Source organism: Loxodonta africana, chromosome 3 (genome assembly GCF_030014295.1).
Source record: "Loxodonta africana isolate mLoxAfr1 chromosome 3, mLoxAfr1.hap2, whole genome shotgun sequence".
Classification (NCBI taxonomy): domain Eukaryota; kingdom Metazoa; phylum Chordata; class Mammalia; order Proboscidea; family Elephantidae; genus Loxodonta; species Loxodonta africana.
In genome coordinates, this window is record NC_087344.1 from 161,913,812 (window position 1) to 161,985,900 (window position 72,089).

Genomic DNA, 72,089 nt, shown 5'->3' on the forward strand with positions numbered 1-72,089 from the left:
GTCACTAATGAAGATACGGAGTAGAAGGGCCTGGTCTGAGATAGGACAAGTACCCCATGGCGCCAGGTCCCCTGGCTGACCAGGCACTGTCTCCATCTCTTCTAAAACTTCTCCACACTCAGCTCCCCTCAAGCTCCTTTCCACCCCCTCTTTGCCCCTCTCCCTCTCCACCCACCTTTTCAAAAGTCATTAAGAAGCCAGTACCTCCCAGTGTGATCGTGACTCACTGATATTTGCCCAAAAGTAATGGTGTGTGTGAAGCACCAAACCTCTTTTCAAGGGCAGGTTCACAAAGGAGAGGCTGAGAACAAGTTTCCTAAATAAAACCATCTGTTTCCCTGAAGATGCTCAGATACAGACACATTTGCCTACCGCTGGGTGATTTAGTCTCTCCACAGCCCCCTGGGACCAAACCCGGCCACAGATCTTGCCCACTTCCTTCCTGCAGGTCTGCTCTGCACAGGCCGAGGGTCTCCCTCTCATCCATGCAGGACTGGTCCTGAACTCCCAGCGTCCACATTGCAGGTTGCAGCTGGAGTCTATTAGGGTTCGTTTAAGGTGCCTCAATTCTGGTCGATCATTTATTCATAACGCTACAAAGCCTTTGGGGCAGAAAAGCACCTGAGAGAAAAAAGCAGGCGTGGAACTCAAAACAAATACAACCTGCCCCAGCACCCAGCAGGCAGCCCCGAGCGTCACAGCAGACACACGCCACCGTTCCAGCTCCGTCGCTCCCAGGGTTCTTGCCTAAGCCCCGGAGGCCCAGGCCTGAGGAGGAAGCAAGCCACGTCACCGGGTGGGTACTCACAGCAGGAGCCCGCTCTTGCACCACGGGAAGGCACGCCCACCCCACGGCTCTCCTCTCCCAGTAGAGGACTGAGCCGGCCCTGGGGTGCAGGCCAGGGCAGAGCGTCAGTCGCAGCGCTCCTCCAGCGCAGCGCCCACGTCCGATGGGTCACCGGGTCCTGCCCATATCGTCTCAGAAAGGTACCCCCTTTGCTCCTCTGTAACACATGGGGTCACCATGACTTGGAATCAGCTGGCCAGCAACGGGTTTGGGGTTTCTTTGCTTTTCTAATTTCCCTGGAGTCGGTTCCCATCTGGTGGTGATCCCATGGGTATCAGCGTGGAACTGCGCTCCGCAGAGTTTTCAATGACTGATTTTTCAGAAATAGATCACCAAGTCTTTCTTCCGAGGCACCTGTGGGTGGACTTGAACATGCAACTTTTCGGTTAGTAGCTGAGCACAGTTAACTGTTTCCACCACCCAGGGCATTTGTAATACTAGTCCCTAGACCTTAATGACCCAGGGAGTTTGGGGCGCATTCCCCTCCCTCCTCCGAGTCAGACCAAGAGGTCCAAGAGGTGGCCTGGGAAGCCCTGGTCCCAGTGGGTTGGTCTCCTGAGACAGTGAAAAACGTTCCTGCAAAAAGGCAAGGCTTTGGTCTCAGCCCAGGGTACTCTTGAAGAACCAGGGAGAGTGGCTTTAGCTTCATTGCCTCCTTGCTGACAAGCACCTGAAAGTTTAGGCCTTCGCCCATCTCCCGCTCCAGATGCTGGCCTAGAAAGATGAGATTGTCCGGGATTGTTAGAGGTAAGGAGAGGTTATTTCAGGCAGTGGAAAGAACAGAGGCAAAGGCATGGAGATGCAAAAGAACCCCAAGAGTTTGGAGAAGGTGGAGTCATAGAGAAGGTGGTGTAGTGGTTAAAAGTATGGGCCCTCCAGCCTGGCTGCCTGGGTTCACATCCCAGCTGTACCATTTAATAGCTGTGTATCCTTGGACCAGGTGCATAACCTCTCTGTACGTCAGTCTCCACATGTGAAAAACGGGGATAATGATAGTACCTACCTCCTAAGGCTTTTGTGAGGGTTATGTGGCTGAACATGTCTAAGCACTTAGGACAGGATAGCACATACTACACACATTCGATAAATGTTAAGGGTTGTTAACGGATGGTTATTTGGGGGACCTGGGGCAGAATGAAAGTTCCCTGGGTATGTGGCGGAAACAGTTTGCGCTTGACTACTGACCTAAAGGGTGACGATGCGACCCCTCGAGCGGCACTACAGAAGAAAGTCCTGTTGCTCTGCTTTTGTAAATATTACAGCCAAGAAAACTGTATGGAGTAGTTCTACTCTGTAACACATGGGGTCACCACAAGTTGGCATCAGATGATGGCAATGGGTTTCGGTTTGGGGGCAGAACGCTGGAAGGGGAGACTGTTGAGAAAGGTGAGGGCCAAGTCATGAAGATTCTTGAATACCACACTAAGAAGCTTGGATTTGATTCTGTGGATAAGTGATTTTCAAACTAAATCCTAGAATTCAAAGGAGGTGGGCTGAGGGGTTGAATGTAGGAGCTCTGGGTGCCCTGTCTCTGAGCTACTTTTCATCTGTTGTACATATCAGGGCTTCCAAATAATATTTTATTCGAAGAAGGATTTTTTTCCAACTACAGAATAAATGTGAAATGGGGAGGCATGGAGGAATTTTGAGCGGGAGAGCAACCTCCTGGTTCTAGCGAAGAAAGACAGATTGGAGAACGGTGAGCAGAGAGAAGTTAGGAAGCTGTGGTGGTCCAGGAGAGAGATGGTGTGGGTCAGAGCTATGCTAGTACAGTGGGGAAGGAGAGGAGAGGCCTCAGAGTCTGGGGACACAGAAGGAAAAATCAGCACAGCTGGGTAACTGACTAGATGAGGATGCTGAAGGAGAGAGAAATCTAGGCTAATTTGCTTCTACTCTTCCCCCTGCCACCCATCCTTTACAAGCCAGCTGCAGGCTCCAAAACCACTTTACATCCTCTGACAGCTCTGCTCGCACTTGGAAAGGCATCTGCCTTTCAAGGCCTGGAGTATTTGGGTGGTACAAATGGTTAACGCACTCAGCTGCTAACCAAAGGGTTGGAGGTTCGAGTCCACCCAAAGGATCCTTGGAAGAAAGGCCTGGTAATGTACTTCCAAAAAATCCCTATGGAGCACAGTTCTGTTCTGACACACTTGGGATCGCTGTGAGTCAGAATCAACCCTATGGCAACTGGGAAAAAAACAAAAGTGACTTCAAGACCTATGAGATCTGGCCCTGCCTCCCTTACCCTCCCTGTGACCCTTCCCCTCACCCCTTTTCTTACTACTCTCCAGACCCGGCAGCCTCCTTTCAGTCCTTCGGGGACCAGGCCAGTTTCCTGACTGCTCCAGTACTTTTCCTCAGCTCTGGTGTGGCTTATCTTCCAGGTCTCAAGTACCCTTCCCCAACCACTCTGTCTAAAGTGGTTCCCTACCCCACTCAGTACCCTTTATCGAGTCACTGGCTCACATACAACACTCAGATATCACCTTGCTTAGAAAACCTGGTGGCGTAGTGGTTAAGTTCTACGGCTGCTAAACAAAGGGTCAGCAGTTCGAATCCGCCAGGTGCTCCTTGGAAATACTATGGGGCAGTTCTACTCTGTCCTATAGGGTCACTATGAATCGGAATCAACTCGACGGCACTAGGTTTAGTTTATTTTTGTCTCCCTCCCCTAGAATACAAGTTCCTGCAGGGCTGGATCTTTGTCTATCTTATTTGCCATTCCTTCTCCATATTCACAAACACTTAGTAAGTACCTAATGAGTGAACTGACACACGTGAAAATAGTGTCTGGTGTGGGCGTCTGGGTGGGAGGTAGGACCATGGACTGGTTAGGGAAGGAAATGGTCTCCCATGGTCTGCAGAGTCAAGGTCACAAGGCAGTCAAGATCGGGCTCTGCCCATTCCCAGCCTCATCTGTGCTGCTGTCACTCCCCCCATGCCCTCTAGTTAACCAGCACCTCCCCACCCCCACCCCCGAACAGCCCATGCCCCTTCTTCCTGCCCTCTAGTTAACCAGCACCTCCCCACCCCCACCCCCGAACAGCCCATGCCCCTTCTTCCTCTCTGGAAAGCCTGCCCTGAAATCCCTGCAGTTTATTGTTCCTACCTCTGTTCTGCCACATCTTGTCTACGATTCTATTATGTTGTTAGCTGCTATCAAGTTGGCCCCTGCCTCATGGCGACCCCATGCGCCATTGTCTTCCAGGCTGATTTTTGGAAGCAGGTCATTAGGCCTTTCTTCCTAGTCTATCTTAGTCTGGAAGCTCCACTGAAAACTGTTCAGCATCATAGCAACACACAAGCCTCCACTGATAGAAGGGCACAGGAGGTGCATTGGCAAGAAATCAAACGAGGGTCTCCTGCCTGTAAGGCGAGAATTCTACCACTAAGCCACTATTGCCCCCTATTATAGCACTGATCAAACTGGACCATATTACTTATATGCCTTTCTCTCCCCTTCCCCTGCTCCAAGACTATGAACTCTTAATAATGATGATAATAATAATAATAATAGCAGCTAATACTTACTGAGGAAACCCTGGTGGCATAGTGGTTAAGTTCTACAGCTGCTAACCAAAAGGTCGAAAGTTCGAATCCACCAGGCGCTCCTTGGAAACTCTATGGGGCAATTCTACTCTGTCCTATAGGGTCACTATGAGTTGGAATCGACTCAACAGCAACGGGTTTGGTTTTTTTGGCTTTTTAATACTTATTGAGAGCTTACTCTGTGCCAGGCACTACTGCTAATCTTATTTAATCCTTGAGACAGCCCTGTGAGGTAGTGCTATTATTAGCCTCATTCTATAGTTTAGGAAACTGAGATTATGAAAGGTTAAGTAACATACCCAAGTCACGATACTCATAAGTGTCAAAGTTGGAACTTGGACCCAGGGCTGCCTGATCCAAAATCCATATTCTCAACCATTTGCTCATCAGCAAGTATTTACTGAGCACTTACCATCCATAAGGCACTGGGCTAGACATCAGAGCTCTAATGGTGAGTAAAAGCAGACCAGATCCCATCCCTGCCCTCAAAGAGCCCACGCTCTAGTGAGGAGCACAAACATCAATCATGGTTGTTGTTAGGTCCTATCGAGTGGGGACCCTGTGTACAACAGAAAGAAACACTGCCCAGTCCTGCGCCATGCTCACAATCATTGCTATGCTTGAGCCCATTGTTGCAGCCACTGTGCCAGTCCATCTCATTGAGGGTCTTCCTCTTTTTTGCTGACCCTCTACTTTACCATATGTTTCCTTGGTAAACATCAATCATGGAACTCCAAAACCAGCATAAAAGTGGTGATTGGGCTGTGCGGTATGAAGAGGTGTGCGAGCAGAGTTGGTCTAGCCCCAGGCATCAGGTCTCCGCATTTGACTCAGCTCTGTACCCCAATACTGAGACATGGGCTTCCACAGAGGTGCTGCTCATTGGATGTCTCTTTACCCAGTGGAGCCAAACTGACTTCGATCCCACTTTGCTCCAGGCCCCCCTGTCCCGGGGTAACTTAACAGCACTTCCTGACCAGTGCTTCAGAGATCCTTTTAGGTCCCTGTGGCTTTCCTGAAAGTGTAGCCCAGCCACTGCTTCTCTGCTGATGATGAGAGATTCAGACAAGCCATTTAATTACTAAGAGACCGGAAGTGTTCTCTAAGCAAGCATCGTTCTTGCCTCGCTCAGCCTGGATTCCCAAGACAGATGCAGAGGAATTGATGCCACTCGTTGCCTATCTAGGAGGATGCATGGCTGGCCCTGGAGAAGAACAAAACATTTTGGGGGCAGCTGAGGGGATGGGAGCATTTGCATTTCAAAACAAAATTGCTAGATTCCTTGAGGAGGGCAATAGACATCAGTCAATCATCCCCGGCCATCTCAGTGGGCAATGGCTGATGATGGACTTTCCCATTTGCATCCTATGTTCTTGAGGCTCATCGTCTAGAACAACTCCCACACTGGACAAACTGAAGTTCAGAGATGTGAAATGACTAGCTCAAGGTCTCACAGCTGGTCAGCGGCAGAGGGCCTAAAGTCTGGGTCACCTGCTCATGGCTCACTGCTCTTTCCTGGGCAGCCCACAGATAGGAATATTTTTTCTAAGCCCAGGGCTATGTGAGTGCATCATCCAGAGAGAAGTGCCTTAATGAGCTGTTGCAGATGGGCCACTGGAGAGCCAGGGCGAGCAATGATGTGCAATGGATGAGCCCTCAAGAATCTCACTGCCCAGACTCCTGGGCACTGCAGCCAGGGGAAATTGCTACTGTTACGGGCAGCAATGGCAGGTGGACAGGTTGCACTTGAGGGCAGATTTATCCAGGAACCAACGTCTGGCTTCCCCTTTCCTGACTGTAGGCTCACCTTCTTGTAGCACTAGCCAGTTGCCACAGAGCTTGGATCCACTTTCTCAGCCCCTGGCTAGAAGGAGTTGAGAGTGTTAGGCTGGTTTTCTCCACTTTCTGGACAGCAGTGACCTCTCCAGCACAGGGAAGCTCATTACCAGGCAGGGGCCCTAAGGCAGCATCTCCCAACAGCAGGTGAAGATGAAAACAATAACGGGCCACAGCTCTGCAGCCCTTGGTCACCCCTGGTTTTATTAAAATGCAAAATCTCAGACATCCCAAATGAAGATCAAAGCCTAGCAAGGCATGCGAGACCTGGTCTGAAACCTCCTCAGCAAGAGGGCAGTGTAGGGACGGGACCTGCCAAGGCGGCCAGGGGGCCAAGCTGGGGCTGGGTTTTCTGGAAAGGGAGGGAAGGTAGCTACCAGGAGATGCTGACTGTCTCTGTTTGTTTAGCTCCTGTCTCTCTGTTTACTCAAAATTAACCTATTTATTTTCCTTTATCAAATAACCCAGTCCTCTGCTGCCTACGTGTGCAGGGTAACAATATCCTTCTCTATCCTCTGAACCAACAGCAGCTAACTTGCTGGTAGGCCTGGTGTGGCCCAGTCACCCACAGCAGAAAGAACTGGATTGGGGCTTCAGGCCCCCGGCCCCTGTTTCCTTTCTGCCTTCAAGTCATGGTGGGATATTGGATGAGTCCCTTCGCCTTTCTGGGCCCATGAGTGGAAGAGTGGAGTTCATTGTCAGGTGCAGGGGCTAGGGGGCTCCACCTCGCACTGCAGACTCACCCCCTTCAGGCCCCCTAGCCTGCTACAGTCCTGTCGAGAAAGAGCAGCCCTGTAAGTCCATGCTTTCCCTGGAAGGAGCAGTACTTGAGAGCACTTCATAGAGCCCCAGGGGGTTCAGTTTACTTGGTGGTATCCCTCATATTAGAGGCCTCTGGGTGGTGCAAATGGCTAATGCACTTGGCAGCTAATTGAAAAGTTAGGGGTTCGAGTCCACCCAGAAGCACATCGGAGGAAATGTCTGATGATCTACTTCCAAAAAATGAGCCACTGAATGCTCAGTGGAGTGCAGTTCTATTCTAACAAACGTGAGGTCGCCGTGAGTCAGAGTCAACTCAATGACAGCTGGTTTTTATCCCTCGTATCCCCAGGCTAGTCTCCCAAGCCCATAAACAAATCAACTCAGACTTCCCCCGCAAAAGACAGCCTTTGAAAGCTCAGCTCTCTGCCTGTAGGAAGCATTGGTGGAGAAAAGGTGACAGCAGCCTTTTTTTCCAACGTCCTCTGGGCTACAATGTAGTCATCCCTTTCCACAGGCATTTGTGTAGTTCCCGCTGTGTGCCCCGGGCACCTCTGAAGCGCAAGTACATGTAAGGCAAAGTCCCTGGCTTAAAGGAGCCTCTGGTCTTGTGACTGGACTCTGGTGGGCGGCAAAACTGCAAAGCACAAGGGGCACTTGGTAACTGCTGTGAGCAGTGCAGGGGCAAAAAATGCTGCAGGGATGTGGGGAGACATGCTTGCTGTGGGCTGGGCCCTGGGCAAGGGGTCCTGCAGAGGGACATGGCCCTGGCCCTACAGGGTGTGTGGGATTCCCAAGCAAAGAGATAGGGAGCTATATTAGTTTCCTCAGGCTGTCGTAACACATTACCACTAACTGGGTGGCTTTAAACAACAGCAATTTATTCTCTCACAGTTCTGGAGGCCAGCAGTCTGAAATCTAGTGTGTTGACAGGGCTGACCTCCCTCCAAAGCCTCTAGAGAAGGATCCTTCCTTGCTTCTTCCAACTTCTTGTGGCCCCAGGAATTCCTTGGTTTGTGGCAGCAAACCTCCAATCTCTGTCTTTGTCTGTATCTCTCCTTCTCTTCTTACAAGGACCCCAGTCACCTTGGAGTAGGACCCACCCTAATTTCATCTTGATTACACCAGCAAAGAACCCATTTCCAATTTCATAGGCACCAAGGTTAGGAGTTCAACATATCTTTTGCGGGGGACACAATTCAACCCTTAACAGGAGGCATTTTGGCAAAAGAAACCAAAGATACAACAGCCCGTGTGGAGCAGAGGGTTGGCATAGAGAGATGATCAGGTGAGAATGTAAAATGGAACCTGATTGTGGAGGGCTCTGGATTCAAGCTAAGAAGACGGGCCTTGATCCAGAGGCCAAGCAGGGAGAGCCACTGAGGGTGTCTGAGCACTGTTGAGCACAATAATTTCAACATGTACAGTTCGGTGACTGATAGATAAAAGTCTAGCACCAGACTGATTGTGGTCGTGGGCTGGCCTCCCCACTCACTGGTTATGCGGCTTTGGGCAAGTTACTTAACTTACTAACCATTCATTTTCTCTGGAGTACAGTGGGGACAGTAAGAGCACCTACGTCATGAAGCTGTGGTAAGACTGACTGAGATAACTTAGCAAAGGACCTAGCAGTGTGCCAGGCACGTAGAAGTTCAGTAAGCGGTAGTTCTTATTACTATGCTTATTCAGTCTGAAAAGAGTTTCAGCTTTGGGCGTGACTGAACCTTGGAGGGTTATTAAGGAAAATAATGAGAGTTGAGACTTCTTGTACCCTGTGAGTCTGTCAGAGATAGAAAGTTCAGCTAATGCACATTGATCTGGTCCCTGTTGAGTGAGGGGACAGTTACATCCCACAATGCCACATCCGGGGGCAGTTTCCTCTGTCTCTTTCCCTTGACATCCCCCAGGGAGACAGGAGATGCACCAGAGGGAGCTGGGGACCCTAGTGCCTGCCACTTCTTGTTGTTCTTGCTTGTTTTAACTGGCTGTGACCCCACTAGACTGTCTGTGTGTTGAGGGGAGAAACTGTATACTCTCCACAAAGTACAGAGTCCCTAGTAGACACTCAGTGAACATGAACGCATGAACAGATAAACAAATGGATGAAGTTGTGGTCTTGAAGTTGTGGTAATCCTAGAGGAGCTAGGATTACCTCGAGATGTGTCCTAAGTGAGCTGGGAGGGGCTGCTGCTCACAGATGGAGTGCAAGGGGCATTCTCCTAAGAGCCCAGACTCCTGCCAGCTGTTTATGCCTGGGCAGGGCTTTTAAACTTGTGTCTCAAGTTCTTCATGTGTGAAATGGAGGAAACAATGACCATCATCTTTGCCCTGCCCAGTTGCCGTGAGCCTCAAAGGTGCAGATGCTGTCCATGGAAGAGCTTTGCCAAGCACAGGAGCTCTGCAGATGTTGGTCTTCACTCGCTGGCTCTGTGGTGACCTCAAGATTCTACGTGCTGGAGGGTGTGGCTGCCTCTACAGTGTCAAACTTTGGTCCCAGCCAGGCCCCCTCATGGGAAGCTGGGGGTGGGGGTGTTCCACCTTTTGTTGCCCCTGGGGTTCGAAGGGGGGTGGGGCAGGGAGAAAAAAAAGACAAATCTAGGGGTAGGGAAAGGGTGGGTGTTAACGCCACCTAGAGGAGATCGAGACCACATGCTCTGGGATGGGGGAGGGGGGGAGTTGGATTATTCTCCCGGTGGGACCAAACCAAACATCCAGCATCTCTAGGAACCTCCAGCAGTGGGTGACTCTTTTTGAAGAGAATGAAAAAAAAAAAAAAACTCTGGCATCACTCTTGACTCCTTTCTTTCTCGGATGTCACCTCAGGGAGGCCTTCCCTGACCATCCTATCTAAAACGTCAACACTTATAGCCTCCCCCATGGGCATTTCATATCCCCGTTCCCAGTCATATTTTTTTCTTCTTGGCACCTTTTACTAACATTTTATTTGTTTATCCTTTTATCGTCCATTGCCCTTAAAACGTAAGCTCCATGAAGGCAGAGCTTTGTGTCTGTTTTGTTCTCCCCTATATTCTCGAGGAAGCCCTGGTGGTATAGCGGTTAAGTGTTACAGCTACTAACCAAACCTAGATCAACACCTAGCACATAACAGGTGCTCAATAGATATTTGTTGGTTGACTGATTGAATAAGTGAGTGGATGAATGAAAGGATGGCCCAATCGGAAACCAGTCTCTCCAAACCCTGACCTCTTTCTCCTCAATCCTTTGTCTGGGAGCCCTAACTGAGGAAACACCTCCATACCTTGGAACCCCAAGCCAGCCTCAAAGCCTACAGGGGGGCGAGGGGGTAGGGGAGCTCACAGTGACGACAATACCCTTCTTCATCAAGTGGGGGGCAGGAAGCAGGAAGAGGAAGCATTTTGGCAAGGCACTATTTAATACAACAGACTAGCATCCTTACCATCTTTGACAGTTTCCACTCTTGATCAGCAGCTTCTGGGATTTGGAATCCCACAGTGATTCTGGAGCAGGAGAGGCAGTACAATGGGTGCTCTTTGTCGGTTTATTTTACTTTTTTGGTGAGAATATACACAGTAGTACACCGATTCAGCATTTTCTACATTTATAATTCAGTGACATTGATTACATTCTTCAAGTTGTGCAACATTCCCACCCTCCTTTTCCAAATTGTTCCTCCCCCGTTAACATAAACTGACTGCCCCCTAAGTTTCCCATCTAATCTTTCGAGTTACTGTTGTCAATTTGATTCCGTACAGATAGTTCTAAAAAGAGCACAATGCTCAGCACAGACATTCTTTACTAGTAAACTGAACTATTTTTTGGTTTTAAGACGACTTTGGGGGTACTTTTGGTTTACCAGGTTTATTTTTAAAGGATGATCATGTTTAAGGACAAAGACAACACAGATCCGAGGCCTGGCTTCAAACATGGAATGGAATTGTATGCCTCCTTGGGTGGCAGCATGTCCTGACCAGGGTACCAGATTCCTTGTGCTTCCGCCCTGAGGACAGGAAGTTGGAGTGTTAGGTGTGTTTTGGTAGAGGCAAGGAAGTTCCAAGACAGAGGGACTGACAGAAAAATGACTGAGTTGAGGGGCAGAAGCAGAAAAGGGCTGCAGATCTGCTGCAAGAGGGCACACCTGGTGGCTGAAGCGTGTATCTTAGATAGGACTTGGTCATGATCCGCGTGCAGGAACAGGGTAGGGATGTGAAAGGGGTCAGTGATGAGAAAGGTGACCTGGAGGAGAACAGAAATGGGCCACAAAGCAGCTGGTGGGCTGGAGGCTACAGCCAAGGGGTGCATGTAGGGCAAGCCAGGCCAAAGCAGAATTGCAAGAGTTAGGACCAGAATCTGATCAAAACTGCGAGGGAATATTGTTGGAGGCCAGGACAGTGGTGGTTCAGTGGTAGAATTCTTGCTTCCCATATAGGAGACTCAGGTTCAATTCCCCGTAAATTCTCCTAAAGCATAGCCACCACCCTTCCATCAGTGGAGGCTTACATGTTGCTGATGTGGAAGCAGATTTCAGCAGAGCTTCCAGAGTAAGATGGACTAGGGAGAAACCAGCCAATGAAAACCCTGCGGACCCACAAGCCATCATGGGGATGGTGCAGGACTGACAGAGCAGCATTTCTTTCCATTGTCCATAGGCTCACCATGAGTTGGGGCCAACTCAATGGCAATTAACAACAACATTGTTGGAGAAAAATTCTCCTGAAAAGACAATATTGCTTGTCTTAGTTATCTAGTGCTGCTGTAGCAGAAATTCCACAAGTGGGTGACTTTAACAAATAGAAATTTATTTTCTCGAAACTTAGAAAGCTAGAAGTGTGAATTCAGGGCACTGGCTCTAGGGGAAGGCTTTCTCTCACTGTCGGTTCTGGGGGAAGGTCCTTGTTTTTCAGCTCTGTTTCCTGGTTTCTGGGAAATCTCCATGTGGCTTGGCATCTATCTTCCCCCATCTCTGCTTGCTCCTTTTATCTCTTGCAAGAGATTGACTTAAGACGCACTCTGTACTAATCCTGTGTTATTAACATAAAACTCATTCCTGATGGAGATTATAACTACAGGCATAGAGGTTAGGATTTACAACACATATTTTGGGGGGACATGATTCAATCCATAACATTGCTATCATTGCCTTTTATACCCAGTTACTCCCAGCATGGAAGCCAAACCCTTGGGTCTTGAAGACATGGTACTCTGTTTCAAAGAACCTTCTCTGGGGGCCTGGAACACCCCACAGCAGCTGCTCAGGGAGCAAGGCCCAGGTCCTGCATGCCCCTCATCCACCCTCTTGTCTGCTTCTTTGTAGGAAAGTGTGGATCTGGGAGAGATCATGTTCTCCCTCTGCTACTTGCCCACAGCAGGCAGGCTCACCCTCACCGTGATCAAATGTCGGAACCTCAAGGCGATGGACATCACAGGCTATTCAGGTACCTCCCTTACCCAGCCTCCCTGCCACCTGGCCTCCCACAAGCCCGGACAATGGGATCTGGAAGGGTATTCGGAAAGAATTGTCACTATTCTTAGGATAGAAGCACCAGCTCTGGAGGCAAACTACCTGCATTTGAATTCCAGCTCTGCCATTGCCTTGTTGTCTAAAGGCTTTGGTGTCCTAATCTGAAAAGTGGGAATGATAAAAACTCACTTACATGGGTTACTTCAAGGATAAACAAGGTAATTCATGTAACGTGCTTAGAATTGTGCTGACACATAATAAGCACTCAGTAGACATTAGCTATTATTATCATTTGTTCTCTTAGAGCAGGGAGAGGCTGAAAAGTAAATACATAGGAGCAAAGAGGTAAGGAAAATCTTCATAGTCTCTATGAGGCCCCAGGACTTTCAGAAGGGTTATGCTGCGTTTGAATGTGTAAACGTTTGTGGGTCCACACAGGCCTACTGCAGTAAACGTTTGTGGGTCCACACAGGCCTACTGCAGCCCTGCGTACTGAGTCATAGGAACAAACCCACTGAAAAGCAAAGGGCATTTCTATTTGAGTTTTTCCTGCAGGACTCCCGGCCTGGGCCTCAGCACCAGGAGAGCTGCTGGGTAGAGAAGGAGACATTGAGTGCTATTCTAGCAACAGAGGAAATGCTTGTGTGGGGGCAGCTGTGGGACCTGCAGGCTGGACGTGATATCAGAGGTTTGATCCTTGCCCCCCACGATTCTGCAAGTGATTGTAGGAGAAGACATTTGAGTTTGGAAATAACAGAGAGGTATTTTGAGTCCTGGGAGCCTCCTCCCCCTGTTGACTCAAACAGCCCTGAGAGGTGAATTGGGGTGAGACCTCCCAAAGAACAGGCACATGGAACAGCCTAGGCTGCACTCAGAATAGCAAAGGCAGGGAGGGGCTGGGTTTGTTCCCTTAGACTCCCCTCTCCCCAGGAGCCCCTGCGGGTGACTCAGATCGCTAATATAAAACGGCTCAGGAGGGGCCTCTGAGCTCGGGTGGGAATCTGTGGAAGATTTTTCATTTTCTTTCTTCTTTGTTTCCCGGGGAATTCCTTAGTATAACCACAGTTGCCATATAGAGGTGATGGTCCCGCTGAAAACATCTGGGCCCAGGCACTACCTGGTGTACTTGGAAGAAGACAAGGTCGTAGGCCTTGAAAATTGTGGATCCAGAGAAAGGTGGCTGGGAGACGCTGAAGTGCTGTGTGCTTATGGCAGCTTTGAACCCCTGGGAGCAGAGGCTCCATTGTCTGTCTGCAGCGCTCACCTCTTCGAGCCAGAAGCTCCCCCAGATAGCGGCACCCTGGTGCTTCTTCTTTCCCTGGAGCTGCCTGACGCACAGCCCACACGGTGAAGAGCTCAGAGAGCCTCTTCTGACCAGAGAAAGGCTCTTAGGCAGCACCAAGTCTGCTCCCCCCAAAATAGAGCCAAGGTAGATGGCATTTTAATATCAAAATAAGTGTGTACCAGGGACGGAAATTCACTGAGGACTCTCAAGGCTGCTGAGGGAAGTAGGATTTTGCTGCCCAAGTCTCCACACTATCTTCCCTGATGTAATTAAATTGGCGTGCTAGAGAGTGAGCTTACGGCGAAGTCACGGAGGTATTCAGCAGGGCTGCTCCAAGGCAGAGGGATTGGGAGGAGGGCTGTTGCCACGCCGAGTTCTAAACCCCTCTTTTCTACCTGAGTTTGGAAGCTGGTGTTACATCTCAGCTTGGTTCCGGAAATGCAGGGGGCTTCCTTTCATTAGGGATTTTTTTCTGTGTTGTTCACTGATGTAAGCAAGTTCCTGGAGCAGTGAGTGGCCATTAATGGACACTGAATAAATAAGTACTAAATGACTGAATGATGAGTTTGTAGCATGAGAAACCTGGTCAGAGAGTGATCCAGTGGGGTGTACACGCCATGGCCTCTCTAAGTGGATCTTCTGTTTTTGAGAATGAGTTTGAGGTTATCTCCAGCCCAGACTGGTTTGGGCTTGGACTGAACAAGAGTGAATAAACTAAGATCAAAGCTTTTGCCATCAAGTTGGTTCTGACTTATGATGACGCCGTGTGTAACAGAGTAGAAGTGCTCCACATGGTTTTCTTGGCTGTAATCTTTATAGAAGCAGGTCACCAGGCCTTTCTCCTGTGGCTCCACTGCATGGGTTTCAACCACCAACCTTTAGATTAGCAGTCGAGTGCAAACCATTTGTGCCACACAGGGACCTGGAGAGCAAATGGAGTTTATTAATTGTCTGTTCTTGATTTGTATGCTGTTGACTTCTAAAAACAAGGACCTTCATGTTCTTCTTGACCTAAACTCGCCCTGAGTCAATTTTCTAAGCCTATCTGCTGGAACATACCAGTAAAAATATATGAAATAATAAGGACCAAGATGCTACAAAAAGGTGACGAGTGAGTAACCCACCCATCTCTGCCACATCTGGTGTGCACTGCCTTGAGTCTAGTGGATTAAAAGGTGAGCTTTGGGGTCAGACAAACCTGGTTCAAATCTTAGGCAAGTTTCTTGATCTCTCTATGTCCCACTTTCCCCATCTATAAATTGAAGATGATGATAATTAATAGCTCATAGAATTGATATAGTTTAAATGACACAATGTATGTATATCTCAGCACAGTGCCTAATACATACCAGAGGCTGAATTTTGGTGGCTTTCATGACAATGAGGCTGAAATACACTGCTGGTCTTTGTGTCCCCTTCCTCAGTTGCATAGAGCATCATAGTCTGTTAGGGAAGGAAGGACCTCAGAGGTCAACTGGGGCCACCTTCTACTAGATGCCACAGACTGTTGCCCCAGAGAACTATAGGGAACAGTCATCTGTCTGCTTAGCCACTTGTAGGATGGTGAGGTGTTTGGTTCTGGCAAGGGCTGCATGATGCATACCCACTGAATTTTACAAATTGGATCTGCCTTGCAGGGGTAGATGGAGTTGGGGGAAGGAAGGGGCCCAGTGGCCCATGGCACAGGTAACTCTGCCTATCTTTTTCCAAGCCTGGGGACGTGGAAATTTGCTCTGATGTGAAAGTGCACGGAAACAGGCGTGGCAGGGAACAAGACAGCACTTGAGCCACCTTAAGCCTGAAGACACTTTCCAAGGCAACATATGCCCTTAAGGGGTTTAGAAGTCACCATGTTAAAGACAGGTTTTGGGGCTAATTCTTCCCACCTGTCTGCTTGGACTTGAACGATGCCCTGCAACCTGTCTCTCCCGGCTCTCAAAAATCTTCCCTTTTTATTCAAAATTGTCTTTTTATTGAAAATCCCCCCAAGAAAGGGCCCTTTCAAATGCGTAGAGGCAGCCGGTTGATTAAACACTTCATGGTCTCCCCAGTTCCCCCATAAACTCAGGTGTCCCCATGGTTAAGGCACTGCTGCTCCTGTCACACCGGTTAGTTGGCAGCTCATTTAGATGTCTACAGAAATGCCTTTAAGCTTGGAGTTTCCGATCAGTGTCGCAATTCTCTTTAGTTTCCACCATAGCTTTGCACTTCGTCTCCCACCTGAATGATATGCGGGGAGTGTGAGGGGCTGGTGGGTGTTCAGATGCCCAGGAAATAGAACCGTTAACAGGCTAGAGCCTGTGAATGGCAGAGCTGGGGGGGGGGGGGAGGGTGCTGCTTTGGTCTGCACTTCTTGACAGCATCACATGAACCTTGGCTTCTGGGCAAGAAGGCACCTCAGAACATCAGCGTCTCAAAAGCTATTATTACCTGTGAGTCGCCCTCCCATTTCTTCAACTGCACAGCATAAATAACAATTATGATGGTGATCCAGACACCCATGCTATGAGGTACAATAGGTATCACTTCATGTGGATGAGTAGAAAATTTCAGGGTAGAAAGATGACCATGAAATAGCCATTCAAAAAACTAAAAGACAAATAAGGATGGGAGGCAGAGGGGAGTTGAATGAAGAGGCATCACCTACTTAGAGTGTCTGTCTGGGTTGAGAGCATCCAAGATCCCGCTGAGAAATAAAATGTCAACCAGGTGCCCTGAATCTCAGGAGATCTGCCTCACTCCTCCTGGCTACAGCTCCTTCCTCCTCCACTGCCCAGAAGGAAGCAGGAAATGGCTTTCAGGGAAGCATCGAGCCAGGGCCACTACTCCCCTTCCTGATGCCAAATGAAAATGAATTTTCTGGGACAATGGGACCCATAATCATGTTGTCAGGTGGGGAGGACATGAACAGCATTGTGGTGTCACCATTCATTTTACTCTGGCACATTGCTACTCCTTGGGCATCATTGAGTTCTATTTTTACCTACCCCTCCACTTACCCTTTGGTTAACAAGACTCCCAGAGAAAAAGACTCAAAGTAGGTGAAAGAAACAGAGTAGCTTTTTTGAGATTCACCACCCTCTGGAGCCAACTGGCCAGCTTGGGGACAAGATTTAAGGCTGTGAACTGCATGCCCATGGGCAGGTGCCCTGTGTGATTTGGGGCCAGCTTCCCCATTAGCGAAAGCCCATTAAGCACTCTCCCAAGAATACTGAGGTTGCTAAAGACTCTGTGTTTATTAAGCACCAAGTGTCCTCAGAGATAGGTGTGCTACATAAATACAAGGTGGTTTAATTATTTTAACAACCCACTGATACCATCTAAAGAGCAGCAGTAGGCCCAGGGCTTTCAGTCCCTCTATTCCAAATGATGTTCGAGGGCATCTGTTTAACACGCTCCCTTCCCTTCCCACCACCCCCATTGGCCCAGATCCGTACGTCAAAGTATCCCTGCTTTGTGACGGGCGGAGGCTGAAGAAGAAGAAAACAACCATAAAGAAGAACACTCTCAATCCCGTCTACAACGAGGCCATCATCTTTGACATTCCCCCGGAGAACATGGATCAAGTCAGCCTGCTCATCTCAGTTATGGATTATGATCGGTAGGTACGGGTCCCAGAGGGGCATGATTTGCCACCCCTCACTCCCACTCCAACACAGCACAGGGCTTCTTGACCTTGGACCTTGTGGTTCAGGGCTCAGGCGCACATTGGCCTCAAGTGTGGCTCCACCCAAGACGCCGGAGTTTGACGAAGAGCATGGATGGCCCCAACCAGAGGGCTTAAGCTTCACTTCCCACCTGACCCATTTCCATCAGCTCCACCTACCAGTCCCCATGGATTCACTGCCGACTATTCCCATCCCTCCACCTGACACTGAGTCCTATCATCTGTCCTTTAAAATATCTCCCTATCCTCTTGGTTTCTGCTGCTGCTGCTGTTCTCACTCTGGGATGGCCATGCAGCCCCCTAGCTGACTCCTCCCTCCAGTAACTCCCTGCCTTAATCCAGCCACATACTAAGGGCATATCAAAAGACCACATTCTTCTTGGCTCTGCCCTTCTCAAGAACCATCATTGGCTCCTGTTGTCCAGGTGCTTCCCCCAGACTCTCAAAGCCTTCTTCCATAATCTGTACCCAGCATATCCACCCAACTTGACTTCCCTTCCTCAGATATACTCCCTCTCTTCCACTTATTCAAATCCTGCTCTTCCATCAAGGCTGGCTCAAGAATATTTTCCAACTATTCCAGCCCCCATGGCTTCTTCTCTCTAGTTGTCACTCTAGGTAAAGGAGAAAGAAACCATGCAGTAAAGCCTCAATCCAGGATTTTTAGCACAAGTTCTCGGGCATAGTAGGAGCTGGGTGAATATGCTTGAGTGATGATTGATGTTGTTACCAAGTGAATAAATCACAACCCAGCCACTGGGGGTATGGAGCAGTGGTGCTCAAGACAGGCTGATTTATTTCCAAAGGCTGATGGCTCAAGCCAGGCTGTGATGTGCTGGCTGAGTCAAATAAGGGAAGAGACTTAAATGCTCCCAGCCCCGCAACATCAGGCTATCTACCCACCATTTCCAGAGATTCCAAACAAGTTCATTTTTGCTCATCTGTCTGTGTTCAATGTCCACCCAAGGAGTCTGGGCAAAGCTCCACTGCCGTTGGTACTCCGAGGCTCTGCTGACCATTTTTCAGAGCTAAGAGTCCTGAGTTAGACCTGCTGGGCAGAGTCCCAGGCTCCAGGAGCCCCTTTTCTGAGAGCATGTCTGGTCACCAATGCCAGGCCTTTTGTTTCTCCCTCAGCGTGGGCCACAATGAGATCATAGGAGTCTGTCGTGTGGGGATCACTGCTGAAGGCCTGGGCAGGGACCACTGGAATGAGATGCTGGCGTACCCACGGAAGCCCATCGCACACTGGCACTCCTTGGTGGAGGTAAAGAAATCCTTCAAAGAGGTGGGTGAGGTGGTGCTCAGCCTCTGGCATGTTTGCTGCATGGCTGCGTTGGCTGGAGAATGGCAATCAGCTTCAGTGAGACCCTCAGTCTTTCATGGGGAGGGGACATGGGGGCCATATGCTTCCCACCCAATGTGTAACCTCCAGGAAGAAGACGGAGGAAGAAGGTGGGAAGCTGCCTGGCAAAGAGCCCCTGGTGTTGGGCATTATTGAAAGCAAACTGAGTTCTTAATGGAAAGTAAGAACTTTGAGGAAGCCTTCTCAGCAGCTGTACTGTGCCAGGCCCGGAATGCTTTCACAAAACCCCTGGGCTAAGTTCCTCCTGTAAGAGAAAGCTCCAAGGGTGTGAGATCAGAACTTGGCAAGAAATTCTATCCCTGTCTAGCAGTAAGTTCTCTGAGGTTCGGATCAGTCAGTCAGCTTAGATGGTGATCACTGTTGGGGGGAAGATAGCATGGCCTCAAGGTGCCAGATCTTATACAGACATAATGGAAAGAGCACTGACTTGGGAGTCCTGAGACTTGGGCTGTGATCCCGGCCCCACCTGACTTGCTGTATAACCTTGAGCCAGTCACTTCCCTCTCAACTGCAAAAAAAAAAAAAACCCTTCAAATGACATTTACAGTCTGCCCTACCCTCTGTCAAACCCTACCAATTTCCAGGTCCTGTGATTTCTCACCTGAGTGGTCCCCAGGCCTGCTTTTTCTCAAATGGTCAGAATGGGAGTGAGTGGCCAGGCAAGCCTTAGACCCCATTTTCCTCAGTCTCATCCTTCCCAGTCTACAACCTAGAAATCTGGGTGATTATTTACCTGTCTTAACAGCCTTCAAGCCTAGGAAGCCTAGGTAGCTGTATAATACTGGGAAATCTACTAATAAAAATAAAGCATCATCCCTTCCCCTCAGTTTAAAAGCAGAGTCATCCCTCCCCTCACTGTGTGGTGCAAAAAAGTGGGCGGTAAACCCAGAGGACCTGTAGCTCCTGCCTCCTCGGGTGGACAAGGCCATTCCACCTGTTCCCAGCAGTGTGAGGTGTCTCAGGAGACGCTGAGAGCTGAGGGGATTGGACATGTGGAATCCTGTGAGATAGAGAGGAGCTTAGGGAGAGCCAGGCTAATTGACCTACCTCCTAGGTGTGCGTGTGCTTTGCAAAGCCGTCTTACACTGCGACCTTTGAGGCCAGCCTCAAGGAGTAAAGCAGAAATGCAAAGTTCCCCTCAATCTGAGCCTCACGTTTCTGCCTGTGGTTGCCTTGATTTTACCACAGCTGTGGGGTTTTATGCACGAGACCAATCTCAGATCTCCAGCTGGCTCCCTCAAGAGAGCCTCTGCCCACATGTAGGAAAGTCTCTTTTCCAGAACGCCTTTCTTCAGGGTGTGGATGAGGTACCATTCTCCACCTACATAGGAGGCAGCTACTGGGCAGGACTCAGATGACCTGGAGCCAACATCTGACCCCTCATTGACCAGAGGGTAGATTCAACCCAGGGTGGGTGTACTGTGCCCCTCTTCCCCCACCCCTCTTTTTTTTTTAGTCCTTTGGATATATTTAAGAGTAGGATAAATATACTAAACCTTTCAGGATGGTTTAGGAACACAGGCATGGAATAGAAGCTGGTGTGCCATGGGGCACACTGGTCCACTCTGGTCTTCAGTTTCCTCATTGGCAAAATGAAGGGGTGGGTGAGATGATCTCTAAGGCCCTTCCCATCTCTGCTTTTCTATAAATCTCTGACCTAAATGACAACTGGGCCCATGAGCCAGCATCTTGCACTGTGACTGACTTTCTGATCTGGAATCTGCAAAAACCCACCCCTATTGCCAGGCTGGGCCTGTCCGTGGCAAACTGGAAATAACCACCAGAGCAGCAGCTGAAGTCGTGGGTGGGGGCGCTGGGTAACAGGAAGATATTGAGACTTGGCTCCAGAGTCACTTTCTTTCGTCATGAATGTAACCTAATTAAGTCAAATAATTGATTTTAAGTCCTGTTTCTTTGAGGACTCTAACTCACTAGTCCAGACTACAAAAGAAAGAAAGATAAAGTTGAATCGAGCCTTTGGAAATGAATATTTGATGAGACAGTAAAGAGAGTAACGGTGTATGAAAAATGAAAAGAGAATAAATTGTTTCATGTCCTCTGGGCTTACTTGCTTCTTGACCTCTTACACCAGGCTCCTGAGACCATCCCACCCCTACTCACTACCCTACCATTTTTTGCTCAGTGGATTACTTCTCTGTATCGAGAAGCTGAAAATGACATTTGCCTTGGCAACTTAGGATTTCATCAGCTCAAATTTGTATAAATTTTTGCCTACACCTTTAGCGCCCACAGTTCAAGTAGCTTCATAAAAATGCATTTAAATACCGTCAGGCTAATATTAAGTCAGTACTCTTTGTATTTACGGGATGCATGGTATTTGAGCATGTATCCATCCCGTTTAGAGCCGACATCTGCCTTCCTTTCAGCCCTGTTCTGGACGTTGAGCAAGAGCCTTGCTCCTGGAACTTGTTTCTCTCACTTGTATAATATAGAAATCTTATTCTCCAGCTCCCCGGAAGATAAATAGCATCGTATCTGTAAAGCTCTCTGTATTTATATTGCATCTTTCTTAGAGGAGGATCCCTGGTGGCACAGCAGTTAAAGCTCTTGGCTGTGAACCAAAAGTTTGGCAGTTCAAACCCACCAGCTGCTCTGGGGGAGAAAGATGGGGCAGTCTGCTTCCATAACGGTTACAGCCTTAAAAATCCTATGGGGCAGTTCTACTCTGTCCTGTAGGGTTGCTATGAGTCAAAATCAGCCGCACGGTGATGGGTTTTGGCTTCTTAAAGGAGTTTCAAGTGCTGTGATCATTTCTTTTTTATTAATGAGAACAGAGGGCACCCTACTTGCTTGCTTGTTTTGGGTTTAAAACAAGGTTATGGGGAATAAATGAACTGAAAAGACTTCTTTTTTCCTTGCTTGGGTTGTTTTCATGAATAAAAATTAATTAAGCCATAGTGGGTGCCCTTCTCCTGGCAGAGGCTTCAGTCCCCTCCCCTCTCAGCACTCTTGCCCAGTTCTGTGTGTCATTGGCATTGCCACACTCAGAGCCCAGGTTGACCAGCAACTTTCTCTAGAGATTTCAGATCTCTGTCGGAATGTGACTGATTTCAGAACAACAAAAAACCTTACTGGAACACAGCCACCCTGGAACAATAGTCCTCTGCGTGCTGGGGACAAGTTCTCTGCTCTTTCAGAGCCCCCATGACAACGACCCTCCTGGAATCATTCATCTTCCCATTGTCCATAATGAACCCCATCTCCTTCCTTTATTTATCTTCATAGGAAAAGGCAGGGACCAGCTGGGGAGCCAGTGGTCCCTCTTCATTCGTCCTGGGTAAACAATTAAGCTCCATATGACTACCTTTTAGGTTGTTCCATAAAGAAAAAAAAAAAAAAAGATAACCTGTGAAGCCATTTCATTTTTTCTTCTCTGACCTGGCTCATCAGTCAGGCTGCTTAAGTGGCATGCTTGCCCAGGGGACAAGCCAGTAATTACCATGTACGTGGCACCAACATTAAAGGTTGTAACAGAAAAAGTAGAGCTCCTAAAATGAGTATCTGTTAAATGAAAGCGTTAGTAATCGTCTTGTGTCACCTTCTGGTTAAAAAACACTTGAGTCGGGAGTCACAGTGGGTTCAGCAACCAGGCATTTATTTATCTAAAATATTTCACCAGGGAAACCCTCGGTTGTGATTTCATTCAAGTGGATGCTGCAAGCAGAGAGACTGCCACCCGGAGTTAGGAGTAAGTACCTGGTGTGGACCCAAAGAGGTTAGGTTTCTTCTTACATTCTGTGTCCCTTTCTTCCCCCAGTGTGGCCACAGGCTGAGGTAGCAGCAGAATGGAGTGGAAAGAGCACAGAAAGGAAAGTTAGGAGATCTAGTTTCAGGTCCTGGCTCTGCCCCTGACTAGTGTCTTGACTTTTCTATGTTTTTCTTTTCTCTTCTGCAAGAAGAAGAGAGTTCAGCTGGATGATCTCCCAGGCCTGCCTCCAGCTTTAGCGTGCCAAGATTGCTCAGAGCTCTAGTGATGCAGTGGTTAAGAGCTATGGCTGCTTAACCAAAAGGTCCAGCCATTTCTTGGAAACCATATAGGGCTGTTCTACTCTGTCCCATAGAGTTGCTATGAGTCAGTTTTGTTTTGTTTTTTGTTTGTTTTGTTTAGGTCACATAAGGAGTCCCCGGGTGGTACAAATGGTTAACATGCTCAGCTGCTAACTGAAAGGCTGGAGGTTTCAGTCCACCCAGAGGGGCCTTTGAAGAAAGGCCTGGTGATCTATTTCCAAAAAATCAGTCATTGAAAACCCTATGGGTAACAGTCATACTCTGAAACACACGGGGTCACCATGAGTCGGAGTCGACTTGACAGCAACTGGCCAGTGGTTAGTCAGGTCACATAATGGTGGTCATTGATACCTGATTGGCCTTCAGATGGCCTATACAAGGAGTACTGAAGAGCCCAGGGAAGGATAACAGCAGCTCTCCTTAGAACTGAGAGATCAAACCAGTTCAGTAGGTCTGGGTCTCTACTCGGCTTTGTGGGTTTCCCACCTATTCCACAGGTAATGCTGGGTGGCAAATGGTCTTTTCCTTAGGTGACTCAGCACCATCTAGATGTGGCTGTGTTGAGGGGGAATCTACACCCTCCCCATCCCACCTAATGCACAGATACATTGTTGCAACTTCTCAATCCCATCACTCCACAGTGGAGACCCCTAAGCACAGGAGAAGCAGAAAGGGCTGCACTTCAGGCTTAGGAAAGCCATCTTGACCACCCACCTCATCTCTCCCTCCCTTTCTGGTGCCCTGTCCTTTTGGTATCTGGGAGGGCACAAGTCTCAGCCAATGAAAAGGATGGGGTGAGCAGTGGACACTGACTCACTTTGAAGTTATACAACCTCAGACAGGTCAAGAATACTCACTGGGTCAGACGCTTGCCCAGAAGACGTGGTGTAGCCATGACTGGCTTTCAGTTTAAAGAAGGGTTGTGTTTCTCAAGGCCAAGTCCATCCATCCATCCTCAGCCCCCTCCTTCACTCCACCAGGCCTCATTACATCACCACTTTCACAGAGGGGTTAGAGGAGGGCCAGGGGAGGCAGTCTCTGAGACAGGAGATCAGGAGAGAAAAATGGGGTTGGAGATGCCAGAGAGAGAAAGGGGCTGCCACCTCCTCGCATCTCCTGCCTCTTCACAAGTGGGGTGCAGAGGCCCATAGGAAGCATTAAGGCCGAAGAAGAGAGTCCAGAGCTAAAACAATATCAAGTTTTTAGCTGTACTAACAGCTCCCAGACAAATTGCTAATAATTCATGATCGAGGGTTCTTGGCAGGAAGGGCACACTCTGCAGAATGCCTCTTTTGCTGCTGACAGAATCTGATTTTCAGTGTGAAAAATGGCTGAAGCAGTCAGAGATGGTCCAGTCGTAGCGCCTCATTAACACACACACACACATGCACACGCGTGCTGTACACAGTGAAGAAAGCTTTACTTATCTCTGCAGTAGGTCTTTTTTTAAAAAAATCAGGTATTCCAAACTGGAAATTCTAAAGCTGTTTTCCTTATGTTTTTGCATGGCTGACAGCAAAACACAAGAAAGCTTACAAAGAAGCTGGGAAAGGTGAATTCAGTGCATGGGCCAGATAAGTTTTGGAAGTTGCAGTAGAAATCCCCTTGGCCATCAATGACCACGTCTTTTTCCTCCCCGCAGTGGCAGGGCCGAGCTGCCAGCTTCGACAGCGAGAGCTCGTGCCCATCTCCGAAACCACCTCCAACACCATGAGCGGCACAGCCGAGCGACGCAAACGGGGCTCAGCGATGTTCTTTTTGCACTTGTTCAACAGTCTAAACACAGTGTTGTGCAGTAGCATCGGCAGCGAGTGTCTCACTCCGGAGTTTTACCTGCTCCTGTGTAGGTTAAGGCTGAGACACTTGTCGTGTGGTCAGATCTGTCTTAGTCTTTTCTGTCTCCCAAGGTGATGTCTTTGTGGTTTTCACTTTGTATGGATCTTCTGTCAAGAAAAGAAGAGAAAAAAGTGGGGGAAAATAAAGGGCCAAGAGCCCAATAGTTGGTTCTATAAAATACAATGTAAAATAGTGTTTTCCGTGGAGGTGGATCCAGTTTCTGAAATTTTCTGTCTCCACCAAGCTTCCCAACCCTGAAGAAGAAGGAAGTGGGATGGAGCTATGGCTGCATTTTCAGTGTCCTGCAAAAATGGTGCAAATCCAAGAGCCTTTATGAGGCTAAATACGACTCCTTGAAGCTCTTTGCTGGTGCGATATAAACCGAGATGTGGACTCCTGGTGCCATATTGAATTAGAATTCTGAGGTGTTTATGAACCTTCGGCTGGTTGTGCAGGTTCCTTGCTCTCCTTCCTCCTTTGCTTTCCTCATGAATTGAAACTATTGATTCCTCATGGGAACTTAGTCACTTTCTTTAGGAATGATTCTGCAGAAACTAAACATGCCATATGTTTTCTGATGCTCCGCAGTTAATGATCACATTTGTTTGAAAAACAGGATCTTTGTTCTCAAAAGTAATCTTTGTTATAAAGAAAGAGAGGCACATATGTTCCAGAATGGTTTCTGCATTATACATAGCTTTATAATTCCGTGAAATATCAAGCACCTGTTTAAAATGCCTAAACAGATCAAAGAAAAACCTAGATAAACTGTTTCTTTCTGAATGGGTCATTTTGAAGTCCAAGTAACCATTGGGGGCCATCTTGCTCTGAAGAGTATCTTCTTGATTGAAACCAGGCCTATTTCAGCCCCACTGACTCTGCAAATAGACTATGGAATATTCATCTTAAACTTTAGTTCTATAAATTACTTAAGTACTTCGGTGTTGTTTGTTTCAGTGGTAGTGAGGGTTTTCCTTTAGATCTCTACTTTAGGTCAAATTCAGTTTAGGAAAAAAAAAAAGTTTAAACTATTCTGTATTGTAAGAGCACATTTCTGTTGAGTTAATAGCGTCCTTCCCCTCTATACCCAATAACTAAATTGATTTGCTCATCTTAGTCTGTGTAGCCCTGGTAAACACACGAAGGTGAGTTTCCACTTCAACTTGTGACTCAGCAAAGCCAGTTTCCAGAGCTGTGTGTGTGACTTACAAGAGGCAAGTCTGCTGAAGAACCCCTTCTTTCAATAATGGAAGGTCAAGAACCTAAATGCTCTTCACCAACCTTGTGTCTTATTCTTTATATATGTCAGATGCTATAGGAGCAGCAACTTAATAAAATAATCCTCATTTTAAGCCAAATTATCAAGTTTCTCCGCTGATATAACTTTGGATTGTGTCTTCTAGCCCCCAGAATGACCAGATAGAACATGATGTAAAGGGGCATTGGGGAAAAAGATGTGTTTGGCTTAGAAAATTAAATGTGTCAATGATGTGAAGATAAATTTTCTCCTGACTCCTCCTAGTCAGGCAGTCCTGGAGCTGTAGGCTCCCTTGAGAATGAGAAAAAAACCAAGGTCATGACAACGCTCCCAGCAGATGATAAACTTCATTCTGTTTCTTGACTCTGGATTGACTCCATCAAGATAGCCAACTTAATCACTGAGCAGTCGCTGTGGGTCCTGCAACTATGAAGGGGACAATTCAGTTACTGGGGTCACGAGGAGCCTAGAAATTAGTGAGGGGAACCTTCTAGAAGCAAGCTCAAAATGCAGGTCCATCTGTCACCTTTAAACCCTTAGGCAGTTGAGGATAATCCATTCTAACCTTCTGGAGAAAGAAGTGCTATCAGTGTGAATCATGGGATAGGTACTGCTCTCAGACATTCCTTTTATACCCAAACAGCTATCTCGCATGAGTGAGCTGCCCAAGTGGTTTCAGAAAATCATTTTCTGAGCAGATTATGGTCAGCCTCACACCACCTAACCAACTGCTACCATTTCAGCTCCAGAAGTCTCAGTAAATTCCTACAGGCTTGGGAGCCTGCCCCAGGGAGGCTTTTAGTTCCTAGAACCTCACCCCAGAACCCTCAGGGGAGACTCGTTCTCATCCTGAAACATGAATGAAACCTGAATGTCTGCCAGCTTCATTATCTAACCCAATATCTCTCCCTCACAGATGAGAATGAAAGGAAATACAAGTTTCAGGATAAAATGAAATACAAACGATTTATTTGTTAGCTTCCTTGGCACGAGAAATCTCTTGGGTGGTTGTTGTGAGCTTTGCTGAAGTTATGATAACCAGGGCCATTTGTACATAGATGTGTTTTTAAAAAATGCAAAATCCCCATCTCCTTTACTTGGCTGTTTCTGGGCTGAAAAATGCCTTCCTCACACCCTGCTTACCCAGGATGTTAATTAATTACATCGTCATTTTAAAATTATGTTGTTAATTACTGCTTCGTGTCTTTCCACCCCTGTCACAGCCTGTAGTTTTTATTCAATTAAATCTCTGTCTCTGGCCCATTTCTCTTGTCATTTTATGTTCCTGAGGTTTAGCTGCAAACACCAGTGCGGGACAGTGCAAAGCTTTTATTTTTAATCTTTGATTCACACAGATAACCACTTCCCTTATCAGAGGTTCAGCAGAAGGGCTTGTTGATTTTTTTATTCTGTCTGAGGGACACCTGCATGCCCCCATAGGGCTGGGAATCCACCTGTGTTTTGTCAGGCTTGGGCTCACAGAGCAGTTGGTATGGGGGGGCTCGGCTGTCTCCTCAGCTGTTCAGCTCAACCAGCAGCCCCTCCAGATGCTGAAGCTTCTCTGGGGAAGTGGGTCACACACACTCCTGTCTGGAAAATATGACGCTCTCACCCACCGGGAGAGGAATCCTGTTAACTCTCATAAAACAAAACTTGGCACAGGATTAGCAAAATCCTATCGCAAAATGGAAAATTAAAAAAAAGAGCATTCTAACTTAATAGAATATTCTCTCTGCTCACCCCTGGCTTTTAATTAATTTAGAAGGCAACCCGTAGAGAGGTGAAGAGAAGGTACCATCCGTTTCTGCACATCTGCATCTAAATTACTGATGCTCCGCAGTGAGGCTGCTGAAAGAAGCACTCTGCTGCCTAAAGATGCAGCTTCCCTACTCGAGAGCCTTCCGTCAGGGTACTGACCAGCAGCAGGATTCAGGGTGTGCTGGTTGTAGCTAGAGATGATGAGCCTTCAGGGTAGATGTGTGTCTGTCAGGATGGGCTGGGTTAGGCTGCAATAACAGCCTTCAGATTTCAGCAGCTGAGAACAACAAGGCCTTATTCCTTACACATGCTAGGTGCCCATCACAGATCAGCAGAAGGACTTAGGAAGATGAAGCAGCCAACATTTCAAATGGCTGGTTGCCATGGCTGAGGTCGGGGGTGGGGAGAGCACTCTGAAGGGTCTTATACTGGCATAAATGTTCTGGCCTGGGAGTAACACACATTACTTTCCTTCAAAATGCATTGTCCAGAAATACACGTCCTTGCACACATAAGGGAGCCCTGGTGGCACAGTGGTTAAGGGTTCAACTGCTAACAAAAATGTCGGCAGTTCAAATCCACCAGCCAGTCAAAAACCGCAGTCATACCATGTGCCCGCCCAAGGGTACAGCAGCTGTGAAAAACGCTTTGGTGGTTCCTCCAAAAAAAAAAAACATAGAATTACCATATGACCCAACAATTCCACTCCTGGATATATACGCAGAAGAATTGGAAGCAGGGACTCCAACAGATACTTGTACACCAATGTTCGTTGCAGCACCATTCACAACAGCCAAAAGGTGGAAATAATCCAAATGTCCATCAACAGATGGATGGACAAACAAAAGTGGCATATCCATACAATGGAATATTGAACATTCAGCCATAAAAGGAAATGACGTTCTGATAACATGCTGTCTTAGTTATCTAGTGCTGCTATAACAGAAATACCACAAGTGGATGGCTTTAACAAACAGAAGTTTGTTCTCTCACAGTCTAGTAGGCTGGAAGTCCAAATTCAGGCATCAGCTCCAGGGGAAGGTTTCTCTTTCTGCTCTGGAGGAAGGTCCTTGTCATCAATCTTCCCCTGAACTAGGAGTTTCTCTGCACAGGAACCCCAGGTCCAAAGGATGGGCTCTGCTCCCAGCGCTGCTTTCTTGGTGGTACGAGGTCCCCCGTCTCTCTGCTCACTTCTCTCTTTTATATCTCAAAAGAGATTGGCTTAAGACACTATCTAATTTTGTAGATCTCATCAACGTAACTCCTGCTAATCCATCTCAGCAACATCATAGTGATAGGATTTACAACACATAGGAAAATCACATCAGATGATAAAACAGTGGACAATCACACAATACTGGGAATCATGGCCCAGCCAAATTGATACACATTGTTTTGAGGAACACAATTCAATCCATGACACGTGCTACAAGATGGATGAACCTAGAAACATTATGCTAACACAAAAGGACAAATATTGTGTGTTCCCACTGGTATAAAATATCCAAAATAGCCAAATGCGTAGAGATGAACATTTATTAGTAGTTACCAGAGGTGGGTGGAAGGGGGAAATAGGGAGGGGAAATAAGGGGTACTGAGTTTCTGTTGGGTGATGAAGAATTTGCAAATGGACAGTGATGATGGTTGTACAACATGTTGAATGTAATTAATGAATGTCACTGTATCATACACGTAAAAATGATTGAAACAGTATGTGCTTTTGTTATATATATTTCACCACAATAAAAATCTAAAAAACAAAGAGGGGATGAAGGCCTGAGCCAGGCACAGGCACACAGAGACAAGGTCACCTGTGATTACAGAGGGAGAGGGCTGACATCTGATCAGACCTGGAAGGCAGAGAGAGGGAAGGAATATTCAGAAATATTGTATGTTTTACGCTCAAGGAACCTTCCATAGAAACCAGGAACTCAGTATAACAAGGAAAAATGATGAGTCCAGTTTGGAACAAATTGAGTTTGAGATGCTGAAGAGATGTCTATCAGACAGCTGCAATTCAAGCTGCAGCTTGGCAGAGAGGTCAGGCTTGAGATGTTAATTTGTAGAAAGTTGCACACAAAAATGAGATGCAAAGACAGGAGGCTGACACTGCTAAGTGAGTATAAGTAGACAAAGAGAGTCTCAAAGAGAGGCTCTTCAGAAACCATCAACATTTGGAGGTTAAGGAAAAAGAAAGTGATGTGAATAATTATAGAGATGTGCCCAAGCAAAGCTGATTGATAAAAACGCTGATGAACAAAAACAGATCAATCGAGGGCTTCATCAAATGATACTTCATAACAAGCTAATTCAAGGTGATGAACTATGACTTGATTTACAAAAGACTATTTGCACCCAAGTTTGCAGGGGCCCAACTCTTAAGGATACTATAATCACCCCACAAGGTACCATTTGCTAACATTCTGTCCACAAATCCATCCTCATCTTGGAGGCCCTACTGATTAACACGTATTAGTAGTCCTTGGAGCCCTGGTGGCACAGTGGTTAAGAGCTAAGCTGCTAACCAGAAGGTCAGCAGTTCGAATTCACCAGCCACTCCTTGGAAACCCTATGGGGCAGCTCTACTCTGTCCTATAGGGTTGACTCAATGGCAATGGGTTTTGTTTTTGTTAGTGATCTTTAGCGCAGGACCAAGCACAGTTGGAGGGGTCAAAGCTAGCCAACCAGACCTTTTATGCTAAACTCAACTTTTACCAGCCTTCTGTAGAGGTCATCTCTCACAACTGCAAATTCTCTGGCCAACTCCCAACCTATCCACAAAACTCAACCCTACAACCCATCTTCTCTCCCTTGCCCTTTCTCAGCCCCAGAACACTCAAAAACTTCAACTGGACTTATTCTCATAAATGCAAACTCCTCTCTTTTCTTTAGTACACATGCATTCATTTACTCATTCAATAAGCATGTATTGAGCACCTAGTTTATACCAGGGCTGAGGATACACAAACTGATAATAATAACTAGCATATACTAAGCATTTTATGCCAGGCACAGTTCTAAGTGTTTTATATGCACTATTTTGTTTGATTCAAGAGGTTAAGGAATCTGCCTAAGGTCACATACCTGAAGACAGGTAATTAGATCTCAGAACTCACACACTTACCTACCATGTTAAAAACCAAGCAAAAAAACCCAAACCCGTCACCGTCTAGTTGATTTTGACTCATAGCGACCCTATAGGACAGGGTAGAACTGCCCCGTAGGATTTCCAAGGAGTGCCTGGTGGATTCGAGCTCCCAAGTTTTGGTTAGCAGCCGTAAATCTTAACCACTACACCACCAGGGTTTCCACCATGCTAAAGAAGAAGACAGATATGTAAGTAGGAAATTACAATGTGATAAAGACAATGCCAGAGATATGTCAGAGATTTAGGCATCCTTTAGAGAAGGGTTGGAAACCCTGGTGGTGTAGTGGTTACGTGCTAGGCTGCTAACCGAAAGGTCGGCAGTTCGAATCCACCAGGTGCTCTTTTGAAACTCTATGGGGCAGTTCTACTCTGTCCTAAAGGGTCACTATGAGTTGGAGTTGACTCGACGCCAATGGGTTTGGTTTTTTTTTTTTTAGAGAAGGGTTACCTAGCCTACTCATCTATGCATATACCCTTCCTCGTGCACCTCTAAATGTGCCCCCTGATACCCTGACTCCCTCCCTTTCCAGAGAGGGCTCTGCGATGGCCTCTTTGTGAGCCATTGGTCTTGTATCCTAATCTGATTCCCCCACTTGAGTTACTCCTCCAGAAAGAGCTAAAAAGTATGGAGTCCACCTGTTGCACCTGATCCCAGCCAGTTACCCCAGAAACATGTCCTATGATGGACAACACAAGGAAGAGTGGAGGTCTTGGTGTAACTGAGTAGCTCCACTGGAGGGCTAGTGTTGAACTCAGTGCAGGCTGGGGGCTCATCACTTTCCAACGTGCAGCTTCGAACAAAGCCTGTGCCGTTAGACCTGTTGGAAAAGGAAATGTGATGATGAGCTGCCAGGGACAGGGCAGAGAGAATTCAGAGGGTTCAGAGGAACCCTGAAAACTCAGGAACTCACACAGGCGGGCTCGGCCCTCTCCTTCTTGCATCTCTTTCCTTTCAGTACCAGAGTGGTGACCCACTTCCTGCAAGGATCGCAGCTGCGGGCAGCTAACTCACAGCAAATGAGTACTGGCGAGGTGGGGTGGAGGGACAGTGACTCTTTCCCTGAGGTGGCTCTTTTTTCCTGCACAGATTGGGGAAATTCAATGACATCTCAGGAATTATCCTGAGACACGGAGCACCAACGTGGGCAGGCGCCTCAGGCTTTCCTAAGACATGTGGCATTTTTTCTTTCCTCAGCCATTTTTTTTTTTTTTTCAGCCATGTCACCTTGCAGCCTGTGACTGAGCCAGGTTTGTGGGGATCCTTCAGGCTAGGGCAATAAGGAATGAAAACCTGTGGGTAGAAATTCTAAGAGTTTTTTGAAAATGTTAGCCCTGTGATGACAGAGGACTTGCTAATCACATTCGAAAGGGCTATGGCCCTTTGTACCATGGTCGCTCATCTCCTTGGACAAATTACTGACAATGATACACAGTGGTTAAAATGGATTGTGAAATCAAAGAGCCAGACAAGCTTCAGATACTGTCTTCCTTAAATTACCAAGAAATTTCTTTTCCCAATGATCCCCATATGCCTGACTTAATATGCAGAGAGTTTCCTCACTTCCCTCCTGGATTCTAACCGGCAGCTGCCCTGATCCTCCTGGCTGATCTCTCCCTGGCAACGAGGCTGGGGGGTGGGATTGTATTTGCCAGCTTATTTAACCCCAGTGGCTGCCTGACCTGGATGCTGTTTCCTGCCAGATTTGCCACATGAGGTTGGATTTATTTCTTCAACACCAACACATTTGGTAAACCCAAGAGCTGGGAGCCAGAAGAGCTGGATTTATGCACTGGCTCCCCACACTTCCCCGGTCCATCCTGGACAGATCACTTTACCTCTCTGAACCTCATTTCCCTCACCCGTAGATCAGGGACATAATAGCTTTTATGGAGCCCTGGTGGTGCAGTGGTTAAGAGCTCGGCTGCTAACCAAAAGCTCGGCAGTTCGAATCCACCAGCTGCTCCTCAGAAACACTATGGGGCAGTCCTATTCTGTCCTCCTATAGGGTCACTATGAGTCAAAACTGACTCAACAGCAACAGGTCTGTTGTTTTTTGTTTTGTAATAGCTTTGATAGGAGTCTCTGGGTGGTGCAGACAGTTAAGTGCTCAGCTACTAGCTGAAAGGTTGATGGTTTGAACCCACCCAGAGGCTGCCTCAGAAGATAGGCCTTGAAAATCCGATGGAGCAGTTCTATTCTGCACACACGGGGTCACCATGAGCCAGAATCAATTCAACAGCACCTCACAACAACACTAGCTTTGAAGGTAGTAGCCAGACTTAGCTTCTGACCTGCACCCTGAGAAGGTATTGCAACACAGCTGCCTGGATGGCTCCTCTTTCCTAGAAGGCCCCTGCTCACCTTTCACACCTGGGTGACTGGAGAACAAAGTAGAAGAAGCTGCTCTTAAGCCTGGAGAGGGTGGCAGAGAGGGCGACATAAGGAATAAATCAAGTGGCAGTGTAATTAATTTAGAATAACTTAAGCACTGAATGCTGAAGAGAAACAAAAGTGGTGACATTTCGTAAATGTGTCAGTTGATATCTCACTCATTCCAGCTGTCTTTTTAAATGTCAAATATCTCGCAATTCCTTTTCCTTGCAGCTGGAAGGCTTGTGCTAACAACAACCACCAATTCTGGTTTCTGCCCAGTGGGTTAGCACCGGCACATGATTTCTGAAGCGGGAGGTGCTAGAGGCCGCGTGAACAGGAGGCAACGGGCTTCCTGGCCTGCCTGCCCATCACCCTCAGAGACTCCAAACGCCGCAGCTGCTCTTCCAGCATCGCCCCGTGGATCCTTCCTCCTTGCCCTTCAACCACCTTCTTACCATTAACTATAACAAGGTGTCCACACCAAGAGAAAGACAGTCAGTGTGTTTTCATTTCGATCCCCCATTGGTGCCTCTTCAAACTTCTCAGAGATTGAAAGTCTTCCAGAGAAAACCTTAGCCGAACTCCAGGGAGAAAAAAGCCAAGAGATGGTCGCTCCGGAGAACTCCGGGCTCAGTTTTCATTCTGAGCTGATTGGCCCTTAGTTCAGCCCTCTATAAATACCAGATACTGTTTCAGAGACCAACTCGGGGAACAGACCAGCTGGATTTTCACTTCTGGAAATAGTGTGAAGCCAAGCAGCACCAGAACAATTTTCATCCTGAACTCCAATCCCTACCCCCTAACATGAGCTTCCCCGCTTTCAGCCACAACTGAGTGGCTAGTCTCTTCAGCTTTACAGGGTGCCAAGAAACAGCTAATGCCCAGATGGAAAGCTGGCTTGTATTCAACCAACCTGAATGTTTAAGAGGCCAAAGCAGGCTTAAAAGTTCAGCAACTCCAGCTCATTTACCCAAGTGTAGCCTTTGGCTTGAGTTACTGAGAAGGGCCATGGTGTTCTGGGATGCCTGGGGAGAGGGGCAGGGTGAGTCAGCTCAGGACAAATGGTAACAGCTCAGCCTTGTCCAGGCACAGCTGCTTATGGAGGACACGGTGACATGTCACAGGGGAGTTTATCCTCCCCCTGTCCAATTCATAGCCAGGTTGTGCAAAGAGCCCTGTGCTGGTCCTTCAAGTGATGCTCTACCACGCAAGTGTACCCCCATTTAGGGAGCAGAGCCAAACCACATGAACACTCACCACTCGCACCCCCCGCCTGCCTTCCCACCAGCACCCAAAACCTACAGCTTATTAAACTACAGACTACGAGTTCCCAGTCGGTTTTCTTCATTGCTCTGGAGTGCCTCCAGCAGTTAATCAGCCCCTCCTTCAAGCTCTCTCCTAACGTGACTCTAGTCTCCTTCACTGGACCCACTTTTTTTTTTTTTTTAATTTACTGTGCTTTAAGTGAAAGTTTACAATTCAAGTCAGTTTCTCATACAAAAACTTACACACATTGTCATATGACCCTAGTTGCTCTCCCTACAATGTGATAGCACACTCCTCTCCACCCTGTATTTGCCGTGTCCGTTCAACCAGCTCCTGTCCCCCTCTGCCTTCTCATCTCATCTCTAGACAGGAGTTACCCACATAGTCTCATGTGTCTACTTGAGCTAAGAAGCACACTCCTCACCAGTATTATTTTATGTCTTATAGTCCAGTCTAATCTTTGTCCGAAGAGTTGGCTTCGGGTATTGTTTTAGTTTTGGGCGAGCAGAGAGTTCGGGGGCCATGATCTCTAGGGTCCCTCCAGGCTCAGTCAGACCATTAAGTCTGGTCTTTTTACTAGAATTTGAGTTCTACATCCCACTTTTCTCCTGCTCCATCAGGGATTCTCTGTTGTGTTCCCTGACAGGGCAGTCATTGGTGGTAGCCAGGCACCATCTTGCTCTTCTGGTCTCAGGCTGATGGGGTCTCTGGTTTATGTATTCCTTTCTTTCTCTTGGGCTCATATTTTCCTTGTATCTCTGGTGTTCTTCATTCTCCTTTGCTCTAGGTGGGTTGAGACCAATTGATGCATCTTAGATGGCCACTTGCTAGCTTTTAAGACCCCAGACGCTACTCACCAAAATGGGGTGCAGAACGTTTTAATACACTTTGTTATGCCAATTGACCTAGATGTCCCCTGAAACCATGGTCCTCAGACCCCCACCCCTGCTACTCTGTCCCTTGAGGTGTTTGGTTGCATTCAGGAAACTTCTTAGCTTTTGGATTAGTCCTCACTGGATCCACTTTTGCTGAATCCCAACTCTTACACTATTGCTCCTAGAAGTGAGAAGGCCCCAACACCCATCTTTGGCCTCTCCCTAGTTTTCCATCCTCTCCTGGACAATCTCACCTACCACCACCAGCACCACATCACCCCCCACCTCACTGCTGATGCTGGTTCATGCCACCAGCTGCCATTGCTCTCCTGTGCACCAGGCCCAAGTTGCCAACTGCTGGTAGGCAAGGCCCTTTGACCTCCTGCAGCAACCTAAACCCAACACATCCAAAAGTGGTATTTTCTCAGAGCCAGCTCCCTCAGCCATCTGTGAGCTTCAGTGTCATTGTTCCATGGGCTTACTCCCTGACTCCCCTCTCTCCCTCAATATGTCACATTTATTTATTCTTCTTTTGCTTTGTCTTCTTATATAACCACTCCTTTCTTGGTCTAAAACCAAACAAAAAAACCAAACCAGTCACCATCTATTCAATTCCGACTCACAGCAACCCCATGTGTGTCAGAGTAGAACCATGTTCCACAGGATTTTCAATGACTGATTTTCCAGAAGTAGATTGCCAGGCTTTTCTTCTGAGGCACCTCTGGGTAGATTTGAACCACCAACCTTTTGGATGGTTGCTGAGCACTTAACCACTTGTACCACCCATTTTCCTCCTGGACTACTGCTGTAGTCTCCCCCACTTGGAATATCTGCTGGTCACCCTCCTCTATGCCAATCCAGAAGTTGGAAATTCTAATACTTTCAGAGGCCAAGCAGGGAGCATAAACATGTGAGACTGTAAAACAAAAGTAGAGTGCAGACTATGGGAACCGGAGATGCAAATTACCTAAAGACATTCAAAAAATTGCATTAAGGGTAGGGTCGCACAGCCAATTATTGTAATTGCTGTCAATAAATCGTACACCTGTAAAAAGTTGAAAGCAATTTAAAGATATTAAAATTAAAAAAAAAAAAAAATGTGCTGGGCAAATCAGACTTGGCCCCTGAACAAACTACCTTGCAACCCCTAAAAAGCTGTTCTCCACTTCCCTGGTAGTTTAATCAACCTAATACCTTTGGTCAAGAGCTCGGCTGCTAACCAAAAGGTCAGCAGTTTGAATCCACCAGCTGCTCCTCGGAAACCCTATGGAGCAGTTCTACTCTGCCCTATAGGGTTGCTATGAGTCAGAATCGACTCCATGGCAACGGGTTTGGTTTTTTGTTTCGTTTTGTTTTAATATCTTTCGTATGCATACTACCATTACTCAAACAGTGGTACTTCCTCTCCTTTTGCCCACGGTGTTGGGGGGGGGGGTAAAAGAATAATGAATGCTTTCATAGAGCTTTAAAAATTACCAAGGGCTTTCCCCTCATATGAAACTGGCTATGCATTAGTTTAGCATTCAAGACACCCCAGTACTGGGCTCTCCCGTACATCTCTACCCCTATTACTATTGCCACTTCTCCCACTCTGCTTCACTTATGCGGATTCTCTACCTCCGGGAAGCCCTCCCCACCCCCTGGGAAACCTAAATCCTATCCATTTTCAAGGGCCCAACTCAAGCCTCCTCCCCTGGAAAAGCCTTCCCAGACCCCTGCAGGGGAGAGGAATCACCCTCCCCGTATTCCTGAATCAGGCTATTGAGGCACACTTCCTGATTAGATGCTGGGGTGCGCTGCCTTGTCTTGTTATTTTTCTTTTCATGCATGCACTGTGTCTTCCCCCAGCGATCATGGTAGGGCCCTTTTTACTGTCTGGCTCTCTCCCACTGCCCTGTGTATACAGATGGCCATCGTGGTGAGTTGGCCAAAGAGGGTGCCATCTACTGCCAGGGCTGAGGAGGACACAGGAGCCAAGACCAGAGGCAAGAGCCCAGGTTCACGATACCAAACGTCGGGTTCAGAAAGCAGTCTCTAGAGAACCAAGTGTATTGGTGAGGGCCATCTCCCACAGTGGCTCTCAAACTTACTGTGCATTTGAACCATCTGGAAAGCTTGTTGAAAATGTAAATTCCTACCTGCAGAGATTCTTAGGCACTACATCTGGATTGGAGCCCAGGAATCTGTGTTTCAACAACTTGGCAGATGATTCTGATGCACGGTCAAGTCCAGGTCCATACACTGAAAATATTTGGTCCCAGAATTAGAGATTTGGCTTTACCGAGGCTTTACTTTGGTGGGAGAGTCCCTGGATGGTGCAAATGGTTAAGTGCTCAACTACTAGCTGAAAGGTTGGCAGTTTTAATCCACCAGCGGTACCTTGGAAGAAAGGCCTGGTGATCTACTTCTGAAACACCAGCCATTGAAAACCCTACAGAGCACAGTTCTACCCCGCACACATAGGGTCACCACAAGTCAGAATCGACTTGACAGTAACTAGTTTGGTTTTGGGGCCTTGGTGGGACAATTTTCGTAAGTAGAGAAGGCCCTGACATGGTTTCAGATCACAGGGTGATTGTATTCTGAATTCTACATAGCAGGAATTGTGTCTATCCCAATCTGTGCATAGACAGTCTTAAATAAAAAATAACCCGGTTGCTCTTAAGTCGACTCTGACTCATGACAACCCCATGTGCGTCCGAGTACAACTGTGCTCCATTGATATTTCTGGAAGTAGATTGGCAGAGCTTTCTTCCAAGGATGTTCTGGATGGACTTGAACCTTCAACCTTTCAGTTAGCAGCTGAGTGTGTTAAACATTTGTACCACCCAGGGACTCCATGGAGAGCCTTGGGGTGGGATTATTTCCCCCGAGAATACCTGGGCATCCACCTAGCAGCTCCACGAGCAATGTGCTGTTGACTGGAACGGGAGGGGCTGTTAGCAGCGAAGGCATCCATTCTGGAAACTCTGTCCAGTGCCCTGAAGGTCACCCCCCACCAATGCTATTGCAGTTCAGTCCCCACTACAGCAGGATGAGCCATCTGCTTCCCGGTACCACATCCCTGCCTCTGTCTCCACAGAGCAACAGCAGACACAGGTTGATAATGACTGAGAGCATCTGCTCTCAACCTGGCCGACCTCAAACCGGGGACAAGCAGGAGCAGGAGACAGGATGGAGTGCTGCCCTGGGCACCTCTTCCTGGGCCCTCCACACACCCTCTTCCTAACCCAATCTTCTTCTTCTTATAGTCAACAAGAATTGCCCAGGCTCTGAGGCACCAGTACAGGAGAATTTTAGGAAGTACAGAATATACAATTGGGACTGATTGGAACAGGAGGTAAGAAGAGAGAAGGTAGATAGATACCTGGGAGGGTACTAGTCTTATCCACTAGTCCTATCCACAGAGTCTAAGGATGGGAGGTTAAGTGAGCCTCAGTTTCTCTACCTGTGAGAAACTGTCTTGAAATGCTCTCCCAAGCTCCCAACACCCTGTGGGAGAACTCCATGTACACAGCTACTGTTACAGATTGAATTGTGTCCCCCCAAAATATGTGTTGTAAATCCTAACCTCTATGCCTGTGGTTATAATCCCATTAGGGAATGCGTTGTCTTTGTTATGTTAACGAAGCAGGATTAGGGTAGCATGTGTCTTGAGTCAATCTCTTTTGAGATAGGTTAAACAAGCAAGCGACTGAGCAGAGATGGGGGAAGATAGATGCCAAGACACATGGAGATCTCCAAGGAACCAGTAAACAGAAGCTGAAAAGACAAGGACCTTCCTCTAGAGCCAACAGAGAGAGAAAGCCTTCCCTTAGAGCTGGCACCCTTAACTGGGACTTCTAGCCTGTTAAACTGTGAGAAAATAAATTTGTTAAAACCATTCACTTGTGGTATTTCTGTTATAGCAGCACTAGATAACTAAGACAGCTACCAAAAAAACCAAACCAGTTGCCATCAAGTCAACTCCAATTCATGGTGACCCGGTGTGTGTCAGAGTAAAACTGTACTCCACAGGGTTTTCAGTGGCTGATTTTTTGGAAGTAGATTCCAGGCCATTCTTCCAAGGCCCCTTTGGGTGGACTTTTTTTAACCCCAATCTTTTGGTTAGCAGCCAAGTATATTAATCATTTGCACCACCCAGGGTCTCCTATAGATGGCCACAGGGGCTTCAAACTCAGAGCATCCTACTCTTCACTGACTCTCCTCCCTCCAGACCATAAGTCCTCCTAAGTCCACTCTCTTGGTTACGGCACCATTAATGTTCTTGTCCCCAGGCCCAGAGCCTCTGAATCATCTTTGATTCCTCCCTCTCTTCAGCCCCCACATCTAGGCAGTCACCAAGTTTTGTCCATTCCACCCACAGAATGTCTCATCCCTGTCATCTCCTCTCCAAAACTGACCCCGGCCTTAGTTCAGGACTCATCATTTCTGGCCCAGATGACTGCTCTCTTACTCGTCTTCCCCCTTGGTTCCCAACCTGGCACTCTCCAGGGGTCTTCAGTATTTAAAAGAACTACTGGAAACTATGCATTCACCTTAACAAAGCCTCGTGAGCTAGTAATGAATGTAATTTGTTAAATAGCTGAAGTCTAACTGTGACGTCTGTGGGGAGAAATAAACGAAAGGGGTTTCCTGGTAGAGAAAGGATCCAAGCTACCTTCGCATGGACCCAGTTAGCTACCTTTCTGAAACAAAGGTCGGATGCCAGTTCTCCTAGGGCCCCCCATTCCTTCAGGTTCCTTCCCGTGGCATTCAAATCCTGCTGCTATTTGGCCCCACATTTTCACATCCTCTCTCCACACAGACTACATTTCCTAAACACCCATGCATTTCTACTTTCCCATGACTTTGCTAAGCTGTTCCCTTGTCCTGGAATGTTCTCCCAGGCCACAATAGACAGACCACTGGCTGATTTCCCTGCCCTGGCCAAAGTGCAGGCTGCCATACATTGCCCAGGGCCATTGGGGGAAGAGCCCTGGTGACTCAAAGGTTAAGTACTCAGCTGCTAACTGGGAGGTTGTCAGTTTGAATCCACCAGCAACTGTACAGGAGAAAAGGCCTGGAGATCTCCTTCCGTGAATATTACAGCCTAGGAAACCCTATGGGACAGTTCTAGTCTGCCCCATAGGATAGCTATGAGTGGGAGTCCACCTGACAGCACACAACAACAAAAACAGAACTTGTCTCTTCCTTTCTGCTCTAAAAACCTGGGCCCATGCCACCAAATGTCACCAGATTGAAAGAGCTGCTTCTGCCCCTCGCCAGCCTTCTCCTCTGCTGGGTAGGGGCAGGGGGTGTCTAGTGCCTCTGATGGATTTTTTCAATATTTTGTCCAGTCCCACTAAGAAGCCTTAAATATAAACTGCGCCAGCAGGGAAAGGTAATTAGGCAGCGGTTTCTGATGAGGTGGGAGGACCAGCAGGTGTAAGATCAGGGATCTGAGTCCTGATGTGCATTTAATTAAGCAGTGCTGTTCTGTTCCCATATTGTAGGGCAAAGCTTTAAAAAATCCCAATCAACCTTGTCTTAGTTATCTAGTGCTGCTATAACAGAAATACCACAAGTGGATGGCTTTAACAAACAGAAATTTATTCTCTCACAGTCTAGGAGGCTAGAAGTCCAAACTAAGGGTGCCAGCTCCAGGGCAAGGTTGTCTCTCTCTTTCGGCTCTGCAGGAAAGCCCTTATCATCAATCTTCCCCTGGTCTAGGAGATTCTCAGTGCAGGGACCCCAGGTCCAAAGGACATGCTCTGCTTCCAGCTCTTCTTTCTTGGTGGTATGAGGTCCCTCTCCTCTCTGCTCACTTCTCTGTTACATATAGCAAAAGAGATTGAGTCAAGATACAACCTAATCTTGTAGATTGCGTCCTGCCTCATTAACACAACTGCCTCTAATCCTGCCCTGTTAATGTCATAGAGGTTAGGATTTACAACATGTAGGATAATTATATCAGATTACAAAGTAGATGACAACCACACAATACTGGGAATCATGGCCTAGCCAAGTTGACACACATTTTTGGGGGACACAATTCAATCCATAAAAAACCTCTTCCCTTGTAACTCTGGGTTGGGGTGGAGGAAGCAAGCCAAGGATGCCAAAAAAATCAACAAAACAGAACCAAAACACAAAATAAAGCAGCCAGAATCCCAAGCCATCTTCCTCTTGATTACGAAAAGAATAACCAAAAAAGAACAGAGAATCCTGGGGAGACAGGGCTATAGACAACCCTACGGCAAACAAAAGGGTTGGAGGAAGGGGAAGGAATATTTAAAAATCAGTTAGGCAAGAGCTGCAAGTCATGCCATTTAAATTCTAACAAGGACGGTATTCTTCGATAACAAAGGCCACTGTGTTTAATTAAGGGTATAAATGGTAGAAATATGAGACAGGAGCTTTTACGAGCTGTTAATGAGGTGGATGGGAAACCTCTAAAAATAAACCATGGTGTGAGTTGAAAGGGTAATTAGGAGTGTAAAAATAAACAGAGGGTGTCAATTTGAGAGAAATTCGCAGCAAAGCTTCCTCCAACATGTCCTCAAGGTGTTGGGCGGGCCAAAGGGAGAAAGCCTCCCCTAGCCCCGCAGAAGTCCAGAAGTCGGGACCAGGAGCAAGGGCGTCAGTATCCTCTTAACTTTCCTTTTCTTCTTCCTAGAGTTTTAAGAATGATAATATGCTCCATACCCCACACTTCCCAGCCTCCAACCAGCTAGAGGAGTGTGAGGCAGGCTATGCCTTCTTTAACAGGGAGTCCCCAAAGACACCTGAGCAAATATTAACGAATCAGAGGCCTTATGAGCTAAGCAATAAAAATCAATCTGGTCCTTGCCTTTGAGCTGATAGAAATTGTGCCGTCATGTGTGGGTGCATGAACACACACAAACACGTGGTTTCTCATACGCACACTCACAAACACACACGTGCTCTCTTTCTTTCTCCCTCCCTATCTTTCATACACACACACAAGCCCTCCTTAGAGAGTTGCAGTCAAGGCCAATTACTCAGGAATATAGACTAGGTGGCTGCTAGCTTTTAAGGTCGACTCGAAATGTTCTCATAAGCCTACCCCTTCCTGCCTACCACCACCATAATATCTTTCCCCCCTTCCCCAGTGTTGCTTAAAACATTACCACATAAGGAAGTTGTTATGTGATCAAGTAAGTCTGGGAAATTCTGCCCATAATTGTCCCCTCTGGGAGATGCATATTAACACAATTTGATGCTCTGAGAATGGCAATAAAATGCTATGATGAAGTCTCTCTGTGTTTAACCCAACATTTCCCAAAGTAATTTGACCATTGTTCTGGATTGAATTTGTGTGTCCCCAAAATATGTGTTGTAAATTCTAACCTCTATGCCTGTGGTTATAAACCCATTTGGGAATGGGATGTCTATGTTAATGAAGCAGGATTAGTGTAGGGTGTGTCTTGAGTCAACCTCTTTTGAGATATAAAAGGGGTTTAACAAGCAAGCAAGTAAGCAGACATGGAGGAAGAGAGATGCCAAGCCACATGAAGATTGCCCAGGAGCAGAAGCTAAAAGAGACAAGGACCTTCCTTCAGAGCCAACAGAGAAAGGCTTCCTCTAGAGCTGGCACCTTGAATTTGGACTTCTAGCCTCCTAAACTGTGAGAAAATAAATTTCTGTTTATTAAAGCCACCCATTTGTGGTATTTCTGATAAAGCAGCACAACATAACTAAGACAACCATGTAACTTTTTTTCCCCATAATACCATTTACCACTCCTTCCCACACCCTACCCCCAACTAGTAAAATCCAGGGACATTGAACACAGCCCTGAGCAGCAGGGAACTGGGCTGGAGGGATGACTTCCCTGCCCATGGACAGTGAGATCCTGTTTGAATGTGACTCCTAGCCTTCCTACAATCTGTGAACTAAATAGTAAATTTAGCTTCTGCCATGCTCCTAATAAGATGCCCTAGTGGAACAACTGATAAGTGCTTGGTTGCTAGCTGAAAGGTTGTCAGTTCAAACCCACACAGTGGCTCCGCAGGAGAAAGACCTGGAGATCTGCCTCTGTAAAGATTACAGCCTAGAAAAAAAAACTCTATGGGACATTTCTGCTCTACCACATGTGGTCACCACGAGTTGGAATCAACTGGACAACACTGAACAATAACAACAGCATACCTCCAACATTTAACAAAGTAACAAAAAACAGGGCAGCAGCAGAAAAAGAAAATCATGTACCTAGAAAAATAGAGCAAAGAAAGAGCTCTCTAGGACGAGGCTGTACTGTGTGGTTCCTTGTTCAAGCATATATAAAATCCCGAAGCAACAGGGGACAGGCCAATGTGATTGGGAGGCCTCCCTACTATTAACAGCTGCAGCTAATCCTGAGGACCAGATCCACAAACCTTCTATTGTTTAGAACCCAGGATTTGCTTCTTCAGTCTTTGTCCTGATGGTACAAAAGGAACTTAGCCACCTAGTACTAGGTGCATCTTTTCCTTATCTCTTTCCTAGCTCTGAGAGCTGCCCCTCACTGGAAAGGACTTCCTCGTTTCCTGGGGAAGACAGAGTGAGAAGTGCCTTGAGGAGCTTGTGGGGGTGTCATGTTCCTCAGTTACGCCTCCTTCTCCCAAATAATCCTTTTCCAGTGGCCTAAATATCCATCTTTGTCAATCAAAGCCTTACTTTTGGCACTAGAAACTCAGTGAGACAGAAAATTAAGACTAGTCCACAGTTTGGCAAGGACCATCCGTTTCTGGATTTGGCTCTAAGTAATTAGAGAGCTCCAGCTACAGGCAAAATGGGCTTCCTGCACCAGAGTTACATAATAACCCCGCCTTTCTTATTTGCTTATAGGCTGGAAATTCTGGATAGAAACCGATCTCTTTGCTCCTGGCCTTTATCTGAGGTTATAAGCAATAAATAATCTGCTTTATTATCTTTATATCTGACCACCAAGCCTCCTACAGCCTCCACTTTGGGATGCCTGTGGCCCCGATCTCAAGTAATAGCAATGTATTCACTACTTAATTAGTTTTGTTTTGTTTTTCTAATCAAAATCACAGCCTGCAAGCTTCCCATCCTATAAAGCAATTTAAAAAAATGATATCTCATCCCAGTGATCCCATCATTAGCCTCATGTTTTAGGGCTCTATGACTTAAAACCCCATTCCTGGTACCAATTTTTCTTCTAATTGAGTTTTCTCATTACACACTCAAAATAAATAAAGTAAAAAAAGTTAAATATAAGCATATAATATAGTCCCTGGGTGGTGCAAATAGTTACCACACTTGGCTACAAACCAAAAGGTTAGAAGAGCCTAAGAAGGAAGACCTGATGATCTATCTCCAAAAAAATAGGCCATTAAAAACCTTATAGAGCACAGTTTTACTCTGACACATGAGGTCACCAAGAATTGGGATTGACTCAATGGCAAATGGCTCATGGGAACTGAAACTGAAAATTTTAGGAAAAAGAAACCAGGCATCTTCACTTTTTCTCTCTGTCTGTGTGTCTTCTCTCAAAGGTGGTTATAACATAGTCTCCTAGTTCTTCATCAATCTATTTTTACTCTATCCTCCTCTCTTTTCAGGCCTTTTAACAAGACAATGGGGGACTGATTCACTGCCCTGTCCACAACTAACATATCATCTCAATGGCTACCACAGCTCTTGAGTCTATAATACCCAAAATGCCAATGTCTATTACTTACTGGCAGTACTCAATGGATTGGTTGAAACTCTTCAGAGACAGAATCTGATTGGCAATACATTTGTTTGAACCAGACCACGCATGAAAAGTCACTGGCCACCAATGTATTCACTACCTTGTGTCAGACGTCTATTCTAGGTCTAGTCAGTATCAGCAGTCAAGTGGGAATCATATAGTCTGTCATTCTGTCCCTCCCTGGGGCTGTAAGTAGTCAAGCATTATAAAACATAAATGGCAGCATATCCAATTACTATATATATCTCTAAATGGAATCCATAGGCCTGGAAAATTAGTCACAACCCAAACTGAAATTATTTCTATACCCCAACCCTTCTCCTTCCATGGTCCTGACCTCAGTGACTGGCACCACCATCTGTTTAGTTCTCTATGCTAAGACTGAGAGTTGTTGCCCTTGGCTTTTCTTCTTCATCCCCCATGTCCAATTAAATATCAAATTTAATCAATTTTGCTTACTAATATATCTCTTCTATCTATGCACTTTTTTCAATTCTCAAGCACTATCTTTGATCATGGAATTATAATCTCTTGACTAGTTTAGCTCAGTAGCCTTCTAACTGATTTCCCTCATCCAGGCTTTTCTCCTTCCGAAACATTCCCCCACATGACAGACAAATCTGATCAAGTCATCCTCTACTTAAAACGTTCAGAATCCTTAGAAATCTGGCTGCTGCCTACCTCCCCAACCTTACCACTTGTGATGATTAATATGGTCTTTGTCATCAATCTTCCTCTGGTCCAGGAGCTTCTCAGTGCAGGGACCTCGGGTCCAAAGATGTACTTCACTCCAGCTCTTCTTTCTTGGTGGTAGAAGGTCCCCCTCCTCTCTGCTTGCTTCTTTCTTTCATATCTCAAAAGAGATTGACTCAAGATACAACCTGATCCTGCAGACTGAGTCCTGCCTCATTAACATAACTGCCTCTAATCCTGCCTCATTAACATCATAGTGGTTAGAATTTACAACACATAGGATAATTACATCAGGTCACAAAATGGTGGACAACCACATAATACTGGGAATCATGGCCTAGTCAAGTTAACACAGTTTTGGGGGGACACAATTCAATCCATAACAATCATTCTGTGTTGTAAATGCCTGTTTTCTTATCTGTACATACCGTAGACTTTAAGCTTCTTAAAAGCAAGAACCATGTCTTATTTATCATTGCGCTTGGCACATATTCAGTACAGGTTTGCTGAATAAAAAAGACACATTTACATGTTGCTGTATATACATCTCCCTATCTCTTATAGACACTTGTTTGTTACTACAGAGTATCCTAGCTTTTTTGTAAAAGACATTCACACATCTTATCTCATTGCAATATCCTAACAAAAATCCCCAAAATTATTCCCAGCACCTGGCACGATACTAGGAAAGAAGGCATTATCTACCTAAGAAGAAAATATAATTCAAGGCAGGTAGCTGGAGCTGATTCCTACTGGGGAATTCTGTAAGTGGCAGCTGGGGAGCAGGTGCTGGTCTCTGATAGCAGAGAAAGCACAAGAAAGAGCATGTTCTAAAGAAAAATGTGCTATGAATACTGAGACTTGAGACCCTAAACTCAGGAGATACTGAAGCTTTCAGGAGGACAATGGGGGGACCTATTGCAGGAGCTTGCAGCTGTCACTTGGGCACAAGGGAGGGGGTGACTTTGTGTTGCAACTGTTACAGTGACTATTACGGTCCTCATTAAGGAGCCCTGGTGGTTAAGCAGGGAATTCTGATGGTGTCGTGGTTAACAGCTACTGCTGCTAACCAAAGGGTTGGCAGTTTGGATTTACCAACTGCTCCTTAAAAACCCTGTGGGACACTTCTACTCTATCCGATCGGGTCGCTATGAGTTGAAATCAACTCCATGGCAATGGGTTTCCTGGTTTTTTGATGGTTAAGCACTCAGCTGCTAACCAAAACATCGGCAGTTCGAACCCACCAGGCACTCCCTGGGAGAAAGAGGTGGCAATCTGCTTGCATAAAGATTACAGCCTCAGAAACCCTATGGGGGCAGTTCTACTCTATTCTGGAGGGTCGCTGTCAGTTGGAATTAACTCGACAGCGACAGGTTTGGTTTGGTTTAAGTGATGATTTATGATGTTCCCTAATGGCAGTCAGAAACTCTGGTGGCTTAGTGGTTAAGTGCTATGGCTGCTAACCAAAAGGTCAGCAGTTCAAATCCACCAGGTGCTCCTTGGAAACTCTATGACGTAGTTTTACTCTGCCCTATAGGGTCACTATGAGTTGGAATCGACTTGACAGCAGCAGGTTTTTTTTTTTTCTAATGGCAGTACACATGGCTGGGCCAAGCAAGGATTAGGTACAACACAATAAGCTTCAGTAAGCTGCTAAAAACCATTGGCCAGAGAACAGTTAGGTACAGGGTGACCGGATTTTCTGGAGAGCATGGCAAGATAAGCCAAACAGAGGGAAGAAATCAAGGGTCAGGAAGGATGATAGGATACAGAACAGGCTGAGCAGCTGCTGCCGATGAGGGCTGAGGTATGTCCATCACACATGGTACAGTCCCAGCTGTACTCCAGTACCATTCACAGCCTTCCTTCCTGATGATCAATATGGGCACTTTGCTATTGTTATTGATTTTTTAATATTTTACTGCCAGGTCATTGGAGCACTCTGGCAACAACAACAACAACAAAAAATGCTTCACACATAGAGAAAAAATTCAGGCAAAAAAAGACCTAGATCCATAAAACACGATCATATCTGGAATAATCCAAGCCACTGATAGGTCCACAGTGACAGCTGCACATCTCCATTTGCATCGCCAGTTGCACGGAAAGACAAAGAAAAGAGCTGCACCAGAAAAAATAGCTATCAACAAACAGCATGGCCCCTGGGCAGATCTCAAAAAGCCAAAAAACCAAACCCATTGCCATTGAGTCAATTCCGACTCATAGCAACCCTATAGGACAGAAGAGAACTCCCCCATAGGGTTTCCAAGGAGCAGCTGGTGGATTCTAACTGCTGATCTTTCAGTTCGCAGCTGAGCTCTTAATCACTGCACCACCAGGGCTCCAGGAATTCCTTTGCTGGGCCAGTACAGATGGCTGAATTAAAAGCCCCTTAAAGGCTGACATGGAAACCCTGGTGGCGTAGTGGTTAAGTGCTACAGCTGCTAACCAAAGGGTTGGCAGTTCAAATCCACCAGGTGCTCCTTGGAAACTCTATGGGGCAGTTCTACTCTGACCTATAGAGTCGCTATGTGTCGGAATCGACTCAATGGCACTGGGGTGGGTAAAGGCTGACATTAGAGTCCCTGGGTGAAACAAACGGTTAAGTGCTTGATTACTAGCTGAAAGGTTGGCGTTTGAACCCACCCAGAGGTGCCTCAAAAGACAGGCCTGGCAATCTGCATCGAAAAGGTCGCAGCCTGGAAAATCCTATGGAGAACAGTTCTCCTGGGGTCACCAGTGAGTTGGAATCAACTCAACAGCAACTAACAACGACAAATGCTGAGACAGTGGTTCTCACAGCTAAATGGGTATTTGCGTAATTAATTTAACCTGTAGGAAATTCAAGATCTGTGTTTCCGGACTCCACTGCTGAAATGTGCTGTGGTATGGCCAAGTATGGAAAAAACAAGGATTTCACCTGAAGATGGGGAACTACAATTCCTAATAGGAACTGATTTCCTTCAGTTGTTCACCTTGTATAATAACAGAATTCTGTCTTTTCCAAACTCTTTAGCAAACTCCCCACAGCCCCAGTCCCAGTTCCAAGAACATCAGTTTGACTTGAGACGTAAATAATTTGAAAAGCCTTAGCTAACTAATCTGGCAGGAACTAATTTGAGGATGCAAGCCCTGGTGTGGAAAAGTGGGCTCCCCACATATTAGTCGATTTCCTATTAGTCTTACCTGGGATGCTACATCCCTCATATCCAATCAGCAAGCTCCGCTGGCTCTCTCTCTGTATTTCTCCCTCTTTATTTTCATCTCCGCGGCCTCACTATTTCTACCTTACTGTAAACTCCCATCACCTCTCTCCTCTCTGGATTACTGCAAAGGCCTCCTCACTAGTCTCTGCTTCCACTGTTTCTACTGCAATCCATTCTGTATGTACACAACAGCCAGATTAATCTTTGCCTTCTAACTTGTGATGTGTACTTTTTAAGACATACGCAGAAGTAGAGACCTGAGTACTAATGAAACCCCAGTCATTTTTTTCTGGAATATCTTAGGCAAATCCTAGACATCATGACATATCACCCATAAACACTCCTGCAGGATGCAACTCTAATGAACACAGACTTTCTTTTAGCCTAAGAATAACATGCTATTATCACACTTAACAATATTAACAATAATTATTTCATATCATCTAATACCAAGTCAGAGTCCCTGGGTCTCTGAAGTTAAGAAGCCATTAACTATAGGCCTTAACTCAGAGCAGCTAATGCAGCCTTTGAATGAAATTGAATGATTTGATCATTATCTTGCACCAGGCATGCTAGTTTTTTTTAATTGAGGCTGTTTTTACAACTTAAAGTGGCCAGAAGATTTGTCTGTAACCTAGGAGTGGGCAGAAAAACCAGGAGATCTGTCTACATTTCCATTGTAGTGCCAGGGAAAGATCACCACAACTGAACACATCTCCAATGGGCAATGGAAAATAAAAACTAGGTTATGTTTTGATCTTGTAAGTCATGCATTTAGCATATCAGTTTGTTACCTGTCTCCCCTACCTGGCACTTAAGCCTCACAAGACTGTGGACTTTATCATCCTAGCAATGCATCCCCAGCACTGAGAAGCGAGGCTGGCATGTAGTAGGCACCCCATCAAATATTTTTAAATAAATATCATCCGAGACTTAGCAGTATAGGTTGCCCAAATCACAGTTCCCTCGATAACTGAACTTCGGCTTTGGTGCTCATTGGAAGTTTCTAGATAGTCATATTAAAAATTATTAGATCCAAGAAAAAAAAAATCAGTTGCCGTCGAGTGGATCCCAACTCATAGCGACCCTACAGGACAGAGTAGAACTGCCCCATATTGTTTCCAAGGAGAGCCTGGTGGATTTGAGCTGCCAACCTTTTGGTTAGCAGCTGTAGCTCTTAACCACTATGCCATCAGGGTTTCTTCATATCAGATAGAATAAGCTAATTGCAATGACAACAACCCCATAATCAGAGTGCATTAACGCAGTGTATTCAAGTTTATCTCTTGCTCATGAAAAGTCCAGTAAGAAATGTTCTGGGAAACTCTCTTCCAAGCAGTGACTCAGGGATTCAAGCTCCTTCTATCTTGTAATGCTGCCATCTTTAACAGGCAGCCTCCAAGATTGCCGTAGGAGGGGAAGAGAATGGGGAATGACACAGCTAATAATTAATTTCCTCAATACGGAAATGACACATATCATTTCTGCTTGCATTCATTTGGCTGGAGCTAGAGGTAAGTGGACAGGGAACTACGGTCCCCATCTAGACAGCCACACCCTGATGATACCTCTAAACTGTGGAAGGACAGCTTGAATCTTTGGTGGTCACTTAACATGGCTGCTACAGTAGCCACCTAGAAGGACAGACTAAAGTCCTCCTCCTGGCAAAATGGAGCCCAGACCTTGAACCCCAGCTAGATATCTGGATCCGGCTAACCCCAGGCTCACCTCTCTGGTGCCACCTATTTCTTTTCCAACTTCCCTTCAGGGTTCTATACTACCTGTGAAAACTATTTCATGAGAGGTCCTTAAACTGAGTACCTGCCCACCTATCAGTAAAGATGTTCACTCCTTGTCCTGTGAAGATGAATAGACCATTTCCGCCCCTGTAGCTGGGTCAGCTGCTGAGCACTAGTTTCGCCTTGTGAGGCCCATTTTCTCTGGCCCATTCTGTTCTGAGTTAACACCCAAGCCTCCTAAGCCCATTGCCATCGAGTTGATTCCAACTCATAGCAACCCTGTAGGACCCAGTAGAACTGCCCCGTAGGGTTTCCAAGTTGAGGCTGGTGGATTCGAAATACCAAGCTTTGGTTAGCAGTCGAGCTCTTAGCCTCTGTGTCCCCAGGGCTCCAAGAGCCCTGAAAAACTTCCTTCACCTTATAGATGAAAAACTGGGACCTGGAGCAGCTTGATGACTTGCTCAAGGTCACATACCTGGTGACTGGCAAAGCTGGGATCTGTGCCCAGACTCCTGCCCACTCTTTCCATCACACCACACTGTCTTCAAAACCCCCACTAACTGACCTTTAAAGACTGTCATCTCTGTTCAGGCTCCAAATCACCTACTGTTCTACTCAAATTGAGTTTTCATTGTTCCTCACATTCTGACAGCCTTCCCACATCTTCTACCCTCAGCCTATCTCCTTCACCTTGACTCCCAAGACACACCTTCCCCAGGAAGCCTTCTTCCACCTGTTAGTTTGGTTCCTGACCCATCCTTTCTCCTCAGGTCACATTTGGAAGTTTTGTTCTAGACAAAATGTCAGAACCAAAAGATATAAGCATGAATTTACTGCTCCCTCATCGCCCCTGCTCCCCACCTTTATGAGTGAGGACGCTAAAGCTCTGGGGGCCAAAACAACCTGCCCAAGCTCATACGGCTGCTTGTGTGGCAATTTGAAGAAGGTGGGTATTGCATGCTGTATTAGTTTCCTGGAAACCCTAGTGGTATAGTGGTTAAGAGCTACAGCTGCTAACCAGAAGGTCAGCAGTTTGAATCCACCAGGCACTCCTTGGAAATTCTATGTTGCAGTTCTACTCTGTGTTATAGGGTCGTTATGAGTTGGAATCTTTTGGTTTGGTTTTTATTAATTTCCTAGGGCTGCCATAACAAGGTACCACAAACTAGGTGGCATAAAACAACACAAACTTATTCTCTCAAAATTCTGGAGGCTAGAAGTTGGAAATAAAGGTGTTAGCAGGGTCAGTTCCCTCTGAAGGTTCTGAGGGGGAAATTGTTCCATGCCTCTCTCCTAGCTTCTGGTGGTGGCCAGCAGTCCTTGGCTTATAGACGCGTTGCTCCAGTGTCTGCCTTCATCTTCACATAGCCTTCTCCTCTGTATGTCTGTGTCTCTATGTCCAAATTTCCCTCTTCTTATAAGGACTTTAATCATATTGATTATCAGGAAGGACAAGCCCCTGCAGAAGGTGACACAGTGGCTGCAACAATGGGCTCAAGCATAGCAATGATTGTGAGGATGGCGCAGGACTGGGCACTGTTTCATTCTATTGTACACAGGGTCACTATGAATCAGAACCAACTCGATGGCAACTAACCACAACAACAATTATATTGAATTTAGGGCCCAATCTAATACAGTATGACTTCATCTCAAGTTGATTATATCTGCAAAGACCTTGTTTCCAAATAAGGTCACATTCATACATTCTGGGGACATGAATTTTGTTATTAGGTGAATTTTAGGGAGACATTATTTAGCCTGGTATACATGCATACCTCTTAATGTACCTCTTCAGATATTCTCAGCCTTACCTCTGTCTTTCAGGCAGTGATCAGTTCTCAGGGAGCTTAGACCATCTTCATGCTGTTAAGCCTGACAGCCATCACCTCAGCATTTCTTGATTCCCAACCAGGGCTTCTCTGACTACATGGAGGGGGCTTGGGGGTGCTGGGGAGTAACATTTGACCACTTGGTGGAGGTACAAGTCTTTGTCCAAATAGGAAATGAGCTGATGGATAAATACTCCCCCTTTCTTTCCCCCAGATAGACAGTTCAGAGTTGCATGTCAAGCAGCTACTCAGGTAGTCCCACACAACCTAGCAGCCAGTAAGTAGCCACTTGATAATGTGTCTTTGAAGCTACTCCCTCTCTGTCCCTGCCCACACTCTCTGACTCTCACTCATGCTCCATGTTTCCAACTGTCCAATAGAATCCTCATGTTTAAGCCTTTGTCTCAGGCTCTTCTTTCTGGGGAACCCACACTCAAACAGAGACAGGGAGTAATCCTTGGGGCTGCCAGGACGCCCAGGTGGGTTCTACGAGGGGTGTTGGCCTTGGTTAATTCACCATCCCCCTTGTCTGGTCCTCAGGCTTGTCAGCTCAGAAACTTGACTTTTTCTGAGCCAGACAGGGGATCTCTCTCAGGGGAAGCTCAAGTTACCAAGCTTACAAGATGTCAGTGTATTTAGTTACCATGTAAAATTACAACAGTCCGATAGGTCAGAGTCTTGAGTCCACCTAACCAATACATCTTCTCCCTGTATGTAAGAAACCCGAAAGCAGTGAATTCTCTAGCAATTGTAAAAGATTTTCATCATCTTGGAACATATCCTTCAGGTAAGTAACTTGAGGACCTCTCACAGCAACAGAAGTAGCCTTGTCAAGGAAATCTTAGCAGTTGAGTCTGCCTGGCCAAGAACTCCTCTCCCAAAACAGTCTTAGACAGGCACCATCCATGTTTGCCCCTGAGGCATTCCTATTTGCATGCTTCTGTATTATTATTGGAAAACCTGGTGGCATAGTGGTTAAGAGCTACGTCTGCTAACCAAACGGTCGGCAGTTCAAATCCACCAGACATTCCTTGGAAACTCTATGGGGCAGTTCTACTATGTCCTATAGGGTCGCTATGAGTCGGAATCGACTCGAAGGGCACAGTTGTTTTCTTTTTTTGGTATCGTTATTGGAGCTCTGGTGGCATAGTGGTTAAGAGCTATGGCTGCTAATCAAAAAGTCAGCAGTTCAAATCCACCAGCCACTCTTTGGAAACCATATGGGGCAGTTCTACTCTGTCCTATAGGGTCACTATGAGCCAGAATCGACTCAACAGCAACGGCTTTGGGGTTTTTTATTTGTTTGTTTATATTATTGTTGAATCCCTGGTGCAAATGGCTAATGCACTCAACTGCTTACCGAAATCTGGAAATTTAAATCTACCCAGAGGCACCTCGAAAGAAAGGCCTGGTAAGCCACTTCCAAAAAACCAGCCATTGAAAACCCTGTGGAGCACAGTTCTATTCTGACACACATGGGTCTCCATGACTCGAAATCCACTCAACAGCAACTGGCTAGTATATCATTATTATTTTTCCTTGTCGATATCGTTATTGTAAAGAGGGTAATATTTTGAAAAATTGTTAATGCACTTCCGTCTTTCAGAGTATATGATTATTCTTAGCACTCATCTGCCTGGGGAGAGATTATATTGTTACAGAAGAAAACAAAAAGAAAGAGTTAATATTCTGCTATCGACATTTAAAATTAGATTTCTCAGAAAGACTCTAATCTTGAGATCCAGGCTATTGCCTTGAGAGAGGTAAAATAGCCAATTAGCTAAAATGACAGACTCAGGCAGAATATATGGGCTCAAACCTAGGTTCCGCCATTGATCTTGGGCAGTTACTGAATTTCTCTGTGACTTACACTCCTTATCTGTAAAATGAGAGTGATAATAGTATCCACCTCAGAGAACTGTTGAGAGAATTTAATGAACTAATATATCTAAAACATGCATTCAGCGAATACTTACTCAACACCTTCTACATATCGACCACTATAACACTTAGAAGTAGTTAGAAAGTGTCTGGAACATAATAAATGTTCAATAAACACAGGGTATCATTTTCAAATTCCTTTACCTTCCCCCTTAGTGTATCAAGAACCAGATCTGGGGGACCCAGGTCTTAGGGTGCCAAGCCATGAAGCGCCCTCTGTGGTAGAAGAGGAGTATTACCCAGAGAAAGGAATGAAAGCCTTTCCTCTCAGTTCTGAGGTGTTATAGGAAAAAGAGGTGACAAAGAGAAAGGGAAAGAAAGAAACCACCCTCGACCTCATCACACACACAGAGGACTGAGTTTCTGAAACATCCAGATAATGGGACAACACTAAGGACAGAGAGACCTCAATGACAAAGAATAGACATAGAGGCCTAGTCTATCCATATCAGGCAGAATGAGGGTCTAATTTGCTTTCCTGAGTCTCTCAGTTCCAGAGTCTTCCTGGAGTTTCACATAAATAAGACTGTGAGCAGGCCACCAGAGGTGGGGAGCCAGAAACTCAGCGGGATCTCCACCTTGCCAAGAACCCTACAGGGTGACTGAGTTAGCTAGGGAGCAATGTGGGGCCCTGACCAGGCCAAGAAGCCAAATCACAAATCATGCTAGCTGCAGGCTTCAGAAGTACAAGCAGTGACCAGCACGAGGGAGAACAGATATAGCCCTGGAGACCCCAGGAACCAGGAACCACCACACAATTTCAAGGGGGCGGTGAGGAGGGGAGGCGGTAAATGAACAGAAAATTGGGAAAGCTGGGAGACCAAGCATTTTAACACAGAGAAATTGAGTATTACCTAGAGGTATTAGTTTACATGAAGGAGCCCTGGTGGCACAATTGTCAAGCACTTGGCTGCTAACCGAAAGCGGCTCTGCAGGAGAAAGACCTGGCAATCTGTTCCTGTAAAGATTACAGTCTAGAAAACCCTATGGGGCACTTCTACTTGTCACATGGGGTTGCTATGAGTTAAAATCGACTCGACGGCACCCAACAACAATAGTTTACGTCATTACCTTGGATTAAACTGAATGCAGATTTTTTTTCCAGTTACCTAGAGGTTGGAGACAAGATAAAGATTTCAGCTTCCTCTGGATGTCCAGTTGTGGTGTAAATTTTCCAACCCTGATACAGTATTTATTGCTGTTGTTATGGCTTTAGTGGAACCCTTTTTTCTCCGGGAATTGCCCTCTTCATCTACCACCATCTTCCATATGGATAATTGGTCCAAGGCAGGCATCTAGCTCAAGCTGGGTTAATCAGAATTTCTGCCTTGGGATTTGGAGATTTTGATCTGAGAAAGATGAGGAGTTGTGAGTTGTTAAGACAGAATCACAATGTATTTCTAGAGCCGAGACTCCCAAAGCCCTATGGGAGCTCCCTGGTAAGCCTCAAACTGACCCCAAATGCAAGTCCTTGCTTCTATTCTTACGTGCAAATGGCACATGGTGCTGTAGGTTTTTGTATATAATAAGGGACTGCTTTTCTGGAACCACCATCTGTCATACTGTGGTGGCTTGCATGTTGCTATGCTACTGGAAGCTATGCCACCTGTATTTCAAATACCAGCAGGGTCGCCCATGGTGGACAGATTTCAGTGGAGCTTCTTTTTTTTTCAAGACTAAGAAACACAAGAAGAAAGGCAGGCCTGGTGATCTACATCCAAAAATTACCCAGTGAAGACCTATGGATCACAACAGAATGTTATCTGACTTTCTTGCTTCGGATATGTCATCAGAAGGGATCGATCATCACGTTTGATGACGTCTATAGAGAGCCAGCAAGGGTGAGGAAGACCCCCGGTGAGATGGACTGGCACAGTAACCAGAATGATGGATTTGAACATGCCAGTGATCATGAGGATGATGCAGGACTTGGCAATGTTCCATTCTGTTGTATTTAAGGGCACCGCGAGTCCAAGCCAACTCAACGGCAGCTACTTATCTCTATTTTCTGGTAAAGGAGTCCTGGTGGCACAGGGGTTAAGCACTCAGCTGCTAATCCAAAAGGTTGGAGGGTCAAACCCACCAGCCACTCCACTGGAGAAAAATGTCGTAGTCTGCTTCCATAAAGATTACAGCCTTGGAAATCCTATGGGGCAGTTCTACTCTGTCCTGTAGGGTCACTGTGAGTCGGAATCGACTCCACGGCAACAGGTTTGCGTTTTTTGGTTTATCATCTAGTATTCTACTGAGTAGGTCATTATGAGTTACTAAAATTTAGGGTTCAGAAACCAACTGTTACATAAATGTCCTGAGAACTCTAATCCGGTATCCTGCTAAGGGGCTGTCGCAATGCCGAGGTTGGCAATGACACAGCACTCTCACAGTGTGCGTACACACAGATAGCTGGAATTCCTGCAATTTGGGATAAAGACATTTCATTGTCAGTGCTTCATCAGTGTTGCTTTGAATTGACTGTGAATTTTGATAGCTTAATTACACTGAGCATTAATTATAAATTACATTAACTATAAATTACTGTAAATTTGGCTTCATGATCATTTAACTTCGTAATGATAAGGTTAGTTTTTTGTGATTTTTTATTGTGCATAGTGATCTTTTGAGCCTGTAATTACACTTAAAAAGTATGGATTATACTTCAAATAAGGATCACCCATGCCCCTATATATACATACGCATACTTTTGTAAAGTTAACTTTTATATTATCTAAAAATAAACACACATATTTTTACAATTTTATTAGTACAGTGATAATTCATGTAAAATGGACTTTTATACATTGGAAATTGGGAACCCTTGAAAGGTTTCAAGGTCTTTGCCCCTCCTCACTGGGTCACAATGAAAAATTTGAGACCTCTATTCTAAAGGAGGAGCCCTGGTGGCGCAGTGGTTAAGAGCTACGGCTGCTAACCAAAAGGTCGGCAGTTTGAATCCACAAACCACTCCTAAGGCAACCTGGGTGGCACAGATGGTTAAGCACTAGTCCACTAACCAAAAGGTTGGTAATTCAAACCCACCCAAAGGTGCCTTGGTGGTCTGGTGATCTGCTTCTGAAAGGTCACATTCTTGAAAACCCTGTGGAACAGTTCTACTCTGTACACTGGGTCTCCATGATTCTGAATCGACAGCAACTAACAACAATTCTAGAGGAGGAGGCAGTTCCTGGGTGGTGCAAACAGTTAATATGCTTGACTCCTAGCTGAACGGTTGAAGGTTCAAGTCCACCCAGGGGCACCTCAGAAGAAAGACTTAGCGATCTAGCTCCGAAAAATCAGCTGTGATTTACGGAGCACCATTCTACTCTGACATACATGGGGTCATCAAGAGTTAGAATCAATTCACTGGCAACTGGTTTTTATTCTAGAGGAAGGACCCACACAGAGCTGATGCTGAAGTCCCCAGAGCTGCCCTGAATCTCACGCTTTCAGACACCTCATTTGTCAACTCCTTTTTTGATTCCATGAATACATACAATAAGTTCTCCTTTGACTTAAACTGGCTTGAGCTGGTTTTGATTACCTGTATCAAAAGAACGTTAACTAATAAAGAAGTCCTTGTATTTTAGACAGGAAAAAAACATTAATATTCACAGTCTTACCCCTCTCTCTGCTTTCTAAGGAAAATTCTGAATTCCTGCTCAACTTCCCTACCCTTTACTTTTTGGATTAGGATATGGGTGGAATGGAGAAGGTAAAAGCTAATCATATGTATGTTACAAGAAATTTATGTTACAAGAGGCATGCCCCAAGGGAAAAAAGAGACCCACAAGGCAAGAGGAGGGTGATGAGATAGATAGGAGTGGAGAAGGAGCCAGGTGGGATGGAGGATTTTGGAAAGAGGGAGCAGAGCTTTCTGAAGAACAGATACACAATGAATAGGGAAGTACATAGGTAACGAGGACACGTAGTACATTTTTACTGTATATTATGCAAAATAATTTCCACTTTCCTTTTTTAAGGATTGCATGAAATATTTGCATCACTTTACAAGTTGTTTTTTGGAGTTGGATTTACATTGTTTTCTATGTAACATTTGAATGAAAAAATGTGTGCAGAGACCACGTAAAAGTGGCCACTGTGACCAGTCTTCTTCAGTATACATAGATTTTTTTTTAAATGGGTACAATGCAACTAATTAGAATCTAATCATTAGATTCCCAGACCCAGTGCCGTCAAGTTGATTCTGATTTTTTTTTTTTTTTTAATTACAGTCACTTTTTAGTCCTTTTTCTCTGAGATTCCTCCCCTAACACCTTCACTGGAGTTTGGGTGTTCTCAAATTCTTCAAACCCATGTTATAGACAATCTCTTCATTTATCCCCACAGACATACAACCACATCCATTGAAGGTTGTTTTTATTCGTTTATCTCTAAGGGCAAACTTAAGGAGCCCTGGTGGGGCAATGGTTAAGCACTCAGATGCTAACAGAAAACAGCAGCTCCACAGGAGAAAGACCTGGCGATCTGCTTTCTTGTAGATTATAGCCAAGAAAACCTATGGGACAGTTCTACTCTGTCACACGGGTCACATGAATTGAAATTGACTCGATGACACCCAACAACAACAAAGGGCAATCTTAACTCCAAGTTGTTAGAGGGCTGCTCAGTCCTGCTGAGCTGAGACTAGACCTGGTTTTCTGACTCCAATCCTGGTGCTCTTTCCACTAACCACGTGGCCTCCCTACTTTTCTGCTGATGACCTATGTCCGTTTTATCTACCCAGTCAAATAGACAGCACCAGGGAGCCAAAATCTATCAGTTCCACTCTTCTTATTTATGAGTGGCACTTCAGAATTAATTGGGGGGCTTTTTAAGAGCATATATTCCTAGGCCTTGTCTCAAACTTGCCAAATATGAACTTTCTTGGGAGATGTTCAGTCATTTGAAACAAACAAACAAAAAACTTCCTTGGACCATTCCCGAAGCCAACTCTTCAAACAGGGATTGGACTGAACTATAAGACAGAAAATGATCCTGGTGAGGAGTGAGCTTCTTGGCTCAAGGACACATGAGACTATGTGGGAAGCTTGTCTGGAGGGGAGATGAGAAGACAGAGGGGCACAGGAGCTGGTTGAATGGACATGGGGAAAACAGGGTGGAGAGGAGGAGGGTGCTGTCTCATTATAGGGAGATCAGCTAGGAGAGCATAGCAAGGTGTGTGTAAGTTTTTATGTGAAAGACTGACTCGATTTGTAAAGTTTCACTTAAAGCACGACAAAAAAAAAAAAAAGAAAACTTCTTTGGTGATACTGATATGTACTCCTGACTTTAAAATGCTACTGAATTGTGATATATTGTTTACTAATGTTTCAGGGTCTATGGTGTCATATATCCTGTCTGCAAATCTTGGAATATTAGGCATATTAAAGTGTCAGCTAAATAAACTCTCATTTGTTTGACTAAATAGCCTTTACATGAATAGATACTTCTTTAACTTAGTAAATATTTGTTTACTACCTTATCTAGAAAAGTACAGGTCCTTGTGAAGGTGAAATTTGTGCAGAATTACCACATCAACAAATACTTATAGTGGCATCATGAGGAAGACAAAAATCAGCATCCTTAGTTGCAAACAACAGACTCCACTTTGATTAGTTTAAACAGAAGAAGAGTTACTAAAGAACACTGGATGAGTCACAGAATCTCCAGAAAAGCCAGAGAGTCAGGCTTAGCAGCTACACAGTCAGGGACATGCCCAAGCCATTCTGCAGGGGGCTCCTGTGAAGACCCCACCGTCCCTGCCACCGGCCATACATAGTTCAGCTCTCACCGATAATGCTGAGGGCCCAATACAAGAAGCTCCAACACCACTTACCCTGAAAAGCAAAAATCTGCACCACCACTGTCATCAGAAGGTAGTTTCTGCTGGCTCCTGTGGTTCACTTCTGAATTAAAGCCTCACATGGGTCCAGCGGGAGTCCCTGGGGCGCGCAAATGGTTAAGCCCTCGGCTACTAACTGAAAGGTTGGCGATTCAAACCCACCCAAAGACACGTCAGAAGAAAGGCCTGGTAAACTGCTAAACAGCCTTGAAAACCCTATGGAGTGCAGTTCTACTCTGCAACAAATGGGGTTGCATGAGTCAGAATTGACTCAACAGTACCTGGTGTTTTGGGGTTTATGGATTCAGCTGGTTGGCAGAGTCACATATCATGCCCTAGCTACAAAAAAAAAGGGAGGCTGAAAAAGGGAGTTGGATTTCTAGAAAACGGAGCCTGAGTAGGGTAAGGAAGGAGGGCACCCATGCAGGAGGAGTGCCAGAGCCCAGGGAGTGAGGGGAGGATACTCCAACGCAGGGTATTGAATCCTGGGTGGAATAAGGACATTGTCATAAAAAGGTGACATGGGGAAGGTTGTCAGAGAGGAATGAGGAGGCTGTCCACATGCAGGAGGGGGTTTATCCAACAAGGGTATCAGGCCTGAGAGAGACCCTGAGGATGTCAGTGTAAGGGGGCACTGTGCAGAGATGTGGAGCCCCGGCAGGGTGAAGAGGACATCTGTGCAAGGGTTGTTGCAGTGACTCAGCATTGGGTATCAGAGCCCAAGAGGATGAGGAGGGGATGCTTACTGGTGAGGGGAGTGGCCATGGGAGATTGGTTACATATAAGGAAATTGATCAAATAAGTAAATTTATATTCAGAAAAACGAAGTTAGGTTTCTGGCTGTTGGAGATGGGAGTTACAAATATGGAAAGGGATAAAACTAGAATGAACACTGTGATTTTGGATTGGAATTGGGGGTGTTGGTGTGAATTCAGTTTTCAGTGTAAATAGAGATAGAAATGAATACAAATGTAAATGTGTGTACGTACACACACATGCGCATGCACGTATGTATTCTCCAGCTGTCGCAGAGCTAGAGGACCCAGAACAGCAACACCTTCAATTGTAATGAGCATGCCCAGTGCCCAGGTCATGGCTTCTAAATACCATTGTCCAGTGAAAGCAACCAGGACTTCTTAGAGAAATGGCTAATCCCATCACTGGGGCAGGGAAAGTACAAGATGAGCCTGAAACATCTTGTTTTGCCAAAAATTAAGGAAGTGCTCAAACAATGATGAAGATATGTCAAAAAGACACAAAAGCCAGCATGAAGGGGATCACAATGGCCAAATCTGGAAACAAAATTGAACATGAAAATAAAGAATAGTAATAATATTGTAACCCTTTGAATAAAATAGAAACACATGAGTCACTACTGATATTAATTAATTAAAAGTTTGGTAGTCTCCAAGTACCTCCTCAAAAAATACCTGTTAGTTACAAACGAAAAAAGAGAAACTTTATATTACTTCTGTGACATACCTGCCAAAGATGTTTAACCTGGATCTAATCATGAGGAAACATGAGACAAATCTAAAATGAAGGACTTTGTACAAAGTAACTGCCTGTAACCTTTGAAAGTGTCAAGGTCATAAAAATCAAGGAAATACTGAGGGTCTGCTGATTGAGTAGACTAAAAAGACATAACTGAGGGCAATATGTGATTCTGAACTGGCTTCTTCGGCTGTAAAGGATATTATTTGGGACAATTGGTGAAAATTCAATGGGGTTTGATGATTAGATGGTAATAAAGTATCGAGGTTAATTTCTTGGTTTCGATGGTTTTATTGCGATTGTGTAAGGAATGTCCTGGTTTATAGGAAAAAGAACACTTAAATATTCAAGGGTGATGGGGCATCATGTCAGCAACTTGCTCTCAAATGGTTCAAGAGAAAAAGTGTTTTGTGCTACTCAGCTTTTCTGTATGTTTGAAATTGTTACAAAATTAAATTTAAACTGTATAGTGGAAAGGACTGATAGACATCCCATTAAGTAATCAAAGTTAACATCAGTAATGGGACAAATAGAAATTATGTCCCACTGGATAGGATGCAGGGGGAAGAACATAGCATCACTCCTGTAATATTTGTGTCAAGAAAGAAACAATAAACCCAAGCTGAAAATTGTTCTACAAAATAACTGGTCTGTAGTCCTCAGAAGTGCCAGAGTCATGCAAATCAAAGGAAGACTGAGGAAAACTATTCCAGATAAAGAGACTAGCAATGCATGACAAATGATGCTATGTGTCAGCCTGGACTGAACCTTTTTGCTCTAATGGACGTGACTGGAACAACTGGTGAAACTTGAATAGGGTTTGAGGATTAAATGGTAGCAATGTATTTACCTGAATTTCCCTATTTTGATGGTTTTGTTGTGGTGATGTGGGAGAATATTCTTGTTTGTAGAAAATTCACACTTAGTCTTCAGGAGTGGTGGGGATGCCATGTCAGCAAATTCAGAAAAAAAAAATTCTTTGTATTGTACTTGAGACTTTTCTGTGTGAGATTGGAAGAAAGAAGGAATGAAGGAAAGGAAAGGAAAAGAAAAAGAGAAGGGAAGGGGAGGGGAGGGGAGGGGAGGGGAGGGGAGGGGAGGGGAGGGGAGGGGAGGGGAGGGGAGGGGAGGGGAGGGGAGGGGAGCCCAGGATCCAGAATATGATAAAAGTCTACTCTACCTTCTACGTCATCACCTTTCTCTCACCTCCTTCTCAACAGAGACTACAGAGGCCATCACGATTGACTTACTCCACCCACCTCCTGCCCACCACCACGCAGTTTACCTTCCTTCATTTCCAACATTACTGCCTACCCTCTGGGCTCAGTGAAAGTGGTGTCCTCCACCTTTCCAAAGTCACTCATACCACATCCACCCTGGATCCCGTCTTGTCCCCATTCCTCCTCAAGAACATTGTTCCCTCGATCAGTCCTTCTCCACACTTTATCTTCAACATTTCTCTATCTGCTGGCTTTTTCCCTTCAACAACAAGACACACTCAATTATCTTCCATTATTAAAATATTTTTTCATAGCCCTCTCCCTTTCTCCAAGGTCCCTAGGTGGCACAGACAGCTTGCACTCAACTGCTAACCTAAAGGTTGGCGAGTTCAAACCCACCAAGCAGTACTATGGAAGAAAAAGACTGGTGATCTGCTTCCATTAAGATTATAGCCAGTAACTAAGGTCTTCTAAAAATTAAACATTTATGCTCATCAAAAGACTTCACCAAAAGAGTAAAAAGAGAACCTACACACTGGGAAAAAAATTTTGGCTGTTACAAATCGGACAAAGATTATAGCCAGAACTCTATGGAGCAGTTCTACTCTGTAATACCTGGGGTCGCCATGAGTCAGAATCAACTCAACAGCTACTAACCACTCCTTTTCTCCACAACTGTTTCAGATCTTCATCACTTTCCTTCAGCTCACTCTCTTACCAAGGATTCTTAATTAGTGGCAACAGACCCTACTCTAATAGTTGACTAAAAAAGAAATATATTGTCAGATATTATTAGGTAACTTCCAGTATTTCTGGGGCTACCGGAGAGTTAGACCCAAAAGGTTTGTGACCAGAAACAACTCCTGCATTCCTCTCCATCTTTTCTCCTTCACGTCACAATCAATGTTTTTGCAAAAGTAAGTCACACTTAATGCCTGCATTGCCTTTCTTCCCCTTCACTCTCTGCCCCCACATTCCATTAAAACTGTCCTGGCCAAAATCACTTGTAAGCTCCTAGTTGCCAAGTACATGAACTCTTTTCCACTCTTATCTCTCCTGACCTCTCCATGGCATCTGAGACTGTTTTTCTCAGCCTCCTTCTTGATGCTGTCCTCATTTGACCTCCCTAATCCACTCATCCCTCTAGTTTTCCTCCTCTCTCTCTGGCAGACCCTTCTTATTCTCCTCCACAGGATATTCTTATTCATTGTAATGGGTTGAATGGTGGCCCCCCAAAAGATATATCCACCCAAAACCTCAAAATGTTACCTTGTTTGGAATAAGGATTTTTCCAGATATAATTAAGGTAAGGATCTCAAGATAAGGTCATCCTGGATTAGGATGGACCCTAAATCCAATGAAGAATGTTTTTATAAGAGATTTAAAAAAAAAAAAAAGGAGGAGAGACAGAGACACACACAGGGAAGAAAGCCATGTGAAGACAGAGGCAGAGTTTTAAATGATGTGTCTGCAAGCCAAGGGATGCCAGAATTACCAGCAACCACCAGAACCTAGAAGACAGGCATGGGTTGATTACTTTCTCAGGACCTCCAGAAGAAACCAACCCTGCAGACATCTTGATTTTAGACTTCTAGATTCCAGAATTGTGAGATAAGTTTCTGTTGTTTTAAGTTACCCACTTAGTAGTACTTTGTCACAGCAACCACAGGAAACTAATATACTTGTCCGGCTTGTAATGCCGATGTTCCTCAGAGACCCTGTCTTTGGCTCTTTTCTCCTCAGCACGCACATCTTCCTAGATGATCTCATCCACTTCACTGGCTTTGACTCCTCCCGCGTACTGTTAGCTCCTAAGTCTATGTCTCCAGTTCAGATCGCTATCCAGAGTTTCTGACTCATACACAGTATCCAACTGTCACCAACAGTCATCCACCAGGCTGTCCCCCAAACATGTTGGTGCCAGTGAAGACTCTTAGCTGCAAGTGTTAGAAGATCCAAAATGTTGTAGTGGAAAGGAGATCAATTGGAATGGCCATAGATAGTTCTGGGCTCACACAGAACTTGATCTAGAAGCTCAAATGATGTCACTAGGACTCAGATCTCTCTCCTCTTCTATGTGTTGGATGCATTCTCAGATATTACAAAAGAGCTGTCAGTCATGCTACCATCAAATACAACAGAAAAAATGAGAAGGTCTTTGTCTCAACATTTACTTCAGAAATCTTGAAACTCATTCTGTTTTGACAAGCAGAGGTCACATGCCCAACCCTGAGTCAATCACTGTGGCTAGGGGGACCATGAAGCATTGACAAATTTAGGTCAAGGTAACTGGTAACAAAATGGGGGAGGAATATATTCCCAATGAAAATTGGGGCTCTGACAAAAAGAAGGGAAAAGGAGACTGGAGAAAATATAGATATATATACCACAATGCCCAGAACTGAATCTGTACTCAGAAATCTGGAAGTCATTATTGCCTTCTTTATTCTGAGTCCTTTTGATTCTGACTCTTAGAACATCTCTCCTTCCTACCCCTACTGCTACTGCTTTGTTTCAGAATCTTGTCATTTCTCGTCTGGAAAACACAAACCTTTAAATTGATATTCCTGCCTCATTTTTCATTCATTTAACTAATATGTGCAGAGCAATTGCTATGTGCCGGGCACAGACCTTGCCCTCACAGACTTCATAGACTTGTGGGAGAGAGAAAGAAAACAAACAAGTAAACTAATAAATATAAAATTATATTTTGTGCTAAGTGCTATGAAGAACACAAAGAGGGTTCAAGAGGGAGAATAACAGGGAATCCACCTAGACTGGGTAGTCAATGAAGTCTTTCTGTGGCAGTGACACTTAAGCTGAGACCTAAAACATGAGGAGGAGGCAGCCGTGCAAAGGGGATAAAGGCAAAGAGAAGAATATTCCAGGCAGAGGGAACAACTTTTGCCTAGACCCTGGTGTCTTGAGGAACTGAAAGGAGACGAGGATGAGTGGAACTTAGAGAAGAAGGGGAAGAGAAAGTAGAAGAGGTTGAAGAGGCAAGCAGAAACCAAAAATGGAGAGATTTATGGGCATGGTAAGGAGTCTGGACCTTGGATTTTGTTCATAATAAAATGAAAAGCTGTGGAAGGATTATTTTTAACAGCTTTATTGAAGTATAACTGACATACAATAAATTATACATATTTAAAGTGTATAATTTCATAAGTCTTAACATATGCATTCACCATGAAACCATCATCACAATCAGGAAAGCAAACATATCCATCACCCCCAAAAGTTTCCTCATGTCCCTTTGTAATTCTTCCGTCTCATTCCTCCCCAACCCACCTCTCCAGGCAACCACTGATACGCTTTCTGTAACTATTGATTGGTTTTCATTTTGTAGAGTTGTACATAAAGGGAATTATACAGTATATACACTTACTCCTCACTTATCAACTCTGTCATTATCTGACGTTTCACATTTATGACAATAATAAAAAATTACTATCCAACTATTTTGAACATTAACAATGTATGTCTGAGCTGTGAGGCAAGAGTAACTCTGGGTGTGATGGTTAAGGTTATGTGTTCGCTTGACTGGGCCATGATTCTCAATGGTTTGGCAATTATGTAATGATGTGATTTGGCAGTTATGTCATGATGTAGTCATCCTCCATTTTAGGATCTGATGTAGTTTCCTCCATTTTCACATAATGCTGATTTGTGCATAACAACCTGGTCTTTGGAACCTAACCATGTTGATAAGTGAGAAGTGCGTATACTCTTTTTTGGTCTGGCTTCTTTTACTCAGCATAATTATTCTGAGATGCAGTCATGCTTATCCATGTAAGTATTGATAGTTCATTCCTTTTCAGTGCTGAGTAGTATTCAATTATATGGGTATATCACAATTTATCTTTTACCTGTTGATGGACATTTGGATTGTTTCCATTTTTGGCTCTTACAAATAAAGCTGCTATGAATATCCATGTACAAGTGTTTGTATGAACATATGCTTTCTTTTGTCTTGGGTAAATACCTTGGAGTGGAATGGCTAGATCATACGGTATATTTAACTTTTTAAGAAACTGTCAAACTTTTTTCCAAAGTAGTTCTACATTTTATATCCCCATCAGCAGTGAACAGAGAGTTCCAGTTCCTCCACATCCTCACCAACACTTGGTGTGGTCAGTCTTTTTAATTTTAGACATTCTAATAGGTAGGTGGTTATATTACCTTACATATATATAAGACACAGCCATAGAAGGCTGGATCAAGTGATTCTCCCTACTGGCTTGATGAAGTAGGAAACCCATACTGAGCAAGCCTACAGGGCAAGGACCTGAGGGTAACCTCCAGTCAATTGCCAGTCAAAAAAAAAAACAAGGCTCTCAGTCATAGAACCTCAAGTTAACGAATCCTGCCAACAATCTGAATGAGCTTGTGAGCAGATTCTTCAGCCTTCAGATGCAAATAAGCCTGGCAATACTCTGATGCAGGTTTGTGACACTTTGAGCAGAGGACCCACTTAAGCCATGCCTGGACTCCTGAACCACAGAAACTGTGGTTTGACCAATGAGGTGGCCCATGTAGGAAGAATTAAATGAATATGAGACATATTTGGAAGTATAAATTGTCAATTGATGGGATAAAGAGGGTGGGAGGAGGGATCAAGAACGCTTTTAGGTTTCTGGTGTGAACAACTGGGGCTCTAATGGTGTTATTTATCAAGATAGGAAACACTGGAAGAGGAACAGTTTGGAGAAAGGGTGGAAATAAGGAGTTTTATTCTGGACACTTTAAATTTGAGTGCCTGTGAGATACCCAAGAGGAGATGTCAGTTGGGAGGCTGGATATGCCAATCTGGAGTTCAGAAGAGGAGTTGGGGCTGGAGATATAAGTGTGTGATTCATCAGCATAAAGATGTTATTTAAAGCCATGGAGAGGGATAGAGCCACTCAGGGAGGGAATGTAGAATTTTGCCCTTCCAGTTTCTCCTTCACAGTATCCTCTGTCTTGTCTTTCTAAATTGCAAAACCAGTCATGTCATTGTGCTTAAAATTATGCAATGGCAATCAAACGGTTCCTTTTTTGTATTCTTTTCAGTTTTCGGTTTTATTAAAATTTTATTTAAACTGTAAAAGGAAAGTTATGTTAACACGTTGTACATTGACCTAGTTTCACAGAAGAAATTATATAGCACTGATTAAAAGCCAGTACAATATTTGGAAAGTTGAGGCGAAACTGAGAACGCAAAGAAAATACAGTGAAGGCAAGGGAATAATTAAATTATAGCAAATGTGTTGCTTTTTAACATTATTTTCTCAGAGCAACTATGATAAATTATGTGCCCAGTCAAAGATTTTAATTGCTTAAAAGGCCTCTCATTAGCTGTGTGGCCTTGCAAACTGCTTTAACCTTTCTATGCCTCCTTTTGCTTTTTCTATAAGATGGAGATAATGATGTTTGCACTACTTTCCTGGAAAGGTTGTTGAGAGGGCCAAATGAGATAATGGAAATAAAAACATTTTGAAAAGTTTATAATAGAGGTTGTAAGCTCCTGAAGTGAAGGGATATATGCTTGTATCCTCTCTGCTCAACATAGTGTCCAGAGTTCATTACGAGCTTATTGTCAAAAAGAAGAAATACTTCAAGGGTTCCCTATTGCGTCAGAATAAATCTCAGTTCCCCTAAAAGCAGAATCTAAGATTAAGGCTTAGGTGCAGAAACCAAACAACAGTTTAGCTTAATTAGTAAAGCAACTATGTCTTGACCATTGTTCTCTTTTAAGAAACTATATGGGATCAAATTGAGAACAGCAACTCAAAAGGTTAGATATGGAGCTTAGGTAGTAGTGAGTTTATGTTAATTGGGGAGGAACAATTTGGAAAAGGAGGGCAAGAAAGGTTGTACGACTTGAAGAATGTAATCAAGGTCACTGAATTGTACATGTAGAAATTGTTGGACTTGTATATGTTTTGCTGGGTGTATTTTCAACAACAACAACAGAATAATAATGAAAAAAAGACTTCGGTGCAGATAGTTTACGAGGTTATCCAGAAAGCAGGCATGAGGGAGCAAAAAAAGAAAGAAGGAAAGAGAGAAATCCAATGTAGGGTACAGTAAAGATACAACTACTGACGGCATTGGGGGCTCATTTCTACAAGAACCCCTGAGACATTTACTAACTCACTCCAAGAACTTTCCACCTGAAAGATAAGAGGCGAGAACATTTATCCCCTAGCTCTGCTCCCTTTACTGCTCAAAGTTGTCCTAGAGCATTTTAACCATCTACTCCTTCCGAAGTGGAGCAGTTCCCATCGCCTTGGAGATGTCCAGAGGCAGAAGGTGGAGAAAGCTTTAGAGTGTGCATGAGATGGAATCCATCATCGAGCAATGAGTTTGAGCTTGCACAGAACCATACACCTCTGTAGCTGCTGAAATCAGAGGTGGACCAAGGTGGTGTGACACCAAAAGGTGTCTCCTACAAGATCCAAAACTTTTAACCTGATGTTTGTTCTCTCAAAGCTCATAGCCACAGAGGGAATTTTCTGTGCCCTCAGACTCTGCTGAAAAAGCAGCCCTATGGGGCTCTTTCTGTACCTCACAGCCCTGCCCACCTCCCTGTATCACAGCTGACAGGACCAAGAACAGATATCATCCCAAGGACAGCCAAACTTTAGGGTGGCTAGCAACAAACAAGTATATTAGACAGACCAATAAGATTCTCTGTCTGCAGAATTTGAACTGGGAAAAGCCAAAGGAATGAGTCCTTCAGCAGTGAGCATTGAAACAGACTGGATGAAAGGTAGAGGTGGGGCTATAAGAAGTGGTTCATTTTACCAAGGGACTGGTTGATCAGGAAAATCTATCATAAAAGAGATGATTCTTGAAATGAATCTTGAATGGTGACCAAGTGTTAACCAGGCAGACAAAAATGAACTGAAGTTAAGAGCAGAACAAGATGATGAGAAAATAAGAGGTAAGATAGAGAAAAGGTAAGTGAGATGAGAAAAAGCTAGTTGGTGGTGGGTGGAGAGGAGAAATTTTAAGAGAGACTTAAGTTCCTTAAAAGCTCAGCACTAGCCTGAAGATGTTCCTGCTGCTCCTGAGGCCAGGTGTCATGAGAATTCTCGAAAGCTTGACTCCATTCACATCATTAAGGTCGACTCTACTTTGAAGAGACAGCTCTTCCCAGTTGTATTTTGAGTGGCTCCCAACCTGCGGGGCTTATCTTCCGGCACGATGTCAGACAATGTTCCACTGCTATTCATAAGGTTTTCACTGGCCAATTTTTTCAAAAGTAGACAGCCAGGTCCTTCTTCCTAGTCTTTATTAGCCTAGAAGAGCCACTGAATCCTGTCCACCACGGGTGACACTGCTGGTATTTGAAACCGGTGGCATAGCTTCCAGCACCACAGCAACACACAAGCCACTACAGTACAACAAACTAACCCATAGTGGCCCAAAACTCTACCTCTTGTGTATTCCACATTCTTTCAAATTTCCTGTGTCTGCACCACATGCCAGCCCTGCCTTCAGTTCCTAGGCAGCTCCTTCTCATCCTTTAAAACTCAGCTCAAGCATCAGAGCCTTTCCTGACCTATAACCCTGAGTTACATGCCTTTTCTCTGTCCTCTATAGTACCCCACACTTATCTCTTGTGATGGTTAAGGCTGTGTGTCAACTTTGCTGGGCCACAATTCTCAGTGGTTTGGCAGTCATATGATGTTGTGATCACTTCCATGAGCAGATTTGATATAATGTGATCACCTCCATGATGGGATCTGCCGTAAGTATCCAGTCAGTTGAAAGGGAGTTTCCTTGGGCTTATGGCCTGCATCGAGTATAAGTGGACATTCTTGCAAGGCTCGTGGGCTTTTGCTCACTCTGGATCTTGCAGCTGGCTCCTGTTTGTCGGACCTCCGGTTCTTGAGACTCGAGCTAGCAGCTTATCTGTGGTCTTGCCAGCCAATCTGGGGATTCATCAATCTTCGCAGCCTGTGAGCAAGAGGCCTGCTCTCTGACCTGCTGATCTTGAGTTTGCCAGCCCCTGCAGCTATGTCAATCAGGAGAAGCCTCTATCCTGACTCATGGACTTGGGATGTTCCAGCCTCTACAATTGCATGAACCATTTCTTTGATACATATATCTCTATACATACATCTATATGCTTTACTGGCTTTGGTTCTCTAGAGAACCCAGCCTAAGACATTATAGCATTTTTTGAGTTATAATTATTGATATTCTTTTCTGCTACCATTACATTGAGAAGTCTCTGAGGAGAGGAACAATTATTTATCTGTTCCTTTATCAAATACATATTGAGTGACTGCTATGTGCCAGGCACTGTTCTAGCTATCAGGGACAGAAAAATAACTAAGGTAGAGTCTTGCTGTCATGGAGCTTACACTCTAAATGTTTGCTGAATGTCTGGATGATTGGATAGATAGATGTGTGAGTGAATAAATGTGTGATGGTTAAGGTTGTGTGTCAACTTGGCTAGGCTATGATTCTCAGTGGTTTGGCAATTATAATGTAGTTTGGCAGTTATGTAATGATGTAATCACCTCCATGATGAAATCTGATATAACGTAATCATCTCCATGATGAGATCTACTATGAGCAGCCAATCAGTTGAAAGGAAGTTTCCTTGGAGGTGTGGCCTACATCAAATATGTATGGACTTTCTGGCAAACCTCACTGGCTTTTTGCTCACTTTGGATCGTGCATCTGGCTCGTCATCATCCAATATCCGGTTCTTGGAACTTGAGCTAGCAGCTTACCTGCTGATCTTGGGATCTGGCAGCCTCTTCAGCCTGTGAGCCAGTGGTCTGTTGTCTGACCTGCCAATCTTGGGTTCGTCAGCCCCTGTAGGTACATGGGCCACTTTCTTGAGATAAATCTCTCTCTCTCTCTCTCTGTATATATATATGCTTCACTGGTTTTGCTTCTCTGGAGAACCCAACCTAAGACAAAATGGATGAAGCTTTGAGGTGGAATGAGTGCCCTGTAAGAGAACAAAAGTTCTTCCTTTCAATTAAACTTTTAAAATCACCTCATTGTCTCAGGCCAAATCCATCTTAATCCCTGTATTAGTAAACTATTACTCATAACTAATTTTCCCACTGCTGAGTAGCTTAAAAAAACAATGATCAATATTATCTCATAGTTTTTGTAGGTCAT

At 45.3% G+C, this 72,089-nt stretch overlaps 1 protein-coding gene across 1 annotated transcript; it reads left to right on the forward strand.

Annotated features, from left to right (window-relative positions):
* The first annotated feature begins 12,288 nt into the window (after window positions 1–12,288).
* On the forward strand, window positions 12,289–19,453 carry SYT6 (synaptotagmin 6). The gene is made up of 3 exons (XM_064282392.1): window positions 12,289–12,405; window positions 17,146–17,317; window positions 18,518–19,453. The coding sequence occupies exons 1-3, from the start codon at window positions 12,309–12,311 to the stop codon at window positions 18,879–18,881; spliced, it is 633 nt and encodes a 210-aa protein (XP_064138462.1). The 5' UTR covers window positions 12,289–12,308; the 3' UTR covers window positions 18,882–19,453.
* The last annotated feature ends 52,636 nt before the right edge of the window (window positions 19,454–72,089 follow it).

Excerpts from the sequence above, each read along its gene's own strand:
- SYT6 (XM_064282392.1), top strand. The coding sequence starts at position 12,309 with ATGTTCTCCCTCTGCTACTTGCCCACAGCAGGCAGGCTCACCCTCACC. Across the intron at positions 12,406-17,145 it reads GGACATCACAGGCTATTCAG|ATCCGTACGTCAAAGTATCC; the intron begins GTACCTCCCTTA and ends CCATTGGCCCAG. Across the intron at positions 17,318-18,517 it reads TCAGTTATGGATTATGATCG|CGTGGGCCACAATGAGATCA; the intron begins GTAGGTACGGGT and ends TTTCTCCCTCAG.